Here is a 72,089-nt window from a genome sequence, read left to right as displayed (position 1 = left end):
CCTTATTTATCATATCTTATTTTTCCATCACTGTGGCATATTGTGCCATCACTGTGCCCTTTTAAATGAAGGGAACATACTGGGATTGGATGCAACTACACATTACTATAGCTATAACAGTGATGATATCAAAGAACCTGTCCTACGAGTGAGTGTTATGCCACAAATGAGGAAGAAGATGGGAGGATGTCGGTCTAACAACCAGTAATGATGCTCATTGGTCAAATATCTCAACTTCCTAGAAGTAAAATCAATGCAGTTTCGCCGCTTGACTGTCTGGGGTTCAGTGGTTTGCTGGTGTTTGCTCTGAATGCTATAGTATGCCATCTGTTGGTCTGTTAATGCTTCTCTATAGTTATGAACTTACATGTGAAGAGTATTGCAGTGTCTCACCACAGTGTCCTATGGTATTATCAAGTTTGCTGTTGTGCCATACCTTTGGTCAATTGTACAATAACAGTACCTTATTAAATCTTAACTAAGTGCTATTGTGTCATGAAATGGGCCTATTGTGCCATCACTGTGCCTTATTAAATTTTCATGGTTCCATGCTGAAGGATCATGTTGAACTACTATGCTGTCACTGTGTCCTAATGTGACATCACAGTGTTCTACTGTGCTATCACTATGCCCTATTGTGCCTGCATTGTGCCATATTGAATCATAATACTTCCATATTTTGCCATCACTGTGGCCTAATGTGCATTAAATGTTCCCTATTGAGTCATGACAGCATTCTCTTTATTATTATAGTATCTTATTGTGCCATCACTATGCCCTCCTTTTGCATCATAGAGTCATATTCTGAAACCCCAGGTTTTTATATACCTTCACTCTGCCCGTAGTACTAGGACTATGTACTATGTGCCATCAGTCAGTATTATTATGCCATCCCTGTGCCCTATGGAGACATTGCAATGACCAGTTTGTCATTATGATGTTCTATTATTTCTTCCTAATGGGCTATTACCATCACTATATTTCAATGGGTCATCACAGTCCACCAGTATGCCATCACTGTGCCCCAGCAAGTCATCACAGTGGCTGATTGTGCCATCCAATTTGCCAATTGTTCTATACTTGGCTCTATTGTGCCATCCCTGTGGTCTTTATTGCTCACACTATGTTCTGTTATGACATCACTCTGTTATACTCAGTCATCACAATTTCCTTTCCTTTCATCATAGTGCTATTTTGTCATAGCTGTGCCCTAATATGCCTTCACTATATCCTAATGTTCCATAACTGTGACCTATTGTCCCATCATTTTGTCCTGTTATTTCCTTATTACACCATATTGTCCCTTCGCTATAGGATTGTTCTATCATTTTGTCCTTTTTTGCCATAATAATGTTCTATTTTGCTATTATGGTATTCTGTTGGGCCATCACTGTGTCCTATTATGCCATCATTGTGCTCTATTAAGTCTATCATCATATTGGCCTGTTGTGACATCACAATGTCCTGTTGTGACACTACTGTGACCTTTTGTACCATCATAGTGCTATCATATGTCATATTAGTGGCCCCTTATGTCATCTCTATGTCATTTGTACCACCACTGTGTCCAAATGTACCATGAATGTGTTTTATATGTGCCTTTACTATAACCTGTTTCACTATTACTGTGTCATATTATGTCATCACTGTGCCCCATTGTTCCACCATTGTGGACTACTGTTCCATCACTATGCCCTAATGAGTCACCACAGTAGCCTATGCTGTCTTTACAATGTCATCTAGTGACATTCCTGTGACTTATTATGCCATTTCTTCACTTACTGTGTCATTCCTGTGTGCAAGTGCCCTAGTGTGGTATCACAGTTTCCTATTATGCAATCACTCTGACTATTGAGCCATCCTTGTACCCAAGAAAGCCATTCCAGTGCCATATTGTTTCATTATTGTGTTCTGTGGTGACATCTCATGGGTCTACTGTGCCATCAATGTGTCCTATTATATAATTACAGCATCCTATTGAGCCATCTATTGAGTTATCACAGTGCTGTATTGTTTGATCACTATGCCCATTTGTGCCATCACAGTACCTTACTGTGTGACTTCATTGTCCTGTTGTACAAACACCGTCTTCTATTTTGCCACTACATTGCCATATTTTGATGTGACAATACCCTATTGTGCTATCACAGTGTTATATTTTCCAATATAGTGTCCAATTATGCCATTGAAGTATCCCTTTTTTAACCATCTCAATATTGTATTGTGCCGTTATAATCACTTTTTGAGCATCACAGTCCCATTGTGTCATCCTAGTGTCCTATTGTACCTTCACTGTATCCTAGTCTGCCATCAAAGTGCCCTGTTGTAGCATTGCAGTGCCCTATTGCATCATCATAGTGTCCTATTATTCCATCCAAGTGCTGATCTATTCCCTTGCAGGTGCTCTCTTTAGTCATCACACAGTCCTATTCTTCCACAAAAGCACACTACTCTGCCATTAGTGTCTTATTGTGCTAACATAGTGACTTGCTGCAACATCTTTGTTTCCTGGTCTGCCAATGCAGTACAAATCAGATTTTCACAATGCCCCATTGTGTCATTTTCTTGCCCCATTGTGCTATTTATATGCCATATTGTACGATTTCCATGCCAAAATGACCTGCCATGATGTTTGATTGTGTCAGTTCATTGATATACTAGGCCATCACAGTGCCCTATTGTGCCATTACAGTGTGCTCCTGTGCTATCCAAGTCTCCAGCTCTGCCATCACTGTGTTATATTGTTCCAACTCAGTTTTCCTTTGTGTTGTCTTTGTGTTTTGTTTTGCCATTACAGTGTCCTATTGTGATATAACAGCATCCTTTTGGGTCCTTCAAGTATCTTTCTGTGTTATCACTCTGCCCTACTATGCCATCAGTACTAATTCTGCTATCACTCTGCCATATAGTGCCTTCACTGTGTTCTATTGTGTCATCACAGTGCCCTACTGTATCATCATAATGTCTCCCCATGTCACCACTATGACCTCCTGAGTCGTTACATTCCTTGTTGTGACATCTCAGTGCCAAATTGTGCCAATACAGCACTTTATTATTCCATCACCATGCCCAATTGAGCCACCCGAGTACCTTGGTATATGATCATATAGTCCTATTGTGCTTTCACTATCCTACTGTGCCAATACTGTGGTCTGTTGTGTGACGACAGTGCCCAATTGCATTACTACTGTGCACTTGTGTGTCATCCTTGTGTAACAGTACTGTGCCCTAGCATGTCACCACAGTGCCCTATTGTGCCATTTCTATGCCCTCATAAATCACCACACTGTGCAATTAGACAAACACTGTGCCCTATTGGTTCATCACAGTGACCTTATTGTGCCATCATAATGACCACTTGTCCATCAATATATCCTATTGTGCCTTTACTTTGTTTTATGATTTAATTGCAGATCCCCATTGAATTATCACATTAGACTACTGTGCAGTCACTTTAGTCCTTTGAATTATCACTGTACTTTGTTATTACAGTGTCCTATGGTGGCATCGTTGTATCCTGTTGTGCTGTCATTGTACTCTATTGAGTCATCACAGTTCTCTATTTTGCTATCATAGTTTCTTCATATGCTGTCACAATTCACGTTTTTGGCCAGAGTGTTTCCTGTTGTGCCATCTGTGTGTCCTATTAAGCCATTATAGTGGCCTATCATGTTATCACTGTGTCCTTCTATATCATCACTCCTGGCTTATGTTTCCATCATGATGTTCTACCATGCCATCATGATGTCCTACTTGCCATCACAACATCTTTTATGCCATTACAATGTCATTATTGTGTCAAAATAGTATCAATCTGTCCTATTGTGGCATTACTGTTTTCTGCTGATTCATCCCAGTAACCTATTATAGCAGGGCCCCAGACCTTAATAGGCCCCTAGACCTTAGCATAACCGATGCCACAATGGAAGTACCATTTAGGCCTTGGAATCTAGCACATAGGCAGCAACACCTGCCAAAATAAGAACAAAGACATAATTTATCAAATTCCATACTTCTGGGAAGTCCCTAAATGTACTAACTTTGTTTTATTGGTTTCTGTAGTTCTGCTTCTGGCTAACTGTTCATGATGGGGTGTTGATCCAGGGTGTGTTTTGTGTACTTATATTGAGAAAGTCTCATGACTGAACTCAGGTACAGAACAGTCAGTGTAGTCGCTGGTTGTCTTATAAAGACTTTCTATTGGCTTGATCCCATGTTCAGATGGTCTTCTCCGGTGGATAACTCACAAAATTACTGTTGTTATAGTGCCTTATTGTATTACTAACTATTATGACATAAATTTGGAACTGTTAGTGATTACTCTTCCTTATTGAGTCATTGTATTGGCCTCTACTGCTGTCACAAGGTCCTACTGTGCCATTATATATCCCTATTGTGACATTGCATTAGACTATTGTGCCATCAGTATGCCCTATGTAGTAATCATTGTGATTGTATCACCATGCTATCCAAATGCACCAATCCTGTTATATATTGTGTCATCACTCTGATCTATTACGTTATCAGTGAGCCTTACTTAGTCATACCAATTAATAGTTGTGCCATCATGGTGTCCAATTGAGTCATCATATAAGACAATTGTGTCATTACAGTGTCCTAGGGTGTCTTCCCAGAGCCCTATTGTGTCATCCCAATTTCCTCTTGTTCCATCAGTATCTGATTGTACTGTCACTATGCCTTGTTGAAACACCCACCATTCCTCATTTTTCCATCTTTGTGGCCTATTGTGATATAATTCTGTGCTATTAAGTTACTATAGTTCACTATTGTGACATCTTAGTGTATGATTTATTGTTCATTCCCCATGTTTTTTTGTGCAATCTCTGTGTTGTATTTGGCCATCACTATGTTCTATTGTACCATCATGTGCCCCAATGACTCACCACTATTCCCTATTATGCCAACACAGCATGCTATTTTGCCATGACTAAGGAAATATAATGTATATTTGTATATATATATATATATATATATATATATATATATATATATATATATATACATGCTATCAGTTCTGTTCCTCTAGAGAACCTTCACTAATATAGATTGGGGGCCAGAAGAGATTTTAGAGCAAGAAAAGTATTCGGATAAGTTTTTTAAGTATCTGGAATAGACTTTTAATTTGCCAACATCTACAGATACTGAAGTCTCTTCAGTTGCCAAAGCCTTTCCTAGAAGTTAGGAGAGTAAGGAAAGCCTGTGGTGTGAACTATTTTACAAACTTGAGGGAAATGCATTTGATTATTTTGATTAATTGATTGTGAGGAGCAATTGATTTGGTGACTTGTATATAAAACGTATGACTATTTGTGGAAAAAATAAGGGAAATGATGATGCTGGTTGGTTACTCCTAGAATCTCTGGAGGGATAGGGAAGGATAGGAGTGAGCTCCATGGGAAAATTAACCAACTTCTAGGATCATAATTTTGTGAAGAAGAACAGTAGACTCAGTGATAAAATTGACTGGCTCCAGATTCACATATAACAGCCTGAATGTTTCTAAATATGCACTGGAAGAGAATATTTTCTCCAGCAGCCATGGAGCTCAGGGTGTGAACAATTAAACTGAAGCCCTCATTATAATGCTGGCTGAATTATAGCGACAAGTCAAATTCCATCTTTGGAGGATACTGGCAGTTAAAGTGCAGGCATTAGTGGATTAAAAAAATGGGATCCTGGATCTATAGGTAGAGATCCGTAGGATGACTCTATTCTGAGACCCAACCTGAGAACTTTGAACCCTCAGATTCTCAAGTATTTATCTCACCTGAAGAGGGAGTCTCTCCACCCTCAGCAGATGTACTTCATGCCCACCCCTGAAATATTGCCTTTTCTATCTTTGACTGAAGAAATTAATCCTTCATTTTCTGCTAAACCAGCAGTGATTTTATTTGAAGATGATGCCAGACAAGACAATAATATCTCTCAGTACTCACCAATAGTTATCTCTAGACCTATAAGGAGACTTAGGGCTAAGCAAACTCTCTATGGGGAAGGGCAAAGCATATGCATAGCTTGGGAAATGAGTAATGAGGAGGACCTGAAATTGCCAAGAACTAGAAGCTCAGTGTATGTGGGATAAAAAGACAGAGACTAATGTGTAAAATTATTCTAGAGACAAAGCAGGGACATATGCACATTGTAGTCTATCACTGGGGGACACTGGGACAGGAACTCAATCAAAGCAGAAACCTGGAAGCAGAAACTGATACAGAGACTGTGAAGTGATGCTGTTTTTGGATTGGCTTGTTCATCATGACTTGCTTATCCTGTGATCTTATATGACCCAAGACCACCAGCCCAGGGATGACATCACCCACATGGGCTTGGCCCATAATAAAATGCCTTAGAGGTCTGCCCACCACTTGACCTTATGGTAGTATTTTCTCAATTGAGATTCCCTCATCTTCAATGACTCCAATTTGTCATACATTGACAGAAAATGAACCAACACAGAGAGTGTCAAGAGCTAAGGTAAAGGCATTAATTAGGAAAGAAAGCAATCCTGTAACTTGGATGGAAATACATGGGAGGACCCTATTGAAGTTGAGAATTTTGAACCTTCATACTCTTAAGGGTTTATCTCACCTGGGGAAGTAGTCTCAACATGCTCAGTAGAAAATGTACTCCACCCCCTTACGCCTGAAACGTTGCCTTTCTGCCTTGACTGAGGAAATTAATCCCTCATTGTCTGCTAAACCAACAGTGATTTTATCTGAAGGAGATGCTAGGCAAGACAATACTGATGTCCCCCAGGGCCCACCAATAGTCATCTCTAGACCTATAACCAGACTCCTAGAGGGGAAAAAGAAAGTGTAGTCCATGAGAAGGCTACACTATTAAAGAGCTTAATGAGTTTGCTGATTCACTCAGGCAGAAGTGTGGGGAATATGTATGGGAATGGATTTTGTGGGTGTGGAATAACAGTGGAAGGAACATAAAACTGGATCTGGCTAAATTTATTAATTTGGGCCCTCTGCCTGGAGATAAGGCTTAAAATGAAAGCTTCCACAGTCAAGAAAATATTATCAAAACTTTTTTGTATGATTGTCTGAAGCATTTGTCAAAAGATTGCCTAATGAAAAGGAATTGAATCATCATAACACTCTGCTATGTTATTAAGTGACTTTTTGTGCTGTCACTATGACCTAGTTTAGCACTACAGTCTTCTTTTGCCATCAGTTTCCATTTTTCCATTACTGTGGCCCAAATTGCTGTGAATGTGTACTATTGTGCCATCACAAAGTAATATGATGCCATCATTTTGCTCTATTAAGTAATCACCATGCCTGTTGTGCCATGATTATGTCCTATCATGTTATCATTGTGCTGTTTGTGACAAACCTATCTCCTATTGTGCCTTCACTGTGTCCTAATGTGCCATCACTATGACGTACTATGTCATCATTGTGACACACTGAGTCAAAACACTTTCCTATTTTACCATAAATGTGACCTATTGTGCCATTACTATGCCCCACTGAGTCATCACAGACCCCTAATATGTCATGACAGGATCTTTTTCTGACTTCCCTGTGGCCTTTTGTGCCATCACTGTGCCCTCTTTGGGCATCATAGAATCCTCTTCTGCCACCACAGTTTCCTTCTATGCCTGCACTGTGGCCCATAATTCTATGACTATATACTACTATGCTACCATTCAGTAATATTATGACATCACTTTGCCCTATTGAAAATATCATGATGACCTATTGTGTCATTATAGTGTTATATTATTCATTGTAAGTGGCCTATTGCCATCACTGTGTCCTACTGTGCCATCACTACTGCTCTAGTAGGTCATCACTGTCTACTATTTTGTCATGACTGTTCAAATCAATCATTGTCAATGTCTTATTTTGCCATTCCGGTTGCCTATGATGCTGTCACTTTGCTCTGCTGTGCCACTCTTGTGGCAGTTGTTGCTCACATGTGCCCTATTGTGTTATCACTGTGCCCTATTGTGCCATCATGGGTCTTCTTAAGTCATCATGGTATTCCTTTGTGCATCCTTGTACTGGAATGTGCTTTCACTGCGTCCAATTTTTCCATCCCTCTGTCCTATTGTGCCATTATTCTGTCATATTGAGTCATCACTATTTTGTCATCACATTAGTCTATTAAGGCATATGTCTCACAGCTAGCTGCATTCTTCATCGATACTTTGAATGCACTTGTGGCCCTGGGTTCCTTCCAGGGCTGTGCCTGTCTGAGCATGGCTTCGTACGACTCTTAGCGGTCGATCACTTGGATCATGTGTCATCTATGACAATCATACTTATAGCCATGTTAGTTAAGTTTTCTAGGTATACATATATATAATTCAATTAAGTAGATAATCTTCAAATACTTCAAAGACCTACAGAATATGGCATTTAAAATGTTTTAAAAATTTAGACTTTCTGGACAGTGAGACATGTCTGCTCCTGGCAGCACCAATTTACTTCAGAGAGAAAGATGGGCATCAAAGACACTCTATATGGAGTTTATCTTCTTCTTGACAAAAATAGCCATTTGGTCAAGAAACTGTTTTTTCTTGGACTGCTTGATTGACTAGACATGCAGGACCCATAGGAAGAATGACCACTGAACTTTGCTTGACAAAATGGTCCCTCAGGTTCCTGCTTTTCAGAGGAAACTCCCAGACATTCTACAGGACACAGAGAGAAGTGACTGAGAAACTCTAGACCCATGGGCTGAAGACAGATGCCCCAACTTTACAAATGAACATTAGATGACTGTCCAGGCTGCCAATTGTCTCTCTCTACTCTTGCAAGACTCCTGAACGTTGCTTGTATCCTTCTTCCACTTCTCAGATAATATTATGTCCTCCTGGGGTCTTTGATGTAGTTGAAGCCTAGAGTTATAATTTCCTCAGTTATGATAAAAGATAAGTTAGATATAAAACTTTAGACTCACAAATATAAGATAGATATCTTCTTTAATATTGTAACTGTAATTTTTGCTTGATAATCATTTTGTTATCTGTAATTTTACTATGTGAACATTAAAACCTTCCTTTTTGAAAAAAAGAAAAGGGGAAGTGCTGTGGGATGTTCTGTATGTTAAATGTGTTGCTCTGATTGGTTAATAAATAAAACACTGATTGGCCAGTAGCCAGATAAGAAGTATAGGCAGGACAAGCAGAGAGGAGACTTCTGGAAAGTGGAAGGCTGAGGCAGAGAGAACTGCCAGCCACTGCCATGAGAAGATGTTAAGATACTGGTAAGCCACAAGCCATGTGGCAACTTATAGATTAATATAAATGGGTTGATTTAAGAAAAAGAACAGTTATCAAGAAGCTTGCCACAGCCATACAGTTTATAAGTAATATAAGTATCTGTGTGTTTACTTGGTTGGGTCTGAGCAGCTTCAGGCCTGGAAGGTGAGAGAGATTTGTCCTGACTGTGGGCCAGGCAGGACCAGGAAAACTCTAGCTACACATATGTGCCCTATTGAGTTACCACTATGTCCCATCACATCATCACAGTTCACTGTTGTGCTCTAGGTGGTCTATTTTGCCATTAATGTGCCCTATTGAGTCATCACTATGTCATATTGAATCATCACTGTACTGTATTGAATCATAACATTGCCCTTCTATTCCATCACAATGTTCTATAGTGCCATCTCAGTGATGTGCTGTGTTATAATTTTGCCTTTTACCAACACTGAGCTCTTTTGTCACCAAACTCCCTATTGTGTCATTGCTAATGTATTGAGCTAACACTATGCCCTATTACTCTACCACTTTACCCTTTGTGCCATCACTGTGGCCAGTGTGTATCACTACTATGCTCTAATGTGCCATCATAATGACCTGTTATACTATCTTTGTGTCTTTGTGAGTCAACACTGTTCACTAGTTTTCTATCACTAAAGCCTATTGTGCCATCACTATTCTCTATCAAGTCTTGATAGTTACTTTTTGTGTTATAGTTTATATTGTGCTATCTCTGTGGCCTATTATGTTGCATATAGTCCCAATTGTTCTAACTCTATGCCCTAATATGCCATAATATTTTCCTATTGTGATATGGCTATGCCCTATCATACTATCACCATGGCTTCTGTGATATTACTATGACACATTGTGCTATAATTGAGACATATTGTTCCATATCTGTTGCCCTATATGATGTCCATGAGCTCCACTGAGTAATAACAGTAATCTACTGTGCAATTGCAGTCCTCCTTGTATCATTAGTGTGTCCTGTTGTGTTCTCATGTACAGTGTCATCACCATGTCTAATTGTGCCTTGTTTTACCATCATGTGTGTAATGTGGTATCACTGTACTCTATTGTGCCATTACTTTGGTCCATGGTGTCATCATTATTGCATCAGCACAGTGTCCCACTTTAATGTCACTGTGAGCCACCACAGTGTGCACCCAGTGCCACATTGAGTCATAGGTCTGGCCTATTTTGCCATCAGCTTACTGTATTGTGCCATCACTGTGTCTCATTGTGCCTTCACAGTATACTATTGTACCATCACAAAATGTTTTATACCACCATCATGCTCTATTGAGTCATAACAGTTATGTACTATAACATTAAAATGGTATATTTTACCATAACATTATCCTATTTTGTTATTGTTATCTCTTTGTCCAATTGTGTTATCACTATGCCTTGTTGTGCCATCACTGTAGCATATTGTGCCATCACAGTCCCAAATTATGTCATAACATTGTGTCATTTTGCAATTACTAGACACTATTATAACATTACAATGTCCTACTGTGTCATAACTGTGGTCTATTTGCCATGCATTTTCCTTATAAAGTTATCATCATGACCTACTAAACAATCACTGTGCCCTTTTATGCCTTTATTGTACCTGACATGACTGTCCTACTGTGGCATCAATATGCCCTACTCACATCACACTTAAATCCATGTCATCACAGTGTAATCTTGAGCCAAGGTTATGTTTTATTGTGGTGCCATCTCTGTGTCATCACAGAGCCCTATTATGCCATCATATTAGGCTAATGTGACATCATTGTGCCTTTTGAATAATTATAGTAGTATATCTTGTCATTATTATGTTTTTTGATGCCATCACCATTTGCTATTTTACCACTGTGTCCTAATGTGCCACCACAGTGTCCTATTATGGTATTACTGTGTCCCAATGTGCTATCACATGACCTATTGTAAAATCACTGTGTCCTATTGTGTCATCAGTGTGTTCTATTTGCTCTCACAGATTCTTATTCTTCCATCAGGTTTATATTCTTTCATCATTCTGATCTATTATTCTATAACTGTTTTCTGTTCTTTTGTCATTCCATAATTTTATGCTATCAACTGTATCCTATTGAGACATCACAGTGACCCACTCTGTCATTAAAGTGTTCTATGGTTTGTTCCCATTGGCCTGTTGCTATCATTGTGCCATATTATCCCATTACTGAATCCCATAATGCAATCCCAGTGCCATATTGAGTCATCACAGTTGCCTATTGTGCCACAAAGTGTCATTTTTGCCATCACATTGTTCTGCTGTGCTATCACTGTGTCTTAGTGTGTCATCATTTTTGTCCTATAAAGTAAACACTATACCCTATTGTGCAATCACTGTGCCCTGTTGAGTTACCACAGTACACTAATGAGTCATCATTGTCCCATATTGTGCCATATTCTGTCCTTCCTAGTGTGCCTTTGTTGTGTCCTACTAAGACCTCTCAGCTCGCTATTGTGCAACCACTGTCATATTGTGATATTACAGTGCTTTATAGTAAATTACTATCTTATTGTGCTATCATTGTGCCCCATCTAGTCCTCATAGTATCCTATGGTATCATCAAATTCACTGCTATGCCATAACTATGGATGGTTGCACCATCACTGTGTCCAATTAAGTCATCACTTTGCCCTATTGAGTCATGACATTGGCCCATTGTGCAATAACTTTGGCTTATTGTACCATCATTGTGCCTTAGCCATCTTTATAGTCTCTATTGTGCTATCACAGTGTCCTATTGTGACAACCCAGTGGCCTGTTTTGCCATCACTATGCCCTACTAACTCATCACTCTTATTTAAGTCATCATAGTGTTCTATAGTGTCATCAAGTTCATTCTTGTGCCATAACTTTATCTTGCCCTACTAAGCCATCGCTGAGCCCTATTGTCTCATGAAGTTGGCCTATTGTGCCATCACTGTGAACTATTAAGTCATTGTTCCTACTGTGCTATAACTATATCCTATTGTGCCACTGTTATGATTTTTGTGCCAAATTTGTATCCTACTGTGCCATCATTGTGTCTTATTGACTCATAACATATCTCTGTTTTGCTATCAACATGGTCTATTGTACTTCATCTGTGCCCTATTGATTGAGTTATCACAGTGCCCTACTGTGTCATTATAGTAGCATATTGTGCCATTTCTGTTCTTAATTGTACCATCTCTGTGTCCAGTTGTGACAATACAGTGTCCTCATTTGGCATCGCAGTTTCCTATTGTGTAATCAGTCTGGCCTATTATGCTGTCGTAGTTCCTAATAAAATGATTCCAGTGTCAATTTTTATTAAAATTTTATGCTGATATCCCTGTAGGTCTACTCTGCCATCACTGTGACCTATTACACCTTCACTGTACCCTACTGAGTCTTCACTGTGTCTACTGTTCCATCACTGTGGCCTAATGTTATGTTACTGTGTCCTAATGAGTCACCACAGTGGTATACTATGTCATTATTGACATCTTGCGCCATCCTTTTGGGTATATAGTGCCATCTGTGTTCCCTAATGTGCCATCTCTCTGCCCAATTGTGCCAACATAGTTTCCTAGTTGGGCAAGACAGTTTCATATTGTGCTATCATTGTGGCCTATTGTGCTACTTATGTGACCTATTTGGGCCCTTACTGTGTTCTATCACTGTGCCTGGATGAATCATTCAGATACCATATTTTTTCATTGTATTGTTCTATTGTGGTATCTGTGGGCCTACTGGTCCATCTCTGTGTCTTCATTCTGTCCTATTGTGCCACCACTATGGTCTATTAAGTAATCATTGTTCCACTATAACTCTAACAGTGGCCTGTTTTATAATCACACATCTTATTGCACTATTACAGTGTCCTCTTATACCATCACTGCACTATTGTGCTATTACTGTGTCCTAATGTAGTATTTCTGTCTATTGAGTTATTACAGAATCCAATTTGCCATCACAATGGCAATTTGTACTGGCAGTGTGTTCTATGGTAGCAATAAAGTGACTTATTGACTAATCACAGAGCCCTGTTGTCTTAGTTAGGTTCATCTTTGCTATGATGAAACATCATGACCAAAAGCAAGTTGAGAAGGGAGAGGTTTATCCGGTTTACACTTTCACATCAGAGTCCATCTTTGATGGAAGCCAGAAGAAGAACTTAAATAGGGTAGGAATCTGGAGACAAGAGTTGACACAGAGGCCATAGAGAGGTGCTGCTTACTTTGTTGCTCATTCTGGCTTGCTCAGTCTGCTTTCTTATAGAACCCAGGACCACCAGCTTATGGATGGCACCATCCACAGTGGGTTGGAGCCTCTCCCATAAATCACTCATTAAGAAAACACCCTAGAAGATTGCCTAAAGTTGGATCTTATGGACACATTTTCTTAATTGAGGTTCCCTCTTCTCAGATGACATTAGCTTATGTCAAACTGACATAAAACTATCTAGCACACTTACCATGGCATCACATTATCGTATTTTGTCATCACTGAGGAATATTATGCCACCACTGTGCCATATTTTGCCAACATTATGTCCTATCTTGTTTATCACAGGATAGGATGTCCTATTTTGCCATCACTGTGCTCTGTTGGTTCAGAACAGTTCCCCCTGTGCTATCACTGTGGCCAATTTTGCCATCACAAACTCATCTTGCACCTTTAATATCCTATTGTGCCACTACTATGTCATATTGTCTTGTGATTTTTCTCAAACTGAATCATCGAAGTGACATCCTACTCCATCACAAAAGCATCTTAAGCTTTCAGCATGTCCTATTGTGTCACCATCGTGTCCTATTTTGTCATCACAGTGCCCTATTGAGCCTTATCCAGTCATCACTGTGCTCTGTTGTCTCATCACAGTGTCATATTTTGCCTTTACTTTGCAATATTTTGCCATCACTGTGCCCTATTGTGCCATTGCTTTTCTCTATTGAGTCATCACAGTTTCCTATTGTGCCCTTACTGTGCCACACTGTGCTGCAATTTTCTCATATTGTGCCATCACAGTGACCTATTATGTCATCACAAAACATTTTTATTCCTTCAGTGTGTCATATTGTGCCATCATTTTGTCTTACTGTATCACCCAGTGCCTTATTATTGTGCATTTACCTTAAACTATTGGGCCAATACTGTGTTCTATGAAATATCACAATGCCCTCTTATCACAAAGTCCTATGGACATTGTACTATCACTCTGCTCACTCTGCTATATTATCATTGTGCACTTATTTTCACTGTGACCTCTTGGGCCATCAAAGTGGCCTACTGTGCCACCACAATACCATATTCTACTAATGATATTCTAGCACTGTGGCCAGTTGTGATATCATGGTATCCTAGTTTGTGATCACCTGACCATATATCCTGCTTCCTGTTGTGCCATCTCTATTTCCTTTTCTGATGTCATATGACCTATTAATTCATCACAGTGCTTGGCCCACCACTGTCTGCCATTGAGTCATCCCAGTACCCTATTGTGTCATCACAGTGACTTATTATACCATTACTGTGAACTATTGTGACATCACACTGTCCTGTTGTACCATCAGTGAGTCCTATTGTGCCATCATATATCCTTTGTGACACTACTTTGCCTTATTGTGTCAGCCCAGTTCTCCATTGTCATTTCACAGTGTCTTATTGTGCCATCACTTGGCCTATTTTGCTATCACTTTGCTATACTGAGTCATCTCAATGCTGAGTGACCTATTATGCAACCACAAATCCACAAAGTAACACCACTGTGGCCCACTGTCCTATTTATGTGCCCTAATAGGTCCTTACTGTGTCCTATTGTGTCATTATTGTGTCATAGTGACTCATTCCAGCACCCTATTGTTTCATTATATAGTGTTCTATCGTGCCATTCCTTGGGCCTATTTGGCTACCACTGTGAACAATTGTACCATCAATGTGTTCTATTGTGTCATCACTTTGGCCTATTGAGTGATCCCTGATTTCACTATTTCTATAACAGTGGTTTCTTGTACAATTACAGTATCCTCTTGTGTTATCACTATGCACTATTATGGGATCACAGTGTCCTGTTGTGCTATCACATAGTATATTGAGCTATCACTATGTGTTATTGTACCATCACTGTGGCCTATTGTTCAATCACTATGTCCTATTGATTCACTACATCTCCCTATTGTGTAATTACAGTGACCTACTGTGCTATTAAAGTTCCTTCTTGGGCTGTCAGTATGTCCTATTGTGCCATCCTTGTCCCCTATTAAGCCAGCACACTGCCTCCTTGTGCCTCCTTGTGCCCTATTGTGCCATTACAATGTTCTCTTGTGACATTATATTGTCATATTTTGCCATTTCTGTGTCCTATTCATCTTCACAGTGCCCTGCTTTGCCACCACAACCATCTATTATGTCATTCATGTGCTGTGTTGAGCCATCACAATGTTCTATGATGTCATGACAGTGTTGTGTGGTGCCATTACTCTCCCTTATTGTACCATCAGTCTGCTCTATTGTGCAGTCACAGTGTCCTATTATACAATTACCGTATACTCTTGAATCATCACACTGCCCTATTGAGTCATTACAGTACCTCACTTTGTCATAAACTTGGCATTTTCAACTACTGTGCCTTATTGAGTCATTGTTGTATGCTGTTGAGTCATAATATTGCCCTATTGCACCATCACTATGGCCTACCATGTCATTGCTGTGCTCTCTTTCGACATCTCAGTTTCCTATTATGTCACCACTGTGTTCTATTGTGCTCTCACAGTTCCCTATGGTGCAATCACTATGACCTATGGTGCAGTCACTGTGTTCTTTTTTCAGTATCTTAATGCCCTATTTTACCATTACCGTGTTCTATTGTGCCCTCACAGTTCCACAACATGCCATCCCTTTGTTCTGTTCTGCCACCCATCAGTGTGCCCTCTTGTACCATTTCAGGGACCTATCTGTCACAGATATAAAAATGGTCATAATCTCAAGTGTGATGCAGTAAAATAGCTGTATGTGAGAAACAGAATAAGTTGAAAGTGGGTGGGAGGGAGAGAAGAAAAGAGGGACGTAGAGGAAAAGAGAAAAACAAGAGAGGTAGAGTTAGGCAATCTCAGGAGCACCTATCAATTTTCTGGAAAAAAAAGAGTCTTGAAAGCTCAGCATGCAGAAGGCCACTGACAGTAGGGCGACAATAGGTCTGTAAGGGGGTAAGCTCGGAAGAGAGCTTCAGTATTACTTTAGTTTCCAAAGATAGATTTATTACCTATTGGGCCATCCAGGAAACCATTCAGAATACAGTATTGAATATCCTAGGGGAGGTCACAATTCATGAGATAGTTTGTTTCAATGAAATATTATTAAAATGTAAACATTACTTTAGAAGTTCCGAATATGTCTGCTCCCTAACCACTGCAAGTTATTTTAGGGAAGCAGTGTTCCAGGGCATTCCTTGCAGTCTTTTATTGCAAGAATGGAACTAAACTCAGGTCAAATATCAGACCCCTAAAGGGAACTAACCTGGGCCATTTACCTGATACCATCTGCACCTGACAGCTCACTGCTCTTCGGGGAAACCCAGTGCAGCTACTTCCTTAACATTTGCAGTTCAGCTCTTCTGATGGAGCCACACTCTCTGCAGCTGCTCCTCTCTCACCTTCCCCAGTGGTTCTGTGAGATGAGTACTTTACTGGAAGCTGTGAATGACTTCTGGACTTCTAAGACTCAGAAGAGCAGGAGCTTTGCATTATATTTCTCCATGTTTTTGCCAAGATCTTGGCACTGAATTGGAAGCATAACAGATCATAGAATGCATCAATGTGAAAGTCAGTCCATAGTTCAAAACCTTGCTTTGTCACTTGCAATTATTCAATGTAGCACATTTCATAATCCTCTGGATTTGTTGTCAAAGATACAGTGAAAATAATATATATCTCAGAAGGATGTTGCGACTCCACAATGGTGCTTCTTGTTTGGAGACAGAACACAGATACTTGATAAAGTTTAATAACAATAACCACATACAGAGCACTTTCTAAGTGTTAGACACTGACCTTTAGACAAGACATAAGAGATTGTAGACTTTGAAATCCACTTACTCTTCCCAAAAATTCAATGATAAATTATTATTTTCATTTCATAAATGAGGAAACTGAATTCAGGCAGCTAAAATGGCTTTCTCATGTCTACAAAGAACTGAGAAAGAAATAAAACCCAACAATCTGGCCTCTAGATCACTGCCATTAGGCACTATAATATGCTGCTCTTATCCATGTGTCTTACAATAGTAATCAGTAATAGTTGATGTGGTGCTTAAAAGAGTTCAAATTACCCAAAATGTCAGACAAGCTAAAAGTATCTATTATCTACACTTTTGCACAGACTTTTAAGTTGCTCTAGTCAACACAATAAGATTAATAAATATGTGACAAAATTATTTTTCTCAGGTGTTTTCTGTCTAATATAAAACCTAAAGATATTAAATCTAAATAGAAATCTCACTTTTCAGTAAAGTGAAAATTCAGTTCAAATTTTCTGTGTAGAAGTTGTGCCAGGTAGGATTCCTGGGTGTTTGTAAGGGTTTGCATAGACATTTAGAATAGGCTGCTGCCTGTTGTCTAATAGCCAAGCAGAGCCTACCTACCTGAGCACCTGCCCATATTGACTCCAACAGAGCAGTTTAATGACTGAGACATCACTCAGGTTTCCATACCACATTCTCTTAACCCTTCAGCAAGAACCTCCTTAAATGTCATCATGATTCTACCAATTTCCCAAAGTGTCCTCCCAACTTCTGCCCAGTACCTCCTAAGTAAAAAGCATATACAACGTATTTGGATTCTAATTACAATAGCAGTCCTCTTCTGGTATCATTCTCTTCTACTCCCAGATAACTAATGGCTACACATGTTATTGTGTATAATAGATATTTTTCTCTTCCTTGTGAAGTTGTATGTCTGGGGTGTGAGGAGTCCCTAGCAGAAAAGTCCTTACTTGTTGCAGTCAGACCTCATCAGGAAGGTGGTTACTGAAAGCCTTAATTGGCTGCGTATTTAAGAAGTGGTATATACATGGCCAGGTGCCAGTTAGAAACCTAGCTATCATGTCATCTGAACTGCCCAGTGTGACTTCTTTACCAGCTATCTCAATGTAACTGTCCTTACAAAGTGGCTACCTTTACCTGTGGTGGCTGTCCAAGTTAATCAGGAGGAGGCTGTATGACCATTTGCCAACTTCCCTATGGAAGACACAATATTGTTCCTCCCCTGTTCTTTGCTTTAAAGAAGTCAGAAGCCACTAAGATTTTATGAAGCAAAGCAGCTTCAGTGTCTTGGGCTTGTCAAGGAATTGAAGGACATGTTTTTCTTTAGTATTTAAATTTACTTGCTTATATTTGTTTATTTGTATGTGAGTGTGCTTGTATGAATATATGTGCATCACATATGTGCAGGAACCTAGATGATAACCTTAGACACCCTGGAATTGGGGTTACAGGTGGTAACTGTCTGATGTGGAGCAGGATACCACATCCCTGTCCACTGCAAGAGCAATAAGTGCTCCTAAGCTCTGAGTTGTCTCTCCAACCCAAGGATCATGCTTTAAATTGCCATTAGTCTTTGTTTGTTGTTTGTTGCTGTGCAAAACACTCGCCATATACAAGTTGGAGAGGAAATGCTGCATTTGGTTTACATGTCTGGATCACAGAAACAAAAACAAAAATCAATGTAACCAGATCCAGCAATGAAAACTGTCAACCTTGGACTACTTCATGAATGTTTTTGTCATCATCAGTACCAATGTACGTTCGAAGTGTGTTGCTAACAAATAAATATTTAAATTAGAGAATATTATTTTATAAAAGAAAATCATAATTTGTTAGCCGCATGTCCCTCTGGAGAATTTGGAAAGAAAAAAGTAAATGGATTCAGTGAAAGTAAAGGTAAAGATATAATAAAGATAACCATATATATTTATTGAGTATCAATAAAGGAATATAGAGCAAATCAACAAATCTGAAGAGTTCTTAAAAAAATATCAGCAAACTGATTGGCCACTAACAGTTTTGATAAAATAAAGTGACAGTTAGTCTACAGTTGTTACTAGAACTAGTGGTTTATAAACTGGTCCCAGACAGATCCTCACAAGCCAGGTACTGCCACCATCTCAACAGGCCAATTAAAGAAACAAGGAATAGTGAATAGAGAAAGGAGATTCAATGCAGCCACATTGGAAATAGAGACAAATGGGTCCAGTGATTCCCAAATTCATCTTTGTGTCCAAAAATTTGGTTTTAAGTTTAAATGAGATCAAGAGATGTGGATAGTTTAGCAGTCCTGATGAAGACATGGTCCTGCCCATCACTGACTGCACATTGTCTTGTTTCCAGCTCTCCTACAAGGTGATCTGACAGGTTGTCAACACTATGTGAAATCTCTTCCTGGGAGACAAACTCCTTCTAGCTGGCACCGAGACCACAGCCTTTCCCTTCTCCAAGCATGAGACTCCAGGGGAAATTTCATTTTGGCATGGATTGGTTGTTTCAATAGTCTTACAGCCAAAGGAAGGGGCAGGCATGCCTCTTTAGAATATCTTCACTGGTTCCTAGATGGTTATACAGAGTTGAAAATAAAGAATGACGGGATATGACAATAAAGACAATAAATTTAAACCCTCAAATATAACTTCAGATATTTCACTTGCTCTTGCAGTTTCTTATGCACTTTCTTTTTGAACAACGGCTTTCACTGCCAAAGCCACCTTGGCCAAAGTCATGTCCCGTTCTCAAAAGGTACATCTAACAGCAGGTGGATGCAGAGTAAACACATTTGTCTCCTTTGACCAGAATGAGACAATTCTGAAGAAGTCTCTGTCTCAATAATGTACAAAGGGTTGAATTTTCAAGATCTTTGCTATGGCAATTGTATTTTGGTTTCTGTTTCTGCTCAGTTCTATGTACTTTGGTCTTTGAACTTGAAAGCTGTCTTCAGCTCATTTTCCACACAGAAATCACTCTTCTTAAGGCTGGTACCTAGGAAACTCAACCTATGACATAGACCTAGAATCTCAGCATTCTGCTTAAATTTATTTTCATGACTTCTGACAAGGGGTATTTTGAAAGAAGGAGTTACATATGATAAACAAGTCCAATTTTTCTTGATCTCTCATAACTCTTTAGTGTTGGGAATTATTGTACACTAGAGGAGATTTGAAGAATTGGTGTGGGATGCGCAGTTGGTATAACACTGTCATGTCTCAGCATCTTCATTTTGGCTGTTTCACCTAGAAGTTATTGATGGGACATCTTTTTTTTTTTCTCATTACCTGCAAAGCATCATCCTTTCAAACTTAAGATAAAGCAGACTCTCTTTGTGGAGGTAGGAATGTAAGTGGTGGTGTTAAAAGTTGGAGAGTTGTATAAAAAGATGATAGAGATGAATTGGAAGACAGATTCTCTACTGGTATCTATCTCTTTATTATCTGTATACCTATTTATCATCTATTATTTATATCTAATATCTATCTACTTATATATATTTCACTTATATCAATCTACTGTCTATCCAACCATCTATTGTCTTTCTAGCATCAATCTTCTACTGTTTATTATATTTCTATAATCTGCCTATCTCTCTATTTATCCAACCAACTATATATAGTCTCTATCTCAAGCATATATCTCTACCATTATCTTATTATCTTTCTTAGTATCATGTATCTATCAGTCTTGTACCACTCATTGAAAAGATGACTATGTATGCAAATGCTATACATAAATAATAGCAACTGGCCTACAGGTTGAACACTATCAGGAAAAAGGGGGATTCTTTTTCAGTGTTTACATATGTCTGTGCTGTAAAGCACCCAAAGCTTGTGTTATTATAACCTTGTCGAGCTTTGGTATAGTAGGAGATCTCTGTCACTAAGAGCTTTCTGTTTAAGGGGATGGTTCTGTTTAAGTGGAAATGTTGCTATTTTCTGGCCATTTGCTTCTTAAGTATGAGGTGAGAATTTTTGGTAATCTTCATTTCCCTGCCATTGCCATCACTCCTGATCCACACATGCACACATGAAGGACTAAATCAATGAATCTACTAGATTACTTACTGGAAGTCCTAAAGGCAGGAGAAAAACCAAACCATTTCTCTTTATAAATTGAGTACTTCTCATTATTACAGTGATAGGAAACTGACTGACACACATTTGAATCTCTGAGTGTAGTTATTGATCAACTGTGCTTGGATCAGACACTATCCAGCTGGTGACAGTGTAGAAAGGAAACTGTAATATGATTTCACAGGCATGAAGGACTGTGCTCTTAAAGCTAGAAGGAGGGGTCACAGACACAGTTAGTTAGGCTCAGGACCAATGGTTGGTAGGAAGCAAATACAAATGCTCTTCAGGAGTCTACATGGAAGAAAGAGAATAACATGTTTCTCTCCCACTTTGTGCTCTCTCATTGTCTCACTTTGTGCCTTCCAGTTTCCCCTCAGTGTTGGTGATGACTGTGCAGGCCTTACTGATTTCCCTGGTGGAATGTTGGGACCTTTACCCTTGACCCCAATCCTCCATGCCAGGACTGCTGCTGTGACTGTTTTTTTTTTTTTGGTTTTTTGTGGTTTTTTTTTTTTTTTTTTTTTTGGTTTTTTTCGAGACAGGGTTTCTCTGTGTAGCTTTGCGCCTTTCCTGGGACTCACTTGGTAGTCCAGCCTGGCCTTGAACTCACAGAGATCCTCCTGGCTCTGCCTCCCGAGTGCTGGGATTAAAGGCGTGCGCCGCCGCAGCCGCCGCCGCCGCCGCCACCGCCACCGCCGCCAACCCGGCTGATTGTTTTTATGTAATATCAATACAGGGGAAAAATACAGAGAGATACCATTGTGATCTTTTGGAAAGCACATTGTATTAGCTATCTGTCCTGATGCTGAGGCAAAATATCAGTCAAAAGCAACCAACTTAATGAAGGAAGAGTTTATTTCAGCTGATATTTTATGAGGACCCAGTCCATTGTGGCAGGGAAATCAGGGTGTTGGGACTATGAGTCAACTGGTCACATTTCATCTGCAGTCAGGAAAAACACAGAAAAATAAATGTCAGTATTTAGCTAGTTTTCACCTCTTTAATTAAGACCAGGATCTCAGCTTATCGAGGGGTATCATCCATATTTATGATAGATCTCTCACCTCAATGAATCAAATCTAGAAATTTTCTCACAGACATGTCCAGAGTTTGTTCCCATGGTGATTCTAGATTTTTTTTTTTCAAACTGGCAATATTAATCACCATTCACATGGTCATTCTTGTCTTTGTTATTTAAGAACAACCTTCTGATGGCCAAGGTGAGATATTGGCTCCCATCCTTGTCTGTTGGCTTCTAGGCAAGAAGATTGGGAAGTGGGCAAGCAACAGCTGCTACTTGAATTTAATGGGATTCTGTGTGGCAACCTAGTAGATTTACTTTCCCTGGTAGATGAGCATCAGAATCTTCAAATCTGGAGCCCAGATGTGCAGGTACCAGATCTGTAGTTTTGCCAAGGGGATCAGATTCTTCAAATCTGTGGTCTGGAGCCCAAAAAGATGTCATAATAGGAGGCTAGGTTCACAAAGGGAGCTCAGGATGACAGTATTGAGTTCCTTTTCAACTCCTTGGTTCCATCCATATCCATACCATGATTTTTTTTAATGTCTCCACAAATCCCACCTCTGTGAACTTAACATAGACAACTCACTGATTATAGTATTGTGGAACCCTAAGCAGGGACTCAGATAAGCTGAGCCTAAATCTTCCGCTCAAATTATAGAAAAAGAAATGCAATGGCTAGTAGTCTGGACTTTGTGAAGTCCTTGCTTTCAGCACACATTCATTTTACAAGTTGGCTATGCCCATGGTTATGTCCACAGCCATGCAGCCATTTGTATCATATAGGATATGCTATGCAGGTATTTCATGAACATGACCAAGACCTATATTCAGCTAACTTTAGGGGAATAATGCTAAATCATAAGGGAGTCTGACTGAAATCAGATGAAGGTCTTAAGAACAGAGCTGAGTTTTTTTTTTTCCTGAAGGAGAAAGAGAAGAACAAAAATAATTCCAACTGAGGAGAGCAGCTTTGACTGACATAGATCAGGCTCCCTGAGAAGCAGACGGTGAGGTAGATCAGTGTGAGATAGCTTTCAGCATCTGCAGCTGTGGTTGAAGGCACTCAGTGGGTGGACAGAGATGCAGCAACATTAAATGCCTCAGTTAGTTCCATGTGGAATGTGAAACAGGGTTAGCTGTTGACAATTGTTGGAGATGAAACAAATGGGCCAGGCACATTGCTGTGCCTGTAAACCCAAGGGATGAACAAAAGCATAGGATAGGAAGCCTTCTTTTGATGAGGTAAGTTTCTGAGAGAAACCCTGGCTGTTAACACTAGCATCTGTCGTAAGTCTCCTTGGAAGTGCATCATTATATTAACTCCAGACTAGCACCAAAGCTTATTGCCATGGAAATAATTTCTTGGGGTTAGAGCCAGTGTACCATCACAAGGGTAATAAGTGTACCATCACAAGGGTAATAAGTAAAATGTACCATCACAAGGGTAATAAGTAAGGTGTACCATCACAAGGGCAGGCTGCATGCAGCAAAAACATGTTTTTCCATAGTGGTATATGAGTAAATAACAATATTCAGTTATAACGAATAATCTGAAGTAAACTCACTCCTATCCACCACACCTGGGAGGGACATGAAAGCCTAGTCCAAAATAATTCCGTGTTTTTGAAGAAACTCAGATTAACAAGACACCTGTTTTGGTTTCTTAGAGTTTTCTCACAAGAACTTAGAAATCTTGTCACACAGCTGCATTCTTGGACCATCTTCCAACACAGGGACGGGGGTTCTGGATGAAGATCATGGACTAGATAGTCAAGCTGACTTGAAGAGCTCCAGGTTCAGTGAGAGAATCTGTCTCCAAAAATAAGATAGAGAGCAACTGAAGAAGACAACCAACATGGACCTCTGGCCTCCACATGCATGAACACACACACACACACACACACACACACACACACACACAAACACAGAGTTTAGTTCCTTTTTTGTTACTGTAATAAAATATCTGATTAAAGCAACTTAAGGGGAAGAGTTTATTTGTCTTGAAGTTGCAGAGGGAGACAACCCATCATGGCAGACAAGATAGCAGCATGTAGGGGAGGCATGGTGGCTGGAGCAGGAGGCTGCCTGTCAACTTGCATCTTCATGCAGAAAGCAGAGAGTGAAGGCGAAGGAGGGTGAGGAAATCTCTAGTGAGATTTTTTTTTCCTCTTACAGGTTCTAAAACCTTCCCAAACAGTGGCACCAGCTGGAACAAAATGGTCAAACACATGAACTTAGGGGGAACTATATAGCACACATGCTTACGCACACATGTACACAAGAGTGAACACACAGTTCATAAGAATATAATACCCTTGAACTTGAAGCTGACTGGTGTTCTCAAGTAGTGATAGTTACAAAGAAACATAACCTTTCCTCATAGAAATATGTTTTCTAAAGAAATCCAAAGATCAGCATGATTCTGTCTCTAGGAAATGAGCTCCCAATGTGGTAGATATTTGGGTATATCGACTGACCAAGACACTGCTACCCTTTAAAGTAGAGAGATGCTGTCATTCTTGTCAGGACTGTATGCACATGCTATATGTCAAGGACCTCCTACATTCAAGAATTTGGCATTCTTGTATTGTTTTCCATTTACAACCTGCATTTTTAGATGGTAAAATTGATCATTTATTCTATTCACACATCACAAAAAACTGAAGTAGTTTTTCAACAGGCACAGAGATTCAAGTCCATTTGCCCTGAGGATGAAAAGTACTCATGATATAGAATCAGCATGTAGATTCTGCTACTGATTTTGGGCTATGGCCCCCTGGGGAGTGTTGAGCTTAATTGTAATTATTTATCGATACTTGCAACTTGTGATATGAAATACAATGCTCAAGAAGAGGGATGTAACTGGTTATGTGCCTCACTGCATGAAAAAATACCAGGCAAAGGTCACTTAAGGAAGAGTTTATTTTAGCTCAGGTTTAAGGGTGCACTCCATCACAGCCTGGATTCAGAACATCTAGTCAAATTGTATCCACAGTGAATAAGCAGGGAGAGGTGAGAGCTGGTACTTGGTTAGACTTTCTCATTTTTATTCAGTCCAGAACTCCAGCTATTGGGATAATGCTGTGTCTTTGTACCTCAGCAAACCTAATCTAGATAACTGCTAAGAAATATGGACTGAGATTTCTTTCCGTGGTGATTCTAAATCCCATCAAATTGACAAGGCAGATTAAGCATAACAAATTGTGTGTGGATTTTGGGGTCAACAAAAATGATTCAGGCTGTTTCTGTTTTTATGTATTTATTTTTTAGTCTTTCTTCCTATTATATATTCTCTTCCCTCCAAGAAGCTGTTTTTGTACCCCACCATCAGTGAGTTCTCCAAACCCCTTTGTAGCTTTTCAGATATGGGATTCAATTATAATCTAGACAATCATGCTAACTGGCTTCTTGTGTCAAGGTTAATATCATAGTTAGCATTAACTGTCACCTTGCCATAGCCTAGAGCCATCTGAGAAGGGAGTCTAAGTTGAAGGATTGACCAGGTCAGACTGGCCTGAAGGCATATCTGTGAAGGATTGTCTTGATCTGTAATTGATGTGGAAGGGCTCAGCCTGCTGTAGGTAGCACCATCCCTTGGGCAGGTGGTTCTGGGCTCTATGAGAAGCCTAGCTAAGTGTTAATCTGAGAGCAAACTGATAGGCAGTGTTCCTTCATTGTGCCAGCCTCAGTTTCTGCTTGAGTTCCTGCCCTGATTTACCTCAGTGATGGATTGTGACCTGGAAGTCTTTGCCAAATTATCCCTTCCCTCTTCCAACTTGCTTTTGGTCAGTGTTTTGTCACAACAACACAAAGGAGACTGGAACAGTTTATGTTCTAAACAACAAATCAATGCTCTTCCCTGGAATTATTGTTTGAGCTCTGGATGGCAGGCACTATATTTACTGAAGTTGGCAAAGCTGAACTGGGATGACATGAATGTAGGGATATGGATGGTCTTCCTACTTGCGTCATGGATGGTACTACATGCCATGGAGGGGAGACCAGCACAGAGAGCTGAAGTCAGAGCTGGAGCAAAGGCACTGGCTGCTGTTTGGACAGCAGTTACATTCCACGTGAAATCACTCCTAAGTCCAGGTGTTTTTGTCCCGTGAACAGTTAGTTTTAAACTGTTTGTGTATGTTTTTAAATTAATAAAGGAACTGAAAAGATCATCAATAGGTCTTTGTTTGTTCATGTGTGTGCATGTGTGTGTGTGTGTGTGTGTGTGTGTGTGTGTGTGTGTGTGTATGCATGTATACAAAGACCAGAAATTGATGTCAGGTGTCTTTCTCAATTATTCACTGTGGGGCGTTTACCCACCACCCCCACAGCTTCCCAGAGTTTTCTTGAGTGCGAGCAGCAGGAAATATTAGATAGAAGGATTTATAGCGGAGAATCTTGTGGAGATAAACAGATAGAAAATAAAGGATAGCCTCGAGAGGGCCTGGAACCTATTCCAACGGGCCCCGACTGTCTCTGGTCCAGGGTTTTTATAGAGACGCCAAGGGGGTGGAGCAAAAGACCTCCTCCCCCAGCACAGCCAAGTGCAGGCCATCTCAGACACCTGCACTCAGGCCCGTGGTCCTGATCATCCTCTATTTGGACCTGCTGGGTAAAGCCACGAGGAACCCCAGAACGGGCTCCCACAATTCACTACTTATTTTTTGATACAGAGTCTCTCACTGAACCTAGAGCTCACCAATTTGGCTACATCAGCTGGTCAGTAAATTCTAAAAGCCCTCCTGTCTGCCTCTCCAGCACTGGGATTGCAAGTGCATGCTACTGCACCTGGCTTTGTTGTTGTTGTTTGTTTGTTTGTTTAATACAGGTTCTGGGGGTACACTCAGGCCCTTATGCTTGAGCAGAAGGCACTTTACTAACTGAGCCATCACCCAGCCCTAGTAGATATTCTTACTCCTGCCAATAGCATTATATCAATGGTCGTTTTGCCCAGTTCTTCTTGACACACCCCTAGAAAAGGTGATCCCTAGTTCTTGAAGTCCTTTCTGACTTGATGTGTGTTAATGTCCCTCTACTCTCTCCTTTCTGGACATACAAGAATGAGAACAACCATAAGTTAACTATACATTCACAGGCAAGTCCCTTTACTTCATATATAATTTGTGTGTGCATGTGTATGTATGTATATGTGTGTGTGTGTGTGTGTGTGTGTGTGTGTGTGTGTGTCTGAGTTTGTGTGTATCTGAATCTGGGGGGTTAAGCATGTGTACATTTGCATGCACTTGCATACACGTGTGGATTCATGCAAGCCATGGCACATGAAAGGACAGTTTGCAGTAGTCTGTCCCTCCATCCTCCGCACGGTTCCTGGAGGTTGAATTCAGGTTGTCAGACTTGTTGGCAAGCACCTTTATCTGCTGAGTCATCCTGCCAGCCACTGTTTCACTTTATTATATTTTTATTTTCCCATCCACAAAATGAAAATTGGATGCAATGTTACCCCTAAAACACACCCCTCAACTGGAAAATCTTCTGATTTTATAAGAAGAGGGAATGGTGAGGAGAAACTGCAGTCAGAAGTTGCACAGACTTTAGCACATGCTTGATTCAAAGGCAAATGCACTCAGGTGAGATAATTTTTAATTTCCCTCTTTCCTCTTGGGTAAGGTCATGATGCTCCACAGTAAGTGAGGTTTTATTTTGCAGAAAGAAAGGAGACCTTTTTCTTAAGAAGCGGCAAGCATTCAGTAATGCCCTGTTATCGTTGCCTGGATTCTAATTTCCCTGCTTTCCTGAACTTCGCATTCCGACGTGGCATCTTCTCTCAGTGGAACCAATTGCTTTAAAGTCGTCATGAAGCCATAGTTAAAATTGTCTCATAGCCAAAAAGTATAATCATAAAAGTGTTAAGTACACATATTCATTTTCCTCTCTTCAACCAAGCAAGTGTACCTCATCAGCGTTCAATGCTGAAGTGATGATTTGGTCTTTGCTGTGAAAGTTTTAATGGAAAAATTAGACATACAATACACTCCTCAGAAGCAAAACATCTGATCCCATTGCTTGGGCAAACAGTTGATATTCCTCTTTTTTTTTTTTCATCCAACACCGAAACGCTCTATGGCTTTGTTATTTTCTTCCTTTCTCTTTTCCACTAAGGGAGTCTGAGACAGCACATTAGAAAAGGAAGGGGGATTATTGTTCAGATACTCTGACTAAAGCCACCAAATACTTCAATTTGCACAAAAGTTTTATCCTATATCTGTGTGGGATGATCCATCCCCAACAGGCTTGAGGGCTTGAGGGCCAGAAGGCCCAAACAAGTAAAAAAGATACTTTCTGAGAGCCAGCCTGGGTCTGCCTGATGGTCTTAGCAACAGCAGCTGAAACATGATCTGGAGATGACCTGGACCAATGAGAGACAGCTATGTCACACCAGCAGATGCATATTCATCAGACCTCCCCCCATTGTGGGGAGGAGGGTATATAAGGCTTGCCTCTTCCTGAATAAACTGAGCTTGTTGTTTTGACATTCTTCCAGAGTCTTTGTGGTTTGACTCTGCACCTGCTTAGTCCCCACACCAAAAGGAACAACAGCAAGGACCCTGCTACATATCTGAAAATATTTTTCTTTCTTTATTCCAAGTTAAATTAAATCTGACTCCAAGCTATTTGTCGAAGTTAAAGAGAAAGTAATTCCTTCCGTGTTGGAGAAGTCTCACCCTCTTAGGACTCACTTCACAATTCCTAATGGCTACCATGTGTGCATCTTCCAGCTCAGGTCTTCTCATCTTCTGCCCACAGTGGTCATCAGGAGGAGATCTGTCTAAATTAGACGTTTCTTGAGATGAACAACACTGTTATTTCTGTATCAAACTCGCACAATACAATTATCAGTAAAGTTGGGAGACATACAGGCTCATGTAGCCCTGCTGTATGAATTCTTGCCACTTCTCTGAGGTGTAGAATTGGGAGTAGAACAATTGGCCCTCTCACCTGTGGGGTCCCCTGTTCCTTTGAGCAGTTTTTAAAGTCTTGATATAAATGATCCATATTTATGTATTGGTCTATGTGTCTCTATATGTATATTTTATACATGGTTTTATGTATACGTATATCCATGTGTTTATATGTCTATATGTTCATCAGTCTACACAGTTATTTAAATATCTATATCTATATCTCTCTACATATCTTTATCATCTATCTATCATCTATGAATGTATCTAGCTATCTGTCTATCATCTAACTACTCTCTATTTATATCTATGTATCTATCATTTATCTATCTGCCTGTCTATCATCTATCTATATCTACCTATGAATCTATCTATCTATCTATCTATCTATCTATCTATCTATCTATCTATCTATCTATCTATCATCTATTATCTATCATCTATCTATCTATATCATCTATCCATCTATTATCTATTTATAATCTATCTCTCCCTCCATTTATCATTTTTATTTCTGTCTTTCACATCTCTCTCATCTCCATTATCTATGTAACTTTGTCCATAATCCTAAGCTTTTAAGATTTCCTTCTTTAGAATTTGAGAGCAAAGAGCAAGGATGACTGAGTTGGAAAATTTCTGACTTGAACCATAATGTAAAAATCCGTGACATCTTCAAACAAAGGCCTGTCCATTCTGTTGGGAAAAAAACTGTGACCCAATATCATCTCATACTATTTAATGCTGTATAGCAGGCAAGGAACAAAGACCTCCACAGACTTCAGATTCTCACACCTCCTTTGTTTACTTGTTTAACTCTGGGCTAATTGCTTACTCATATTTTTTTATGCATGTGTCCTTATTTGCAAACAAATGCTGTATTAGCAACTAACTTGCCTGTTGCTATGAAGGGCTAAGTGAGTTATCATCTGGAGGGGCTACGAAAGTTGTCAGCTGTCGGTCATGCTCGGTAGTAATGCTTCATATTTATTAGTCATAATCTAAACCTATCTTCGGAACTTAGCTCATTACTTTATGGAGAACTGAGCAACATGGCAATCAGAATCAGAGGTTCCGATCTTGACTCTGTCAACTGCTGGACCATGAAGGAAGTCATATAACCTCTCAGCTTTGGTGTCCTCATCTAAGGAACAGAAGGATGGATTGCAGGTGTTATATGGAAGGATGTCTTTGAATTCCTTAAGAAACTCTTAGAAGATCTTAATCTTGAGTGACACTGTAGGATCTACATACTTCTCTCATTTCATGCAGTCTGATTCTATTATCACAGTCTTGCCAAAGGGAACCTTGTTTCATCAATGTTCTCTGATGGCTCATTTTCCTTATCTCAAGGTATGTGAGTTATTTCTCTAGTTGTCAAGACAAAATATCCAACAAAATAAACTTAAAGAATGAAGGAGCTTTATTTTGGCCCATAGTCTGAGGGTACAGTCCATCATGGTGGAGAAGTCATGGCATCAGGTGAGTGAAATGTCTGATCACATAGTATCCATAGTCAAGAAGCAGAGAGGCCTACCTCAGCCTCCCAAGTGCTGGGATTAAAGGCATGTTCCACCATGCCAGGTTCAATATTTGTGTTGTATGGATTCCTAGGAAAACTTCAAAAGGAAGAGGACTCTCTTTACTGTAGTTTGGTTTTTTTAAAATTACTGTTATTTATTTATTTAATATTAAAACAAGCTCCAAACTGAAGAGGCTGTGAGGTAAATCAGGTGTGTGAAAGGTGGCTGGTGTCACTCTTTCTAAAATACTGTCCTAAACAAACAGTGTAGAACATTTTATTTCAGCTCATGAATGGCTGTTCTAAATCAGTTGTATGTTAGACATACTTTGAACAACCTCTTTACTTAAAATGGGGAAGTTTCCTTAATAAAAGTGTGACAATTAAAAAAAAAAAAGAAACAGAGAGGTAAAAGCTGCAGAGCAGTTCACTTTCTTCTTTTTATTTAGTCTGGGTCCTCAGTCCATGGGATGAAACCACTCTCAGTTAGCGTGGGACATCCCACTTCAGGGAGCACAGTCTAGAAACTGGATGTTTGTTTCCATGGTGATTCTAAATCTCATCAAGTTAATAATCAAGATCAGCCACCACACAATGCTAGACACAAGGTGGACATATGATTATGTACAAAACCTTGTTGAATTTAGTTAACTCAGAAGCTGGTCTAGATTACCTTTCAAATAGCTTCCCCTATCATTAGAAGAAGTACACCATCTGTAGTCCAGATCTGGCTACAGGACTCAGCCCCCAGCTACATCCATTTTTCATGAAATGAAGCCTCCCCAGGACATAGTACTTGCCATGATGCTCTGTTTCTAGCCAAGTGGCCATGCTGTTTGAATAGAAGCAGATGCACTGTTCTTGGCCTAGAGGCATCATTAGAAAGCCTCCAGGTTGCCTGGGAGGATGCATCTGGTGGCGTTGTTGGGCCAAATTTAACACATGGGCCCGTTAGCAATATTAATGACTGTCCTCAAATGGGCTCAGCCAAATGTCATTTCTATTCAGAGGTCTTCCCACTCACTCTGTGTGGCCAGGCTGAGTGGGACAAGTGAGTGACGTGCTCTTGATAGACAAATGTAGATGCTGTGATGACACATAAGGGGCTCAGCTCTCATCCAAGGTGGTTGAAATCTATCTATCTATCTATCTATCTATCTATCTATCTATCTATCTATCTATCTATCATCTATCTATCTATCTATCTATCTATCTATATTTATCATATATTTATTTATCATTTATCCTTCTGTCATCTATCCATATATATGCTTCTATCAATCTACATGATAGGTTATATATCTATTAACATATTTTTGTATTATCTATCTAGCTATCTAGCTATCTGTCTGTCTATCTTTTGTGTATTGTCTATCAATCATATTTTATTAATCTATCTATACATCAACTATATATCATTTATCAATTTCTCATCTGTCATCTACCTGTCTATCATCTATCTATCTGTCTATCAATTTTAAGCTGTCAAATGCTAAACAGACTGTGTGCTGTATGCCTTGCCTTGGTCTAGCCACTTTGTGTACCACCATAGAGGAGAAGAACGGCTTAATTGGGATCACAGGTTTAACAACATCATTTAACACAGAGTTACTAACAAGTGTGTTGAGTAGCTATTTCTTCTAGTTAAAACAGGAGGGAGCCACCTGGGAAAACTCAGGAAGCCAAGGGAACTTAGGAAGTTGAGGGAGGTCAGAGAGCTACAGGAGTCAAAAGATTCCCTGCCACATTTGGGGCTCACTGGGTAGAGCCGCCTACGGATTATTAAGGGAATTCCAGGGATGCAGCTTCAGTCAGTTGCCTCTCATGCTGAGATGGGCTTTCTGCAGATGCTGTGCCTTTCTACCTGTGCTATTGTTAGTAACTCCAATAAACTCATTGGTTCACTAAATAGTCTATGTATATATTAATAGAACAGAATTATTGAATTAAATAGAACTTATATAGACTATGTGTCTTTTAACAGAATAGACAAGCATTTGTTCATATTTCCCCAGGAAAAGTCACACCAGAGTAAATATGTTCTTAACATTGACCTGTCAGCGGAATAGCCTGATCACCAGAAATAGTTGGGTGACATTACCCAGATGAGGGCAGGTTGCAAAAGCTAAGGCCTTTTCTGATTTGACTCCTTTATGTTCACAGTCCACAATCACAAACATCCACAAGCATCTTGTATCCAGCGGCTCTTGGAACCCATTTTTTGGTTCAGTACTTTTCAGAATGTCTAACACTCCAATTTGAGTATAAAAAGTCTGTTTTCTTAATGTGTTACTGTTTGGAGTTGTGGTGTTATTTCTTCTCCATTTGACATGACAGCTGACTATGTGTCTAACATTGACAAATGGCATTTTATTAGAAGTATATTCTGCGACCTCTAGATGGAAGCTTGAAATCCAGTGTTTGATCCCCTATGATTCCTTCTCCTATTCCACAAGCTAAGCTCCATTAGCCTGAAGCACTGCTCCTGGCTGATCTGCGCTGGCATTTGTGTGAGGGAGAATTGTATGTTTCATGGAGGAACTTATTGAATCTTAGGGGATGCTTGTCACAGAAGCATAAACTGACCCACTCTGCCCGAATTTGGAAATGTAATACAAATATCAGGTGTGATAAGGACCAGTGTAACGAGGGAGAAAACGAATGGATACTAACCACTGTTTTTGAGAGAGTCTCAGAATTCACAGTCACAAAGACTCTGTAATTCCCCTTTCTATATATCTTTAAAATCACGCCCTGTCAGATTGCAAATTGATCTCCTTCAGGTGCTCATTAGGTAGCTTCACTGGCTTCACTTGTGATCTGTGTGTCTTTCTAGTCCAGTGACTTCCTGCTAAAGTCATAGACAATGCGACTCAACCTTTCCCTACCCTCAGCTCTCAATGTAAAGATGTGGATGGGAGCAATTGAAATTTTCCTTCATGAATCGTATTTAAATCATTCACCTGTTTTTGACTATTATTGATAAAATGACAAATTCCATATACAATTATTTTATAGTCTTATCATGTGTATGATGTGCCGTGGGATAATGTTTTTGTACATTGATTAAATAAAATGCTGATTGGTCATTAACCAGGCAGGAAGTATGGGTGGGATAAGCAGACAAGGAGAATTCTGGGGAGAGGAAGGCTGAGTCAGGAGATGCCAGCCAGGCAGCCAGGGAGCAGCATGTAATGGCACACAGGTAAAGCTACGGAACATGTGGGAACATATAGATTAACAGAAATAGGCTGAGTTTAAATGTAAGAGCTAGTCAGTAGTAGGCCTGAGCTAATGGCTAACCCCTAAGGTCTCGCCCCCAACTTTGTGTACATATCCTCTCAATTTTCTATCTATGTCATACCACTATTCTTGTCTGGTTTCTGTTGTTAGGACAAATAGCACAGAAGAGGAAAGAGTTTTTTTGGCTTTCTCTTCCATGTTACTGTCCATCAACACGACAAAGTTAAGGCAGTAACTCAGGCAGCTACTCACATCATATCTACATTGAAGAGCAGAGAGAAGGGAATGCATTCATGCCACCACTTGCTTGCTTGCAGAGAATTTTCTTCACTCTTCCTTATCCCAGGTCATGCAATAGTACTGCCCACCATGGGCTGGGTCTTCCTGCATCAATTACCAATCAAGACAATCTCCCTATAGATATACCTACATTTTGCCCTGGTGATTCTAGGTTGTGTAAATTTGACAATTAAAACTAAACAGTATACCTACTAAGTGTGGAGGTGATAGTACCCTTTATCCCCTTCAGACTTGAATATATATATATATATATATATATATATATATATATATATATATATATATATATATATATATTAGGATTATACATCATTCAAATCATGCATCACCCCCTCCTTACTTAGGAATGGAAGAATTTATGACTAAATATTTGCCTAAACTGACAAAATTATTCTAAACAGCAAATTTATTTTCTCTTTTCATATTTATCTGTGGTTGCTAATTAACTAGTCCAGTAGCAACTGCTCAGGGATTCTGATTGTGTTGATGATGCATTCAAATAAATTACAAGGAAACAAATGTGTGTGTTTGGGCCAAGTTTGCCAAGTTTCAAATCTAGTCTGCATTGTATAAGTTCCCTCGGGGAGGTTGAAACAGCTCTGTGAAAAGTGTCACATGACTAGTGGAAACTCTACAGTACTGGGTGCTGAGGCATTTGCTTAAGTGTCAGTTTCCAGATTCATCTATGTTGAAGACATTTTGCCTCACATGACAATCCCATTGTCACAAAATATAAAAATTAGTCGGGGAAATCTGGATTTTATTGTTGTTAAAGCATTGGCTGTAACACAATTGTTTGCAAACGAAGATTCTGCTTTTCTGGACTTTGTCCATTCTCAAATTAATTAGCCCTGTATGATAACTGTAGCTGGCACATCTTGTATTCTAACAGATGGTAAGGACACATTTTTGCTAACACCCACGTTGGGATGGTATCTGCAGATCACATCCTTTTCCAAGAGGCTGGGCACCAGTTTGGGCACTCTGCCATACAAACACATGAAGGAGGAAAATAAATCTCCCTCCCAACTCAGCTCACAACAAAAATTGGAAGCTGAGAATTCACCTTGGAGGGAGGATTTCCTTCATAATGCCCCACAATAGCTCTATGAATTAGACAGATTTCTATGAGTTCCAGGCCAGCCAGGCTATATAGGTAAGACTTTATACACATACCCACAAAAAGAAGGAGGAGGAGGAGCAGGAGGAAGAAGAAGTGGAAGTGGACAAATTGTTAGGTTTGGGGCTGGGGCAGTTGAGGCCATATTCACCTGCAGTAACCTCTACTGTCATTGTTGCTATAAAGGAGATGCCAGGCCTCCCACCAAAAGCCTGACTGTGACTCTTTTGCTATTACTGAAACTCTCTAACAGATTAATTTAAGTGTCTGAATTCCAGGAGAATGATAAGCACTCTAATTCCAGTTCCCCAAGCAAGTTTACAAATCCAACCTTCTGGTGGCACAGTCTCTATGCATATAATGCCAAATGTGCCCCTTCTATCTACTTTCTCCCATCTTCTAACTAACATAAAACAAAATTATTTACTCTCTTCTTCAAAACGCAAGTACTCCAATCCTCTAACCAGCACCTGAGACTGGGGGATCGCCTGATCACCAACAGGCACTAAAAATTTCAAGCTGATAGTGTGAAACCCCACCTTTCCCTGAGACCTATAAGAAAGTACCCAATATTCTGCCTCACGAACTCTTTCTTAGAGATATTACCATGCTGTCTGTCTCTAGTGCTGAGGCCTGAATTCTTCTCAGAGTCCCCCTCCTAATGTTTTTTTTTCTATAGTATTAGTAAACTCACTTACCAAAAAAAAAAAAAATTCTCCCCTGAAATCCCTCTCAAGCTCCAACCAGAGATGTTTAACTAACGGCCTTTGCTTTATTTTCTATGATACAAAGGATGGTTCCTTTCAAATTAAGAGCTGTATGCCAAGAAAAAGATGGAAGTCTCTGTACAAACTGATGACATGAGCACCCCATGGTTGGTTAGGGGGAAGTTTTTTTGTTTTTTTGGTTTTTTTTTTATTGTAGGTATGAAGGAGAGAACAGCCAGAGGCATCTGGAAGAATCCAGAGCAGAGAGAGAAAAGTCAACTAAACATGGCCAGCAGACTGAACTGGGTCATGAGAGGAGAGATGGAGGAGAAGAGTGAAAGATGAAGACAAAGAAAAAAGAGAGGGCAGACAAGAAAGAGAAGACCGAAAAAGAGCAGAGCTGAAATAGCAGGATTATAAGGAGAATGTGAAGATGGGGGGGGAGGGAAGCTCCTGAGCTGGAGGAAGTTTAGACTGCGGGGGAGGGGAGAAGAGCTGAGGAGAGCCAGCATGGACTCTGAAATGTGTAACAGGCACCTGTGATGCTGAGGGAGCCTGGAGGCCAGCATGTGCTTTGCTATGCTAACAGGCACCACAGATAATCATTTGCCCTTTCTGCCAGTGATAAGGGAAATGGCTCCTTCGATAGAGGGGAACTAGCTTCACAAATTCCAGAGGATTTCTGGCTTTTTTCTAACTGCCATAACTTGGAGAAAAGGAGTTTCATTTGGACCTGGCAACTTCCACAAGAAAGACCGGTATATTGACTTCTACACAACTCCTTGTAAACAGATGAACAAAGATGAACTGCACCTTTAACCTCTTTCCTGAAGTCACCAATCAACTTGTCATCTTCTTCTCCTCAGGACTGGTTGTCATCTGGCCTCTGACCAGGCCTTCTCCCTTCTCTCAGTTATTTGTGCACTCCAAATTTGCCATCTGTTGTTACACTGTGGAATTTTTTTCCTTCTCCCTTCCTTCCTTCCTTCCTCCCTCCCTCCCTCCCTCCCTCCCTCCCTCCCTCCCTCCCTCCCTCCATCCCTCCCTTCCTTCCTTCTTTTGCACATGTATATGGTATAGACTAGAGTTCAGGAAGATGTGCGCACACGTGTGTGCATATGGAGACCACAGGTTAATATCAAAACCTTCCTCCATCATTCTTCACCATTTGTTTTGAGATAGGTATCTCACTGAACCTAGCTCTCATAGACTGAGCTAGGCCAGCCAGCCAATCAGCTACAGGATCTGCCTGTTCCAACCCTTCATCCTTACTAGAGTGCTTCCACATCTGGCTTTTTAACATCATTTCTGTTGACTTGAACTCAGGTTCTCATGCTGTGCAGCTGTGCTTTGCCCACTGAACCACCTCCCCAGGCTCATCTCTCTCTATGGTACCCTCCCACAAGAAAACACTTCTCTCTCTCTCTCTCTCTCTCTCTCTCTCTCTCTCTCTCTCTCTCTCTCTCTCTCTCTCTCCCTCTCTCCCAATTTCACCATTGTACAATTACTGGGTTTATTCACATTTACAATCCAGCTACTTCTGCATACAGTACAAGATTAATATGCCCCTTTTATGTGTATTAGAGCAGTTGTCCTCTGATACAATAAAAGTAAAGAAAGAGGAAATTAATTAGCCTTACAAGTGAGTTTTTTATGAAGAAGAAAACAGAAAGATTTTGGTGTTTTGTAAGTGAAGTTGGCTTCTGCCTGGCTCAGGTGCACCAGGCAGGCCGGGAGGTTGTTTAATATGGACCTATTCAAGTTTCCCAATACATCACCATACATTTCATTCCCAACCTTCCCTCCCATCCCAAGTTAATTTGCAAAATGAAAAGATGCATGTTTCATCTGCGGGTGAGTGGATCTGTTTAATTGGCAAGTTGTCATGATGGTTTTTTAACTATGCGAAAAAAAGACAAATGGTAAATTATAGGAACATCATTTGTCATTGTGTAATGATGGCCTCTGAATTCTAAGTGCTGTGCGCAATAATGCATCTGTTATTCTCTGTGACAAATAGGACAATCAAACCCGCTAATAGATTATATTTTTTTTCTCCCTGACAGGTTTATTTATCCCTTCTTCTGTGTTTAGGAAACCCACTCCTACTCATGAGCCTCAACTGGTACCCAAGGCAGAGGTAGGACAAGTCAAACCTTGCTCTGAAAGCAGGACAACTGCAGTTATGATAAGAGCATGGGGTGTCTGCCCAAAATTGAAACTGCTAGTGAGGTAGCAGCAACTCCTCACTGAGTATGTTTCATTTCTCCTTGTCATCCCAGAGAGAAGATGGCTTTTGCAGGAGGGTACCATGAGAGTGGGATTCAAACAAGGCTGTTGAACAGTCTACAGACACACTCTCTTTCATCTGGGTTAATGTGATTATTTGAACCAACTGAGGGTTTTTGAGTGTGTGTGTGTGTGTGTGTGTGTGTGTGTGTGTGTGTGTGTGTGAATGAAATGCATTGACAGGCCTTATTTATTTATGAAAATATCAAACTGAGTAAAAGACTAGATGGTCTCAGATAGTCAACTCACTTGTTTCTGATTACAATGAAGGACACTGGAATTTACTATGTCCTGCGTGTACTTTTAAAAAAGGGAGCTGGGAGGATGGGTAAAGTGTTTGATACTTGAGCATAAGGATTTGATTTCAGATCCCCAAGTACCCATGTAGACACCAGGAGCCACAACACAAGTCTTTAACTCAGGGCTGGGTGGGACAGAGCCAGGTGGATTCCTGGAACTTGCTGCTGGCCACTCTAGCCAAAGGAGTGATCTCAAGCTTCAGTGAGGGAGAGGAGAGACTGATAGAGAGGAAGATGCTCAACTCTGACCCCTGGCTTTGATGTTAAGTGTCTGCACATATCAACACACACACACACACACACACACACACACACACCTGCATATGCTATCACACACACACACACACACACACACATCTGAACACCCTCCACACACACACAACTTCCATAAACCACACATACACCTGCATACACTACATACAAGCACCTGCATACACTACCCATACACACACACACACACACACACACACACATACACACAAATAAATAAATGTAATAAAAACAACTTTTAAAAAGAATGTTCTGCTGGAACAGATGAGAAATATCCAGAACCAGCCCCAGGAAAAGCCCTGTCTGACCCTTTCTCTACACTCTTCATAGTTACTACTTCTTTTTAGGAAATCTGGTACAATAGGAAGCATCTCCTTTAGTGACTTGGCACTCACTAAAATATTCTGACTTTATACATGAAAACCTCCTGGGATTTAACACAAGGACAGCTCCATTCAAAAAGAGAACGCCTTTGTTCCTGCAAGCAGCCCATCTAAGGACTGGCCCTGGAAGAGGGATCGCATGTCTGAGACTCAAACTTAGTTGTGAGAAGTTCAAGGAGGGAAAGTAGACTGACAAATTTACTTTTAGGTTCAAAATAATATTAGACTTCTGCCATGGAGAGTTTCCATCTGATGAACTGGCTTGGTGTGTGGATAGCTATTCTTCAATGTCAGCTTGATTTAACATGGAATCACCTAAGCAATGTGGGGCTGTGGGGGCATTTCCAGGGAGGACTATCTCTTTCCCATACCTTGGAATGATTTACTTTCACAGACATAATTATATTTAAGGTATTCAATTTGCATTTTCAAAGAGATAAAGGCTTAGAGAATTAAGTGACTAGATAAACTAATAGATTATTAACGAACTTGAAGCTTAGTAGAAAGGTAATGAAGAATTTATTCTGTGAAAGACCCTATTCAGGATAGGCGCCCAGTGTGGGGCATGTACTCAGCCCATGATCACGAGCAGAACCTTCTCTGAAGTCTCCTTCCTTCTCGATACCAGAAAATACAGAGTGGTGCCACTGTCAGAGTACCTAGTCTCAGGGGAAGGTTGTTTTTAAGTCTGTCTTGCTGTATTTATACCCAAGTATCAAAGGAAAACTGATATAACCTGTGGATTATTTCAGTCATATGCTTCAGTTAAAACATAGCCTCCAGGAAGAAGTCTGGCTGCTAAGATCTATCAAAGTGTCAGCACACTGGCCACACCTTTCCATTTGTCTGCAACATGACAAATGCACCTCTGAGATCAGAAGACTTGCTTGGAATAGATGGGTCAGGCATGAAATACTCACAGGATTGTTCTTTCTTTGAACTGTGCAACTAGGACTGCACAAGGGAAAGCTATTTTAATATGTGAGAGTAGTAGCTTGTCCAGCAAGACCAAGATAAATTTATGGGGTATGAAAAGATCTTTGTCCAGGTAGAAGTTGCTGTGATAGGATGTGAAAAGGAGCTGCTGTGTACATTCAGGGAAGCCAAGATGGATGAAAGACATGAGCAATGAGGGAAAGACAGTGGGAGATGATAGGACTGTCAGGTGATGATCAAAAGTAGTAACAGATGTGGAGTGGAGCTGGCCTGAGACTATGAGACAAGGTATGTGCTGTGAATGGGGGAGCCAGAGAAATGGAGTTGCCCAAACCCTTTTTAGCCCAGTGGATCGTGAGTGAGTCCTGGACATTGTGCTACAGGGTTTGATTCATTGTTGAAATTTTGTTTCACTTTGATCCAACTATAACTGTACTGTGTCTGTTTGTATTATACTTTTAACATGAGATCTTGGGGATAAACTAGAAAGGACAGTTAGGATTTAATCATAATGTGTCCATGTGTCAAATTGACAGGGGGTCAGTGGTGTTGGTTAGGTTTTGTCAACTTGACACAAATTAGAATCATGTATAAAGAGAGAATCTCAGTTGAAGAACTGCCTCCATCATATTGACATGTGGGCTTGTTTATGGGACACTTTCTTGATTAACAATTTAGGTGGGGAGACTCAGCCTATTGTGGGCAGTGCTCACCCTGGGCAGATGGTCCCGGACTGTATAAGTAAGCAGGCTCAGGTTCTCGGGAACCCCCTGGCTCTTATATATTACCCACAATTCCTTTTCTTTCCCTCTCCTACAGCATGGCAAGATGTCTGAAGGAAAGAAGGCCAAGGGAAAGAAGGAGACCCTTAACTCCCCCATCATGAAGAAACAGAAGGCCAAAAATGTGGTGAATTATCTGTTTGTAAAAAGACCTCACAACTTTAGCATTGGATAGGACATCAGCCCAAAAGGAACCTCACTTGTCAAATGATCCCACCCTATAAGGCTGCAATGGAAAAGGGTCATCCTCTATAAGTGGCTCCAAGTACCTGCTGCCATTAACCAATTCCCCCAGGCCCTGGAATAACAAACAGCTACCCAGATGCCTAAGCTTGGCCACAAGTATGGGCCAGAGATGAGGATAAGAAGCAAAGGCTGCTGGCCCATGCTGAGAAGAGGGCTGGTGGCAAAGGGGGTGTCCTCAGTAAGAGACCACCTAACCTTGGAGCGGGAGTCTAGATGGTCACTACTCTGGTGGAGAACAAGAAGGCTCAGCCAGCGGAAATCACCCATGCAGAAGACCCCATTGAGCAAGTGGTCTTGCTGCCTGCTGTGTGTCTCAAGCTGGGATTGCCCCCCTGCATCATCAAGGGAAGGCCAGGCTGGTCCAGAGGAAGACATGCACCACTCTTGTCTTCGGAAGACAAAGGTGCTCTGGCTGAGCCGGGGGAAGCTATCAGGACCAACTACAATGACAGATATGATGAGGTCTGCTGCCACTGGAGAGGCAATGTCCTGGGTCAAAAATCTTAGGCTCGCATTGACAAACTCGAAAAGCAAAGGACAAAGAACTGGGTCAAAGTACACTGCTAAGTCTTCTGTACAGCAATGTAATTTTAAAGATATAATTTAAAATTTAAAATTACAGGAAGGAAGAAGGAAGGAAGGAAGGAAGGAAGGAAGGAAGGAAGGAAGGAAGGAAGGAAGGAAGGAAGGGAGGGAGAAAAAGAAGAAAGGAAGAGAAGAAGGAAGGAGGGAAGGAAGGAAGGAAGGAAGGAAGGAAGGAAGGAAGGAAGGAAGGAAGGAAGGAAGGAAGGAAGGAAAGCTGAGGAGTGAGCCAGTAAACAGCTTTTCTCCACGGTCCTCCCTCTGATCTTTCTTGAATTCTTGCCCTATCTTCTTTCATTGCTGGGTTCTTATTGGAACGTACAAACCAAATAAAGTTCTCCTCCCCTGGTTGTTTTGGTTGGTGTTTTATCACAGCAAAAGACAGCAAAGTGTGATGATTCTCTCTGGCGGTGAGCCGCAATGCTCAGGTCATTCATGTCCCTCTTCCTTCCTGTCTTCTTCCTCCCTGCAGTTTTCAGGTATCCTATCATTCCCTCGGTGCTCTTCCAAGCTCTCCCTCTCTTCGGAATCAACTTGATTATCCTTGGTAACTTGAATGAGAAGTGTTTCCCCTAGGCTCGGGTGTTTGATCACTTGGTCCCTGGTTGGTAGCACTGTTTGGGAGGTTGTGGAATCTTTAGGAGGTGGACCCCTCCTCCTGGAGGAAGTTAGTCATTAATGAGAGCTTTTAGACTCTCCTTGCTTGCACTTTGCTCTCTGCTTTGTGTTTGAGGGTGAAAATGTGATCTTTCAGCTGCCTGTTCCAGCCACTGTGCTGGCTGTTTGCAGCCATATCTCTGCAATGATGGACTCTTAGTCCTCTGGAACAGTAAGCCCAAATCAAGTTTCTGTAAATTACTTTTGGACATGGTGTTTTATCACAAAATAATAATTAAGAGTAACAAATAGATCCTTTAACAGCTAACACAGAGGCGAGGTCTAGCTTGTCTTCTTACCCAGAAGTGCTCTTGTGTTTTTAATAATACTTTTTCTATCTACCCTCTATCGCTTTCTTCACTTCTGATTGGAAGCTAGTGCTTCTTTTTAAAGATCTATTTTATTTTTTAGTTACACATATGCATGTGTAAAAGGGTAAGTGCCTAAGAGTGCGGTTCCTGAATGGTCAAGAAGAGGGCATCCACTCTGCTGGAACAGGAGTTGCAGGAGGTTGTGACCCCCCTAAAGTGTGGGGGAATGAACCCGGGTCCTCTGCAAGAGCAGGACTTGTTCTAAACTGTGGGGCTGTCTCTCCAGCTCTGGATTCCTTTCTGCATGTCAATTTTAGTAGCTAATATTTCTTGATCTTATATGTTGACCAATGTTTAAAGCTTCGTGGTGTGCAGTCTGTTTCTTTCTAAAATACTTTACAAATATTTTTATTCATTGAAATATGATCTGTAGGGTTTTTTACTATGATTTTCTCTCTGTGTGTCTCCATGTCTTAACATGTCTGTCTCTTTAATGTAGATGTAACCAACCATCTTATTAAATAAGAAACACAGAACCAATGCAAAGAAGAAAGCCAAGAGGTCAGAGCTAAGAGCTAAAACCTTACTCTTCCTCCTGTGGTGGTCCTACCTCTCTGAACCAGAGCTACTTCCTGTGTCTGTCTTTTTATAGTGTTTTTGTTCTGCCTTCTCATTGGTTGTAAACCCAACCACATGACCGCCTCGTCACGGTCTGTCTTTATAGACCTCCAGGTTTTCTATTGATTGGTATTGAGATTAAAGGCATGTGTATCTAATACTGGCTGTATCGCTGAACACACAGAGACTTACCTAGCTCTGCCTACCAAGTACTGGGATTACAAGCGTACACCACCACTACCCTGTTTTCCTATGGCTTGCTAATAGCTCTGACCCCCAGGCAACTTTATTTATTAACATACAAATAACATTTGAATACAAATAAAATATCACCATACTTTGCCTTTCTCTTTTACTGTCTTCTGAGTTGGTAATATCTCTCTCCCTCTCTCTTCCTCCCTTCCTTTCCCCCCCTTTCTGTCTCCTCCCCCTCTCTCCTGGTCCATCTCTCTTTTTCTGCTTTTAGTGTTGCTGGTGTCTTTTGAGCTGTGGATTTAGGCCTGTCTCTCAGAGGTATTGTAGTCATATATTGTTTTATTCTCTAACTTGAGAATTTGTGATATCTTTCTTAATTTATTTTCTAATTTCTTTAAGTTTTTGCTTGAGGTTTATCAAGTTCCTTGAGACAAACACCTCTTTACCTAGTCATCCCCATGCTTTCTGACGAACATATTTAGCACTGCTGTTCCCCCTCAGTATACATTCTAACACTGTAAATCCAACTGCTATTATTATATCCAACTTCGTACATTTTCTTGATTCCACCTTTAACTCTGGGCTTAAGTGGCAGCATGCTTTCACATTTTATAAACTTGAGAATATGTTAAGCCACCTTGAATTATTTTTAAATTAGGGATACTATAAATTATTTTCAAATTGTATCAACTTGGGAATATTTGTAGTTCTACTATATGTTAATTTTAAATTTTATTAGCTTGTGACCAGAGATAAGATTTATTCTGCTAAAAATATATTAAAACAACTTCTGGGGTGTAGTCCACTGTTTCATATACTTTGGACAAATATATGTTTTTTTTAAATTGAAAACAGATTATTTTTCACATAATATTCTGATTACAGTTTCCCCTCATCCACTTCTCCCAGATTTTCCCCACCTTCCCCCCCACCCATATCTACACTCTTTCTTGCTCTCTCTCTTTAGAAAACAAACAGGGATTAATAATAATAATTACAAAAAAAATGAATAGGAGAAAACAAATGAACAGAAAAGAAAAAAAAGCACAAGAAACACATATAGACTTAGAGACACACACATTCATGTACACAGAAATCCCATAAACACTCAGAAAACATAATCTAAAAAAAATTAGAAAACATAATATACAAGCAAAAGACCCATAGGGGAAAACAAACAAACAAACAAACAAACAAAAAACCAAAACATTATGAGGTCTCCTCCACCTCCCACTGCTGCCAAATAAAAACCTCCAAAGAGTACTGCTGAGTTGGTGTTGTGTTGGCCATCTACTGCTGAGTATGGGGCCTGCAATTAAACTTAGTTTGTATACCTAGTGAGATTCCACTGGAGAAAACTAATTTTTCCTTTGTGGACAGTTATCAATTGGTAATACCTTGTAGTTGGAGACGACTTCTAGGTTAGGAATGGGGGCTTGTGTCTACTTCCCTTCTCAGTGCTGGGACCCCATCTGGCTTAGGCTTGTGTAGAGCCTGCATGCTGTTGCCATCCCTGTGAGTTCATATGTACATCAGCTCTGGTATGTCTAGAAGGCCTTGTTTCCTTGGTATCTCCCATCCTTAGTAGCTCTCCCAATCTCTCTGTCTCCTATTCTGCAAAGTCTCCTGAGCCCTAAGGGGAGGGGTTTGACGGAAACATTCCATTTAGGACTGAGTGCTGCAAGGTCCCTAATTCTCTGTCCTTGTCTAGTTGTGGGTCTCTGCATTTATTTCAATGTACTTTAGGCTCCTAGTGACTTTCTGCTATACTGGTAGATCAGAGTCTTCCTCAGCCATCATCAGAAAAGTAGAGTTTTGTTTTGTTTTTTGTTTTGTTTGGTTTGGTTTTTCGAGACAAGGTTTCTCCATGTAGTTTTGGTGCCTGTCCTGAATCTTGTTTTGTAGACCAGGCTGGCCTCTAATTCACAGAGATCTGCCTGGTTCTGCTGCCTCCTGAGTGTTGGAATTAACAGTGTGTGCCACCACTGCCCAGCAGAAAAATAGAGTTTTAATAAATAGTACAAAAGCTATAAAGATATTCACTAGATAGTACTTGCTGAGCTCCATAAATCATGTATTCTGGCATAACATTGAGGACAAGATATTTTGTGGTGTGTATATATATGAATGTGTGGAAATTCCCATTGTTTCTGTGAATTACATATCGTCTCAATCACATTGTCCTTTGATTCATTACAGAATTTACGTCTACATAATCACATAGCATATAGTCATGTTATTATATCTGCTTGCTGTTGATTTTTCCTCAGTCAATATTATTTCTCTGTTATACTTCCTTTTCATTTTCCAGTGTTGAGGACAGAATGCAGGGTCTCACACATCAGGAACCTGATTTACCACTGACATTTGTCTCAACCCCATGGAGTTTCATTTAAAAACTATTTTTTCATAAGTATTAGATGGCATTGTTTTAATATTTGTGTTCACATTTTCTCCATTTCTCTGTTTTGGAATCATAACATTAATTCAGATTTGTTAAAGTGTAAGACTATATCTACCTTTTAACCAGTTAATTCATTCAATATTATGTCAAATAAAAATATACTTGCTTCTGACATTTCTTACATACTTGATAATCACATTTTTTTACTTCATTTCCTTTCTAGTCATTATTTTATAATTGTTATTAGATTTTTATTTTTCTTATAGAAAAGTATTAATTTGTTCTTTGAAAATTTCATATATGCAAGGTATTTTGATCATATCTTTCTTAGATTATTCCCTCTACCTCCTCTTCCTCATCCTATACATTTTCCTCTCAAATTCATCTTGTTTTATTATGTTTTTTCATCCGTAGTTGTAGTTGTCACAGTCCACTGAGTCCCATTAGTACTGCCCAGATGTGCAAGGTATGGGGCCCAAAGCAGAGTGGCATTCCCTCCTCCAGCAGTCATCAAGAGTCAAAAGGTCCTCAACTAGGATGAGGCCCTGGTAGCCTCCCCCTTTGTATGTTCTATTTTTCAACTGGCTTGACCTTGAGCAGTTCTTGTGCAGGTAACCACAGCTGCTGGGAGTTTGTGTGCAACAGCCATGTAATATCCAGAAGACAGCATCTCACAAAACATCACAGCATTCCTCCCTAGGCTTTAGTTTTTATGTTCTTTCTGTCTCTCTTTTATGATATTCCTAAAGTCTTGAGTTAGGGGGAAAATTGACATATGCCACCTGTTTGGAAGTTATGCAATAGACTGTTTTTTAATAGTAATACATAGTTCTTAAGCCCATATCTATGTATTTTTTCAATCATTAAAAATTATTAATAACAAATATTTTTATCTCAGGAGTAAAGCCATTGTTTTTATCATTGTTCATCACTCGCACTCATAGTACCAATTTCTGTTCTCTTTGCTTTCCATTGTTGTGATAAACACATGACCAAAAGCAACTTAGAAAAAAAAGGGTTCGTTTAAGTGGACAGATAATAGTTCATCACCACGGTAAACGAGAGCAATAGCTCAGGGCAGGAATCTGGAGTCAGAAACTGAACCCATGGCCATGAGGGAAAGCTGCTCACTTGATTGCCCTGGCTTGCTAGGCTATCTATAGCATATGGCCACTTGCCTAGGTATTGCAATGTCCACAATGGATCAAGGTTTCCTACATCAGTCTGCAATTAAGAAAAGGCCCACTTGGCAGCCTGTAGGCTCATCTTATGAAGGCAGCTCCTTGAGGTTCCTTCTTCCCAGAAGAGTTAAGTGGACAAAAAAGGTTAGCTACTGTCCTCCATCTTTTACATATCTTATCCATTAGGATGAATTGGGCCCCTACTGTTATAGGAATTCATGATAAGTTGCTTTGTACTATCAAAACCATGTTTTAAAATATATTTCATTGGTTATAAGACATTTTTCTAAAACATTTCTATTCATGAAATTACTGTTCACCTGAATAATAATGTGGCAGGGCTCATAATTTTATAAACATTTTAGATTGATTTATTCATTGCTATGGTTGTAGGTATATTGTGTGTGTGCATGTTGCTATGCCGTTTGAGTGTCTGGTGCCTGCAGAAGTCATAGACATCAGATACCCACAAATGGAGTTACAAATGGTTCAGAGCTGCACCATGTGGGTGCTAGAACCAACCCTTCTGCAAGAACAAATTGCAAAGAAAACTCTCAGACATGTCCAGCTGCCTGGCAGAAGCAAAGACCAGCCATACTGCCTAGAAATCTCTTAGCCAACCCTCACTGCCTACAAGAGGCTTAGACAGCAGAGCCCCCAGAAGAAGGTACTCTCTGACCTCTTGTGCTGTCAGAAGGCTGTGCAGTCCTTTTTTGTGTGTGAGCTGCCACCCATGCTGGGGTAGCCTTTGGTGGCTTTCACCCTTTCCTGCTCCTGAAAGTAAATGCTCACCTATATTCCTGTCAATAACCCCAACAAAGCCGGGCGGTGGTGGCGCACGCCTTTAATCCCAGCACTCGGGAGGCAGAGGCAGGCAGATCTCTGTGAGTTTGAGGCCAGCCTGGACTACCAAGTGAGTTCCAGGAAAGGCGCAAAGCTACACAGAGAAACCCTGTCTCGAAAAACAAAAAAAAAACAAAAAAACAAAAAAAAAAAACAAAAAAAAATAACCCCAACAAAACTCTGGTTCGCTGAGTTGCACTTTGTTATGTTGCAAGTTTCTTATCTGGGGTGAGTAGACATTTGTTTACATGTTCCCAGGAATAGTGTCACACAACAACATCTCAACTTATTATTACCAGTATTAATATTGTATTTTGAAAATATGAGAAAACTCAGTTTCATCTTAAAGATGAAAAGGAGGTTAACAGTATCTGTAAGCACGCTTTAGTTATAGCACGCACATGGCCTGATTTCATTCTTCATTGACAAACTTATGCTCAGACATTGTAGTAGAATAGTGGTTTTAAGCTTCACATTTCATCATCTGGAATGATTTGGAAATATTTGTGTTCCACAAATACTCAAAGAAATCTTAGCATTGTAGGTTCCATGCTTACACAATATTTCCAGCTTTATTCTGAGCATTGTAGGTTATATGCCTACATAGATCAATCAGTGTGGCCGGGGATAGACACATATTCATTGGTTCTCAAGGGCTATGTGTGAATTATGCAAGTTTCAATAGAAATCCCCACAACTGGGGATTTGTAAATGGTATGTTAGGATGTGGCCAGCCAGTACTCAAATGTTCTTTTGAAAATGTTATTTTTCATGTCTAAAATTTCCCCACTGCTTTTTAATCAGAACAATTGTTTCTCCATGTTTACAGGTGATTTATTTGTATTTCTTACCATTATTTATTTACTAATTAGTGTGTGGGGTTATGTGCACATGCAAGTGCACAATACATTTGCGATGACATGAATGGGGACATCAGAGGAAGTTGCAGCGTGGGTTCTGGGGTTTGAGTTTAGGAAATAGGCTTTTGTGCAAGCTCCTTTACACACTGAGAAGTCTCACAGCCCCTTATGTGCACTTCTGTTATGTTTCTTTCTTGAATTAAAATGGGGATAACCCAGGACTTTACACAGACCAGACAAATGTAGTTCCTGAGCTATAGCCAATACTGAAGCTTCTGAAGTATAATAATAGTTCAGAATGTATAGTTCTGCCTGCCTAGAACTTATAATGTAGACCAGGCTGGCCTCAAATTCAGAAATCTGTCTTCCTCTGCCTCCTGAGTGCAGTGGTTTAAGACATGCACCAAACAGCCCCAGTCAATAATACTTGCTTTAAATTCTCCCTCAGACTGCTGTACTGTACTCAGGAGATGGAGATAGCAGGGTCAGAAGTTCAAAATCATCTTGGGCTAAATAGTGAACTTGAGACCAGCCTGGGCTATGAATCTTGTCTCAAAATAGGTGAAACAAAAAGATGAAACCAACAAAATCATTGGAGTGGTATGTGTAGCTTTGAAATTGGGACCTATTGGCAGGGGTTTGAGTAATTCCGTTAAACAAGCTTACGATAGCCAGATGCATTCTAGCTTGGATGAATAACTGTGTTAGAAACTATGTTAAGGTTTAAGCTAAGCATCTTGTGAGAGATTTATAAACTATCAGTCACTTTATTGAAAATATGAAATACCTAAAAAAAGTTAGAGCATCAATAAATCCTAAGAAAACAGTGGTGGAAAATATACATAACTTAAGCAATTTCAATGCTCAGGAAGGTTCCACATACTTTTCACATGTATTTATAAATTCAAGTTCATTAAAAAGAAAACAAACACACTGGAAAAAAATGTTTCAAAGAATAGAAAGTAAAAAAAAATTCATAGTTCGACTATTCACATGAAAACACTCTTGTGTTTATATTAATAAATATAGAAAAAAGCCTAGCAGTGGTGGTGCACGCCTTTAATCCCAGCACTTGGGAGGAAGAGGCAGGCAGATCTCTGTGAGTTTGAGGCCAGCCTGGTCTACAAAGCCAGTTCCAAGAAAGGCACAAAGCTACACAGAGAAACCCTGTCTTGAAAAAACCAAATAAATAAATAAATAAATAAATAAATAAATAAATAAATAAATAAATAAAAGAAACATAAATGAGGCATTTACAAACTGGAGAACAGGTTGCTCTAAGAAATAGTTTAAAATTTTAGACATGAAAAATAACATTTTCAAAAGAACAACTAAGTAGCAGTTGGCTACATCCCAGCATGCTATATCCAAATTTCTGGGGGCCTATGACTTCCACTGGGGCATATATAATCTTGGAGGACTAATGAATATTTGTCATTTATCATCCATATATCCACTATTATCTGTCTATTCATCCATCTACCCATTCTTACATGTATCTACTCATTATCTATCACATCTGTCTATCTATCTATCTATCTATCTATCTATCTATCTATCTATCTATCTATCTATCTATCTATCTATCTATCTATCTATCTATCATCTATTTATGTATCTATCATTTATCTATCTGTCACCTATCTATCATCTATCTATCTATCTATCTATCTATCTATCTATCATCTATCTATCTATCTATCTATCTATCTATCTATTATCTATTTATGTATCTATCTATCTGTCCATCTATCATCTATCATACCCAATATCTTAGTTATTTTTTGGTACTGTGATAAAACCACATGACCAAAAGCAACTTACAGGAAAGTCCATTTTAATTTATGTTTCCAGAGGGTGTGTCCATAATGGTGGATTAGGCACAGCAGCAAGTGGCTGGAGCAGGATGCTAAGAGATCACGAATCCTCACAAACCACAAGAAGTAAACTGGACGTGAAGCGAGGCTATAAACTTTCCAAGCCTGCCCCAATTCTATACTTCCTCTAACAAGGCTCCACCTCTTAAAGATTTCATAATCTTGCAAACATCACCACCAATTGGAGACCAAGTGTTAAAATATGTTAGCCTGCAGGGGACATTTGTCATTCAAACCAACACACCTAATCTGTTCCAAACCATTCCACATGTTGAGAAAGGTAGAAGTGAAGAACTAGGATTTACTTTACAATTCAAATGAACAGATGCAGATATAAATGCAAGAGGGAGTTTGCAGAAGGTGAAATCTTTTATATTCCTAGACAGGATTAACCAGTCCCTCCCACTGTACTTGCTAATTCTTTTTTTTTCTCCCTTCTATCCAAAAATATCCAAAATCTTTTAACTGATTTGTTAGTGAGACCTGAGCCTGTGTGAACTGATTTGGAAGCAAATATGATCTGAACAGATGTGAAGCTATTTATTGACTCTAACACAGTATTGTGAATATTCATATACTCCCTCAAGAAACATCATTGTATTTGAGTTTTTGATGCAGTCTTACACTAAGGACTTGATGCTTCATACACTCATTACCTTTTCTTACAACTGTAAAGTCCTGGGCTGAGAAGATGGATGAGTCGGTAAAGTGCTGGCTGAACAAACACAAGGAGCTAAGATGAGGCACACTGTAAAGCGGGGTGTGGCGTGCACCTGCAATGCCAGCACTGGGAGGGAGAGGTAGGCACATCTTTGGGACCCCCTGGACAGCCAATCTAGACAAATTGGTGAGCTCTCAAGACAGTGAGAAACCTTATTTCAAAAATAAGGTGAGGTGAGGAGATGGCCCAGTGGGTAAGTGTTCCTGCTGAGTGGACATGAGGACCTGAGGTAAAATTCCTAGTACCCACTTAAAAATAGAAGTGACTGCATACCTAACTGTACCACAGAGCTAAGGGGAGTAGAGCCAGGAAGATCACTGAGGCTTGCTGGCTGCCAGGCTAGTTCCAGGTTCAGTAAGAAAACCTGCCTGAAGGACAGGAAACCAAAAATAGTTGGACAGGACAACCAATGTTCCCCTCTACCCTCAGCACATGGGCTTGGTCATAGACGTCACACAAACACTCTCACACACACACAAACACACACTCACACACACACATGTGAACATGTACCCCATACACACAGATGTACAATGCATACTCACACATTTGCGTTGACATAATATTGAGAACAATTGAAGACATCTAAAACATATGCGTACATTTGCATGTGCACTTGCATGTGGACTCTCTCTGTCTTGCTTACCTCTCCGTCTCTGTCTCTCTGTCTCTGTCTCTGTCTCTGTCTCTGTCTCTCTCTCTCTCTCTCTCTCACACACACACACACACACACACACACACACACACACACATACACACAAAGTTTTGAGTTCTAAAATCAACCAAACTTCAAGGTTCAAATCTAAGGCTATGGCCTACACTAGTCTGCTTTGGCCCCATTTCCGGCCAACAGGCTTTCAGGACAAGAACCTGTGCCTGCTGAGCCATCCTGCAGGTTCCTCATTTTGTGTTGTCTTTCTTCTTAGTTCGTAGTTCTGGTTAGCGATGTTTCCAGTTTTGTCCTCCTGACTAACTTTTCTAAGTCATGCAAATCTACATTTGTTTGAGATCTATCCTTTACTCAACGCTATCTATTTAATAGATGCTTTGTATTATGTTCCTTGGGCTAAATATGCTGACTTATCTTTGTCTCTTCCTCATCATGATATCTGGGTGAAACTAGTCTGAATGAACTGTGCCTTTACCATTAGTGAAGGCCATTATGGCACCTTGAGATTTTATTTCAAACTCTAAGTGCTAGCAAATTGATTTGTTCTGATTTCACTGAACTATTACTGATCCACTGGAGTCATAATGTCGATTACTGCTGCTAACTCATCTGCACTGGGTAGTAAGCAGTGTGGCTGGGAGGCAGAGGGGGAACTCCCTAACTTCTCAACCCAAACTAAGTCAGAAGAGTAGTGCCAGGAGACAGAAGCACCTGATTATCATGTGAAAGAAACATTTTTGACTGAGGCTTGGAGACTCCTCCCAGCCTGAGCTACAAGTAAAGGATGGAATTTGAATGAGAAAAATCCCTTGATCTCCAGACAAGGAGAAGGTGAGTGTGGAAATGACCCGCAGAGGTTATCACCATTCTCCCTATTGAATGGTATTATAGCTTCTAACCTTTCCCAGCTCTCTGGCCACTTCTACACTTCAGAGTTCTGTAGCTAGAGTTTTTCTGCCTTGCCCACAGTCAGGACAAATCTTTGTCACCCACCAGTCCCACAGCCGCTCAGACCCAACCAAGTAAACACAGAGACTTATATTGCTTACAAACTGTATAGCTGTGGCAGGCTTCTTGCTAACTGTTCTTATATCTTAAATTAATCCATTTCCATAAATCTATACCTTGCCACGTGGCTCGTGGCTTACCGGCATCTTCACATTCTGCTTGTCCTGGCGGCAGCTGCCAGTGACTCCTTCTGCCTTCCTGTTCTTTCTTTTCTCCTCTCTGTTAGTCCTGCCTATACTTCCTGCCTAGCCACTGGCCAATCAGTATTTTATTTATTGACCAATCAGAGCAACACATTTGCCACACAGAACATCCCACAGCAGAGTTCCTTCCCTCTTAACAAACTCTCTAATTTTTTATCACTCTCCATGTGGCCTGAGGCCAATTCTTTGTTCTAGGATCAAAGAACCTAGGCTATGTATATAGAAAAGATAATACATAAATTTGACAGAGGGACTTAGAAAGATGTTGGAGGATCTCAGAGAATTGCAGGGAGGAATGGGGAGCAACTTTGACTGCATTTATTTATTTCACTATATACAAATATGAAGTTCTCAATAATATCTACACATATTTATATATTTGTGTATATACCATGCATTCAGTTTTATATATATATATAACATTTAACCTGTTTCACTATTAAAGCTTAAAGGTATTCTAGCCTTTTTTTTTCTAACTTTCTATAAATTCTAAGATGCCCACAGATAGAGTTTGATCCAAGTGTAAATAAATCCATTTTCATTCACCAACTTCTGTTTCCCAATGTCTTTGGAATACAAGGAAATCAAGGCAGTGTGTTTATGGATGTAAGGGCTCTGTAGTTCTTTGGCAGCTGGGGTGTGGGTGGACAGTAAAAAGGAGAGTTGCTTGTTGGGATCCATACCTCTTTACAGGCTGCTTTGGTTCAGTGGTAGCTAAGTTATGTACAGCTTCATGCTCCAGATGCCAATGGCTGAAGGAAACAGCTTCTGCTCAGGTCCATCTTTAAGCTCTAGTTCTAAAACACAAGAATCATTAGCAGAATGTCTAGAAATTTTTCCTGAAAGAAAATATAAGAGTTCTGTTTGGCTCTGGGTGTAATCAGTTAAAATGTATAAAGGCAGGGTTCCATCTTTAGTAGCAAATTAACCAGGTCTTGGGGGCATACCTGTGCTTCTATCACAAGGGAGGTGGAAGCAGAAGGACCAGGAAGTCAAGGTCATCCTATGCTTCCAAGAGTGTTCAAGCTCAGTATTGGTCACATGAGATCATGTCTAAAAATCAAACAAAATAGTAAAAAACTTTAGATAAGTACTTGTTATTGAAGAAATTTTTATTTAGCTATATCCAGGCCTCAGCCAATTTCAAATTTAGCCACTATTGATTTAATACTATTATAGTACTTATTTTTTAAATGTTTTAATTTTTATTTCTTTTTATGGTGCTTTCCTGCATGTATGTCTGTGTCATGAGGGTGTTGGGTCTCTGGAACTGAAGTTACAGAAGTTGTGAGCTGCCATGTGTGTGCTGAGAATTGAACTTGGGTCCTCTGGAAGAGCATCCATTGCTCCTAACCACTGAGTCTTCTCTCCAGTCCCATAAGACTTAAATGTTAATCACTCTGAACAATACAATGCCTATTTTTCCAGTTAAGTAATTTCCTGCTTTGGTTACCCAGGATCAGTACCTGAGCGACCTATTTTAATACATCATCCATGTGACACCAAAGTCAAAGTTTGGGTTTGATTATTTGTGTCTAACTTTGTTTCTCTTGCTTGAAAGTGAGGATCTGGAACTCCTGTGTTTCCTTTGCTTTGAATTGCTGTTGACAAGCATAGTAATGGTATAGAAAGGGCCTCAGTTTAGGCCTGCCTTAAATTATTTTTTGCCTGACTTTGTTTTATTTGGCTAGATATAAATAAATCTTTGATCCTTTTGAATAAAACCAAAATGGGCTTGCTTTTCAAGGTAGGCACTTGTTTTGTGGTTTGAGTGTGAATTTTCCCCTAACAGTTCACATATTTGAATTCTTGGCCCCCAGCTTGTGGTGCTGGTTAGGAAGGCTGTGAAATCTTTTGGAGGTAGTTTTGCTGTAGGAAGTGATATGTGTGTGTGTGTGTGTGTGTGTGTGTGTGTGTGTGTGTGTGATGTGTGTGTCCTGGATGTGGATATAATGTGAGCAGCTGCTACATGCTCACACTGTAATGCTCCCCCCCCCAACAATGGGATGTATTCCCTGATCTGTGGGCCACGATAGATAACTCCTTTTTTCTTTAATTTTTTTCATTGTCAGGTAATTTTCACAGCAATAAGAAAAATAATGAATTCACTTGCCAGCTTCCCTGCAATTAGTTAACTTCTCTGGTTCTCTGTATCTTTATTAGAAAAGAGAGACAAGCACAGTACCAACCACTAGAGAGATGGTGAGAGTGAATGAGAGCGTTATAGAGAGTGCTAAGTGCAGAACCTAAAAATGGATCCACAGCAGCCATTATTGCTTTTATGAGTCATGCTCCAGATTATTTTTAAAAGTCATTTCATTAGTTTTTAATGTTTGTCTGTGTGTGGGTCAGTACACTTGAAAGCAGTGGTGGTTGGGGGTCAGAAAATGGCATTGGAGCTAGAGTTCCAGGTGTTTGGGAGGTGCCAGAGGTAGGTGCTGAAAATAGAACTCAGATCCTTTGAGAGAGCTTCATGTGCTCCTAACCACTGAACCATCTCTCCAGTCAGCCACGCCCATGATTCTTCTGTTTAGTATACTTTTCTGTAATCATTGATACAAATACAGATATGTTGGAGTTTAAGATTTTCTCCTAGACTTCCTTGCTTGTGTCTATTCCTCCTCTTTTCTTTCTCATCTGTACCATCACCCATTACCCCCCCCTTGTTGCCTCACTCTTCCAGGATGCTGCTATACAGATGTGAGAGTCAACAGAAATTCTTCAGTGCTGTGGGATGTTCTGTATGTCCTGTGGGAGCCCATTCTCAGGTTCTTTGTGGCGTTACCCAGCAGGTCCGTATAGAGGATGATTAGGACCATGGGCCTGAGTGCAGGTGTTTGAGATGGTCTGCACTTGGCTGTGCTGGGGGATGGTCTGTATGTCAAGTTGCTCTGATTAGTTAATAAATAAAACCTGATCGGCCATGGCTAGGCAGGAAAGATAGGTGGGACTAACAGAGAGGAGATATAAAAGGACAGAAAGGCAGAAGGAGACGCTGCAGCCGCCGCCATGACCAGAGACACTGCAGCCGTCGCCATGACCAGCAGCATGTGAAGACGCCAGTAAGCCACCAGCCACATGGCAAGGTATAGATGTATGGAAATGGATCAATTTAAGATAAAAGCACAGTTAGCAAGATAAGGACAGTTAGCAGGAAGCCTGCCACGGCCATACAGTTTGTAAGCAATATAAGTCTCTGTGTTCGCTTGGTTGGGTCTGAGCGGCTGTGGGACTGGCGGGTGACAGAGATTTGTCTTGACTGTGGCCAAGGCAGGAAAACTCGAGCTACATTTGGCGCCCGAAGTTGGGGCTAAAGAAAAAAAGGGCTAAAGAAAAAAAGGGCTAAAGAAAAAAAGGGAAGAAAAAAAAAAGGGACTAAAGAAAAAGGACAAATGAACAGGGATAAAGGCCGGTGTTATGAAAAAAAAAAAATACTAAAGACAAAGTCCCTTAACCAAGAGGCGCTCCAATAAAGTGTGATCTGAGAAGAATCCTCGCGTGGTAGTAAAGAGGATTCAGAACTCAACACACGGAGCGGTGACGTCGGTAAGTTCTCCAGGAACGGTGTCGTCAGTAAACGCCCCATAGTTCCTAATTCTCTCTCTCAAATGAGCGGCAGCCGCCGGTTTGAGTTACTGGCGGGTTCCTGGGGCTTGGAAGAGAGAGGAAAAGGAACATAGACAGTTATATAAAGAAATAGAAAGTTTAAAAAAATAAAGTCTTTAAAGAGAAAGTAAAAGTAATATAAAAAATAAGCCATGTAAAGATGGATATCACACAGAGAGTTTGGATTATATTGTCTTTGGGATTTTTAACTGCAGAAAAACATTTGATCGTAAAAGATGTTGAGTTAAACCAATATGTATATATTAAACATATCTTGACTTTAAAATTTGGATATAAGGATGTGTTACTTTGGAAAGGAGACTCTGCTTTTGTCTCTACAGAAAGCCAGAGGCTATGGATTTGTTCCAGATTAAGATACATCAGGTTTGACCAGCCAAGACCACCTGAAAGGTCTCCGATGACACCATGGCCCAGATGATTCAACATCCAGAATCGTTTCAAGGCAACTGGCTCAGACGATACGGTCTCACGGACTACTCCATGATCCTAAAATTTTCTTTGCATCCCCATAAGATACAACGCCCCCCTCCAGCAGGAAGTAGTTAAGAGAAGCTACGCCCAAATTCCCAAATATACCAAGCTGACTTTGGAGATGTGTAAAAGTTAAAACCTTCCTTTTTAAAAAAAAAAAAAAAGAAAAGGGGAGGTGCTGTGGGATGTTCTGTATGTCCTGTGGGAGCCCATTCTCAGGTTCTTTGTGGTGTTACCCAGCAGGTCCGTATAGAGGATGATTAGGACCATGGGCCTGAGTGCAGGTGTTTGAGATGGTCTGCACTTGGCTGTGCTGGGGGATGGTCTGTATGTCAAGTTGCTCTGATTAGTTAATAAATAAAACCTGATCGGCCGTGGCTAGGCAGGAAAGATAGGTGGGACTAACAGAGAGGAGATATAAAAGGACAGAAAGGCAGAAGGAGACGCTGCAGCCGCCGCAATGACCAGAGAGGCTGCAGCCGCCGCCATGACCAGAGACACTGCAGCCGTCGCCATGACCAGCAGCATGTGAAGACGCCAGTAAGCCACCAGCCACATGGCAAGGTATAGATGTATGGAAATGGATCAATTTAAGATAAAAGCACAGTTAGCAAGATAAGGACAGTTAGCAGGAAGCCTGCCACGGCCATACAGTTTGTAAGCAATATAAGTCTCTGTGTTCGCTTGGTTGGGTCTGAGCGGCTGTGGGACTGGCGGGTGACAGAGATTTGTCCTGACTGTGGGCAAAGGCGAAAAAATCGAGCTACACTTCAGGATATTTTTCTTACAATATGCAAAGGGGATCTTTGTTTTACACTGTTTAGAAACACATTTTATAGAGGAATAAGGACAGTGTTTTTCAATATATGAAAGTGAATGGAGTCTATTTTTTCACATATTGGCTTCTGGACAACTAACCTGTTGGGAACACTTGCTATTAGATGGTTTGTGTTCTGCAACGTGACCAGAGGTAATGACTCAAATTCAATAGAGGTCACAAGTTATGAGAAGCTATGGTTCCTTGGCAGCTGCTCACTCAATATTAAGCTGCTATTGTAAACCTCTCCTTTACTCTTGTGGCCAGATGCCACAAAGCATGGGGAAAAAATAAAACATAATGAAACAAAAACATCCCCCTTCTTCACACCTGCCACCTTACTATACACCCTAATTGGAAGTCACAAAGAAAGAGATTTAAATGAGCTAAGGGGTCTCCTTGAGCTCTCCCGGGTTGGAGGTAAGGTGCTTTGGCTTACCTACTGAGCTTGCTTTGCTGAGTGCCAGGACCATAAATTACCCCAGAGGAAACCCATTCACTCTTTAAGACTTAAATGCTCTTGTTACAAAATGGTGAGCTGTGTCACGGTACTGTTGCATTACTGATTCAATTATTCTTTTCTTATGCAAAATCCCTGATCTGTGGCAAGAGATGGGACAAGTTCTTTGAAGCTGGCAGTCTGGAAGGTGGTCCAGGAACCCTTTACTCTTGATGTCATCTCTTGGGAATTTTATGGAATATCCTTTAGGGAAGATGTCTGCCAAGGACAGGAATTGATAAGCACATTGTAAACCTTAAGCAGCTTTTCACCAGTTGTAATGTATCTTTAACCTACCTTAATTAGCTGATAGCATTACATGCATTTTGAAGTGTGTTTGTCACTATAAGAGAGAACAAAGCCTGATTCTCAGAATCTACCACAGTAATGCCCATTTTCCACTGGTTTTATATTATCATAGGACACAGATACCAACTATACATGTACCAATAGCAATGTTTTTTTTCTTAGCTATGAAAACATAGTGGCAGGTTCACAGAGAAAAAGCTGATTAAAAAAATGCCCTTCAGAGGAGTATTATTTAGAACAGTTATAGGTTCATGGCCACATGCAACCATGATTAATCCCCAACAAGGGAAAATATTAGGGTTCTTCAGGCTCAGGGTCATAGGCAACCATGATAAAGCTTTGAAGAGTTAGCACATCAAACTGTAGACAGTAAAGTGGGGTCTTGAAGGGAGAGGGAACATTTTTTTCCACAGGACAAAGGGAGTTTCTGATTTATGTAGATTTTCAGGGGCAAGGCAAACTCCATCCTGTGTTAGAAGTTCTAAGGCCTGGATAAGATTAAAGTTATAATTCAAGGTTGTTTTCAGTTGTTCACAGCTATGTGTGTGAAGTCTCAGGGCTCTGGACTGTTTTATCAATCCTCTGTCCAGGGAGGGATGGCAGGTATGTGTTGGTGGGGGTATGGCTGAAAGACAGAGAAGAGCAGCTAGAGGCTCATGATAATACATTTTTCAGGATTTTTTTCTTTGGATATAAAGAAAATACTTTGAGGTTGATGGTCAGCTTGAGAGCAAAAACAAAAGCATGGCTGACCAGAGTACCCTCAGTCATTTCAACCTCATGGTGGCAAGAACCCACCGATGATGACATCGTAGATTATTTCAGTTTAGGGACTTTATTCAATGGTGGGTTGCTGCATTATTCAGACAATGGACTATCTTAAGTCTCCAGCTTCACAATGCTTCTACATATCTGTGAATCAGAAAACTAGAGTTCATCTGAAAATATCTCTTCCACACCCCTACTTTCCTTTTCCTTTCTGTCCTCCCTGATGCTTTTTGCTAAAGGGATACCCTTCCTTACCTTCTATAACAGGCATTTATTTCATCCTTGCTCACATCTGGAAGCACAAAGATATGTCACTGTCCTGTATCTGCAGTGACTATAACTCCATGTGTGTGCACACTTTTGAACATGGAGACCATAGGCTGACTTTAGATATCTTCCACCTAACACGGCCCACCTTACTATTGAGACATGTCTCATGTGGAACATTGTGGATCTCACCAGGTTGACTATACTGGCTTATAAAATTCCCTGGTTATCCTCCTGTCTCTGTCTCCTCCAACTCAGATTAGAGCATTATGCCCAGCTTCATACATGAGTCTAGGGATCCAAACTCAGGTCTCCATGCTTACTTTACAAATTGAGCCATCTTCTCAGCCTTCGTGAGTACTTATTTTGTATTTATCAGTTATCTCATGAATTACAATGTCAGTAACAAATTCTCTGGGCCACCTTGTAGAACCATAATGAAGACAAGTTTCAATCTGATCACTCTTCATCAGAACTGTTTAATTAACATACCTCATGCCACTGGTTCTGATCACTCCTCAACTTAAAGTTAAAGCTTGTATTAGTTCCTTAGAGATGAACTAAGGTCACTGAGCCCATTTATCTGCTCCTCTTCTTAATGTACATTGATTAAATCCTTTCCCTGCTTTTGGCCAGGGCTTGTCTTGTTAACCAGCATATTGGGACAGTAACCCAGAATATTGGTGACATGATCCACGTTAATTGTAGCTAGGAATCATCCTCTGGGCAATGGATCCTGGACAGTACAAAACATAGAATTCTAGTTGCACACTAGCCTGCTAACTGTGAAGTGATCAGCTGCCTCAAGCTTCTAGTGCTGTGATTCTGTCATGATGGACTGCATCCTTGAACTGTGAACTGAAATATTTTTTTTCCTGTTAAGTTGCTTTTACAGGTTATTTTATCATACCAACAGGAAGAGAGACCAAGTCAGCATGATTCCTGTACTTTTCATCTCCTGGAGTGTCCTTCTCTCAAATAATCTTTTTTAATGAAGTTAAGGCCTTTGCCAGCAGCAGGTTAAAGAAGAGTAAGTAGACTTAGTTCTACAGAGGACCAACCTCTTTTCATCTTGATGTTGGATTATGTTTGTGTAAGGTGATTCCCCAAACCATCCCATAAGTAATTATTTCTATTTTATGGTTGAAGAAATAGTCAGTGATGTCACTGACTTGTTAAAGATCTGTGTGTTTCCAAAAGGCCTTCATAAAAACCCAAGCAATTTCTAACTCTACAAAGTGTTGTTCTTTCAAATAAGTGTCTATAATTAATAAAGGGATGAATCTGGGTTTTATGAGACTTGATTTATGAGATTTTTCAAATATTTGACCTTTTGAAAAACATATACAAAGATTAGAGACTGAAATTAAGTTTACTATTAGGTTTTCCTGGAGTTGTAAGAGAGAGGCTGAACTTTGGGTTCCAGTAGACCACAGCAGTCAGCTATTTTCCAAACGATAAACAATAATGGCTGTGGTAAATTGTGAAAGGAGTTTAGTCAGTATGCCTCTATTGGGAAAGAAGCAAGGAACCACCATCCTCAGCCTTGTCTTCCAAGTGCTCCCAGGTAGAGCAGCCCTGAACAGCTCAAGTCATCTTTATGTGGTGATATTTTGTTTATGCTCTAACAAACAAAGCTTGCCTGAAGATCAGAGGGAGGAGCTAGCCACTAGATAACAACTAGAGGCCAGGCAGTGGTGGCCCACACCTTTAATCCCAGCACTTGGGAAGAGGAAACAGGAGGTGCCATGGCTGAACAGGGAGAAGTGATAAGGCAGGGTGGAGAGTTTAGCCCTTTCAGGCTGAGGATTCCTAGAGGTAAGAAGTCCTTCTAGTGGCTGGCTGCTCTGCTTCTCTGATCTTTCAGCTTTTACCCTGATATCTGATTCTGGGTTTTTATTCTTAAGACCAGTTAGAATTCATGCTACATCTTTACTTGTACTTTTATTTTGTTTTGTTTTTGTTTTTTGAGACAGGGTTTCTCTGTGTAGTTTTGGTGCCTGTCCTGGATCTTGCTCTGTAGACCAGGCTGGCCTTGAACTCAACAAAGATCCACCTGGCTCAGCCTCCTGAGTACTGGGAATAAGGCATGTGCCACCACCACTGGGCTCTCTTACTTGTACTTTGTAGCAAAGTGTTTTCTACCAGGGTTACATGAACAGCTTTATTATTGGTTCCTATTTTTAACTTTTAAGAAGTACATCATATTTTAAGAAATGCATCATAGTCATTATAAAAAAAACCATTGTTTCCCTTTATGCTTCCCCAAATATACTTTCCCACCCCCTACATAACCTTACTCTAGACATAGAGTTCAATATTTCTGCAAGCTTAACAAAATATAGAGTTAGGTACATCCTGATCTTGGAGCACTTATGTTAGCTGGCAGCTACTTGTGGTTACAAAGTTAAACAGTAATAGACATGGGTAGATTGCTTTAAGGATAAGAATATTCAAACCCAAACAATTCTTTCATGTCTGCAAGATACACTTTTATACATTTCCCTTTTCAACAAAAGAGTCTCATGTTTCAATCTCTCTATAAAAGGAAGATTTTGATAAGGTACTCTTCTTCCATCCCACCATACCATACTTCTTCCCACCAATATAAGCTTCTGGGTATGGTAAAGGTAGATCTACCCATCCCATATTTTGCATTGCATTTTTTTTCCCATTGAATCATACCAGATCTTACCATTGACTCTACATTTGTGGTGTCCAGGGAACTTAATCTCAACAGTTAGCACTATGTATTTTCCTGAGGCTTTTTGCCTTTTCTGACTATGCATTTCTTACTTTGCTTTCCAGAACATGGTTAATGCTCCAAGTGTTGTTTTGTCATATGTACCTATTACTTTGTGCCACTACCATTCTACAAGTCTCTTTCTCTACAAGGTAGTTCTATCTACCTTTTCCTTAGGACATTTATGAAAGCAAGACTCATTAATTTTAACAGCCTCTAGTGAGTCAGAAAAGTTCCAAGGATTAGTAGTTTTAGTTAGTAATTCCAGATAAGAAATTTGAGAAGTGTTAGGCCCCTGCTGATTCTAAGGGGAAAATATTCAAGAAAGAACAGAATTTCCAGGTAAAATTATAGCTGTTGCATGAGTGATTGACAAAGTGAAACTAAAAACCACCAAAGGAATCAACAATAAAATGAGAGAGAAAGAGCCTGTAAACTGCAAGAATTCAGCAAAGTCCTGCACTGCTCAGTGGTCCACTAGTCCTTGCCAAGTGAGAGACCATCTCCACGTTCTTTGGGTCACAGAGACCTGTTGCACAGGCATTTATATGCTGATCCAAGACTAGGCTGCATGGCCTTGACACTCCTAGTAGTTCCAGGTTATACCAGGAAGAAAGGAAAGCTAGGGCTCAGACTTGAATAACAGACCCTGCTGCACATGTGGTCTGGCTGATCATTACCTCATAATGATTTTTGCAAATCATATAACACACTTTATAAAACCTTCTTGAGGGTCTGGAGATATGGCTTAGCAACTAGAAGGATGTGTTGTACAATCTTGAGTACTGGAAGTCAGATTCCAGGCTCATATAAAAAGCCAGGTGTCCAGCATATACTTTTAACCCTTGTTTCTAGGAAAAACAGAGAGAAGAAGATTTCTAGAGCTCACTGGTTTCCAGCTCAGCTGAAGAAACTCCAGTTCCAGGTTCATGGAAACATTTTGCCTCAGAAGGAATAAATAGTTGGAGAGGAAGACACCTGTCACACTCTGTGGTCTCTGCAATCATGATTAGGCACAGGCACCACCACAATGTATGCACACATTCACAAATATGCTCGCTCATACTGACAAATTCAATAAACAATTTTTAAAAAAAAATCTATGGGAAAAATTGCCACTTTCTAGGATTAATTTCTATTCTTGTCCCAGAATATTTACTGGTCATGCCTGCTGCTCAGGAAATCCAAGGTGACGACCACATGATAAAATGACTCAGGGAAAGAAGGTGTTATAAAGAAGTAATAAGGGAAACATCTGGATCTTCTGTCAGGTTGAAGGAAATGACTAGAGACATCTATGGGGTCTGGAACATGATGTTGTAAAAGTTAGCAGTTGATAATTTGTTGACTATGATCTCTGTGTAAATTTTGAAAAATCTTTATTACACTTATTTTAATATCTTTTGACTTAAAGGGAGTGGTTTGTCAGTTTTTTTTTTTTTTTTTTTTTGGTTTTTTCGAGACAGGGTTTCTCTGTGTAGTTTTGCGCCTTTCCTGGAGCTCACTTGGTAGCCCAGGCTGGCCTCGAACTCACAGCGATCCGCCTGCCTCTGCCTCCCGAGTGCTGGGATTAAAGGCGTGCGCCACCACCGCCCGGCTGGTTTGTCAGTTTTATAAAGACACCTTTCCAGTGGTTTGAATGAGACATGTCCCCCACAGTTCCTGTCAATCAAATACTTGGTCCCCAGTGGTGCTTTTGGTAGGAGGTTTAGGCAGTATAACCTTGCTGGAGGAAGTACATCACTGAGAGTGGGTATGATATTAAAAATTCTCACCTACTTCCAGTTTGATTTCTATGTTTCATGCTTGCATTTGAAGATGTGAGCTCTCAGCTTCCTGATACTGCCACCTCAGCTTCCTGATACTGCCACCATGTCTGCTTCTTACTGCCATGATGGCCCCCCTATCCATCTGGAACTGTGAGTCCAAATCAACTATATCTTCTGAGTTGCTTTGGTTATGGTATTTTACCACAACAACAAAAAGGTGACTAATACAACTCTTTAAATAGTTAACGTGTCTATACAGGTAGTTGAACAGGACTCTCATTCAAAGTATGAGATGACAAAGGAGACAGATTTAAAATGAAGACAAAAATTCCAAACTTTTGTTCTGTTTTAACTATCCAACAAACACCCGCAGTTCCAAGTGAAGAGTGAACACATTTAGTAAAAGCAGTCACTCTTTGTTGCTGCTATGGAAGGATCCTATTTAAATGATGTTTACAGAAGATTAAGTTCACTATCCATCCTTCAGTTACAGGCAAGGAATAAAAATTTGTCTTATATATGAACTCACATAATGTCTTCAGTCAACATAAGAATAAATCTGGCAATGTAGCTCAGTTGAGTGCTTGTTTCACATGCATAAACACATGTATTTCACCCCAGACCACATAAATTGGGAGTAGTGGTCTATACCTATAACCCCAACACTTGGGTTCAGGCAGGAAGATTGGAAATTCATGGTCATCCTCAGCTACACTGTGAATCCAAGGCCATCCTTGGATGCATAATATTCTGTTTGAAAAACAAAAACCACAAAACCAATAACTATAACTTTCTTCCCCCTTCAACAGTTCTTATGCCCCCTTCCTCTCAAATTCATGACTTCTTTTTCAATTATTGTTGTTACACATACACACACACACACACACACACACACACACACACGCACATACACACACCTTTCTGAGTACCTTCAATGTTGCTTGTGTGCATATGTGTTTACGGTTGATCACTTGGGATTAGAAAATGCATCTTCCCTGGAGAAAACTTATTTTCCCTCTCTTGGTGTTCATTAATTGCCTATAGCTATTTATCTAAGGGTAGGGTGTGGGGGGATATTAAATCACACTGTGAACCCTGAGTTTGCATTTGTGTTAATTAAATAAATTTAACCTTGGGTCAGGAGGATGAGCTAGCAACTAGTTGTCATAAAGTAATCATAGAGCATCAGAGGGCATTGGGAAGAGATAGAGAGATGCACCAAAAGTAGTGGGGAGGGGTCTGGAGTGGCGTGGCTTTGGCTTGTTTCTTTTCTTTTCTCTTTTTTTGTTTTCTTCTTTTGCTTGCCAGAGCAGAAGGGCTCACTTTCTTTGGAAGATGCCAGGAAGGAGAGGTTAGCTAGTTGCCAACCAACCTCTCTAAGCTAGCAGGTTTCCACTCCAGCCTTTGAATCTCAAGTCTTATTTACTATTATTTATAATTAGAATGATAGATTGAGTTAAAGTTACCTTTAGCTGCAGCAGCAGACCCTCTGCTTTAGGGAACAGAATTCCTGTCAGGCTGTGGCCTGAGCAGCTGTGCCGCTGCCAGAGAAGCAGGCTGGTAATTGTGGAGTCACAGTTGCTGGCTGAAATAGCAGTAGATTAAGGTGCAGCCACTGTACGGAAGACACAACAGTAGGGTCTTGTGAGGTTTTCCCTGTCCATATTGGGATCAGCAGGCATGGCATTGTCATTGCATAGGTCCTATTTAGGTGGTCATATTGTTAAGGTTTCACAGTGCAGCTCCCCGTCACATGCAGCAGAGACTATCTCACCACGGATGTGCTGGTCCTTTGGATCTTAGAATCCACCTTCTCCCCTTGATATTCCTGAGCCTTAGGAATAGAATTTGTGTTGCAGATGTATCCATTGTGAGTGGGCACTCCAATGTCAGTTGTTCTCTTCATTTTGATCTGTTGTGGATTTCTGTAATGTTCTCCATCTGCTGCAAAAATAAACTTATTTGCTGAGAGTTTAGAGCTACACTTATCTGTGGGAATAAAGATTTATATTTAGAATAGAGTTGGAAATTATACTGGTTTAGGAATGTGGCAGTAGTGGGCTCTCCTATAGTGTCCATGACCTTACTAGCCACAATTCTTTGGCTAGATTTATAGTATCAGGCAGGAATTTTGGGGTGGACCTTAAGAACAATTAGATGGTTGTTATTATCCCCAGGATGTAAATGTCACTATTGGGCCCTTGAAGATATCTTGCTATTCTGGCCATTGGTTCAATTCATAGATGTTATAGCTGAGTATGAATATTGGTTGATTTTTCTCCCTTGGAAGCTTCCATAGTATCTAGAAGCAGTATGGCTTTTGGAAATGAGTTAATGATATATCCTAAAGAGCTGTGTTCAACAGTTATTTGTGCTATGAGAAAGTGATAGCCCTGGATGAGCATATGTTTCAGCAGTCAGAGTGCAAACGTGAGGACCTGACTTTTGATCCCCACATCTATGAAAACTGAGACATAGCTGTGAATGACTGTAACCTCAGCACTGGGGGTGGAGTAGAGCAGAGACAGGCATATTCCTGTATCTTGCAAGTCATCCAGGCTAGCTGAATCCAGGAACTCCACAACCCCTTTCTAAACACACTTGATACATACGTGCATGAACTGCACACTCAAAGGCACACATACAAACATTTATACACACATATACCACATATGTACATATACTACGTACACATGCACAGAGAAGAAAGTGATAGTCATACCCATATATATTCAAGTATTAATTAGGATTATAACTCATGGGTACTTCAGATATAACTAATGCATGGATAAGAGGAAGATTGTCTTAGGAGTTGTTTAGGCATGATAGAGTTGAACTGAAAGATTAATTTAAAAAAATTGAAATGTATCTCTTCTGATGCAAGAGCCATTTAAATGAGCAGATTAACTGGATTTTGAGAAACACCCTTCCCCCAATCAAAAAAATATTCACTTAATTTTAAGCACCTGGAACATTTGTCCTACTAATGGATTGTTTGGTCCAGGAGATTAAAGAAGAATGAAGAGAGGATGGGGAGCGGCGCCAAAGTGGGAAGGGAAATAGAGAAGAGACGTGAAGAGTGAAAAGTCCCCGGATACTTGAATTAGAGCAACAAAAAAAGACAGAAAAGGATGTTGAAAGACAACAAATGACGGGTAAATTATTGCATTTTAACCTTCTACTTTATACAGGTCAAAAGGCAATAATGAAAGCATATAATAAAATGTGAAATGTTTCAATTTATATATTAGGTAATAATTTATGAGATGTTTGTCAGCTTCTGAGTGCTCTGCTAGATACTGACAATTCTAAGACTCAGTCTCTGGTCTGGGATCCCATACAGTTTATCATCTCATTAGGAGATGGCTAAGAAAATAAGCTACTGTGGTGCAATGTGCTAAGTCCTCAAGAAGATGCATGTAAAATGGAAATGCAACAGAAACATTGTGGCTATCAATCTCACCAAATTTATACTGACTCCTTATGATAACCTTACAGATTCATTTCATGATGAACTCCTGTACCTCCATGGGTCAGCCTTCCTGAAAGAAATGCACATTGAGATAATAGAACATCATGGGATGTGAAATTTTTCTCCAGAGAAATGTAGACTCTTGCTCTCTGGAAGAATCCCAGGGAAGTGAAAATAAATTGGGTGCTGGGATCTGAACTCAGGTCCTCACGCTTGCATAGCAAGTTCTGGGACCTACTGAGCCATCTTCACAACATTTAAAATTAATTTTTAATGTCAGATAATAAAAATCCTTCCATATGAAATACCCAGGGTTAGTTAACTCAATTAACTAATATCTCTCCTGCAGTTACTCTGTGCTGTCACTAATGGAGCTACTTGCTCTCAGACTTTTCCTATTAGAGCTCCAAGATTGCTACAAAGCATCACAGTTTCACATACAAATTCAGCAATGCCCAGTAGGGCATAAAAAGGCATCTCTCCCTAAGCCTTGGTTAAAGAATGCAGAAACACTTGCCTGGAAGCCTCCCAGTGGCCTTTGCTGGCTTGCCTGTGCCTTCAGTGTCTGTCATGCCTGTGCCTGAATCCAATGAACTGGAAACAGCTTATCCTGAAGTGCAGATGTGGTCAGGTCCCTGAACAAATTCTTGTCTTCGTTGGTGAGGAAAGTGATGTAAACCAGATACTGGAAAAGAACAATGGTGTGCACAGTGCTTGATGAAGGTATCTCAGAATGGCACCTTTCTGGAGTCTCACTCTCAAACATGGAGAGCTGGACTTCTTGTGAATGTGTGCTTCTCCCACAAGAACAGTTGTGTGATGGTGACACTCCTGTGATGCTGGAGGCTTTGTCCCACACCAAGTAGATGAAGCATTTGAGAAAGAATACAACACCCAACAACCTAGCACTTGAGACTAGTTTGTAGTTTCGCCCCTGCTCTAGTGTGGGTGTGGAAGCTTCACGAGAGATGCTGATCCTCTCACTCCACTGAAGTCGTAACTGACACTCTTAATGTTTTATTCTTTGCATAGCACATACTGTAGTCCCATTCCCCTGCTACCGAGGGTAGATAGACTCCAAAACCCCAGAGTGGACTTCTGTAAATAGGAATGTTGTCAAATTCTATATTGGGGTTCGTGTCTTCAGTGGATGAGACTAGGATGACTTGGGATTTTATCACACTACTTACAGGAGTATGCTCTAGTTAGCTTTAACTATCAACTTGACTTTGACCCAACAGAGTAGAGTCACCTGAGATAGGAGTCTCAGTTGAGGGGTTGACCAGATCAGACTGGTCTGTGGGAAACAGTCTCAATTGTTAAGTGATATAGGAAGACAGCCCACCGTCGATGGTACTATTCCCTGGACAGGCAGGACTGAAATGTATACAAAAGTTAGCTAGGTATGAGCATGAGAGAGCCAGGAAGCAGCATTCCTCCATGTTTTCTGCTTGAGTTCCTGCTTGAGTTCTTACCCTGACTTCCTTCAGTGACGGGCTATGACCCAGAAGTGTCAGCCAGATAAATCCTTTCCTTCCTCCAAGTTGCTTTTGGTCAGAGTGTTTTTCACAGCAACAAAGGGTAAACAAAAACAGTGTTTAACTGAAAAAAAAAACCCACAAAATTGTTTATTTTTGGAAATTTTCCCCCCATGTTTTTGGACCATGTTTGGCCTGAGGTATAGGCAATTGGAAAGCCAAGCTGTAGCAAAGTGGGGGCTACCATTGCTTTGTCAGGAATGCATGGCAGCAGCCAAAAGCCAGGACAGCTGCATCGCACCAGGAATGGGTTACCCAAGGCACCATGCTTGGCAGTGCTTCTTGGCTTAGGACTTGGCAAGTTCACCAGATACTGCATACAGCTGTGTCTTGCTTGATTCCGAATCACCAGAAACAGTCAACCATGCATCAAATTTGATTGCCCATGGGACTCAGCAGAGTTTCATAGTATCACTAACTGGTTGTTGGAGGCTGAGTAGTTAGTGTATTTGGCCTCTACTCACTAGATACCAGTTGCAATCACTGTTGTAACCACCAGGACTTTGTCTCAAAAAAAAAGAGAGAGAATCATAGAGATGAGAACCACAACATAGTTCACCTGTAAGCTTTTTCCTTAGAACATGGTTTTAGTCCTGACCCCTTGAGTAAGGCATGGAACAAGGGAGTTGGTTTCTTTTCCAGAGAAATATGAACAAAGTTGTTTGGTGACTTTCTTGAGAAAGACTTAAAGCCAGTGTATTAGTCACTTGTCTTGCTGTGAATAAACACTTGACAAATGGGGTCCTGCCCCTCTGGGAACTTAGGTCACCTGTGAAGAGATGACCTGGAACTGAAGAAAGGTAAGTGTGCCACTGGTCTGTTTCCCAGCCTTCCTCTTACCTGGAGACAATCAAGACAATCAGACACAGCAGGGAGTCAAGTCAAGCAAGAACTCCTTTATTGTTAGCCAGTAAGCCTCTTTTATAGCAAAAACCTCAGAACCCTAGGAGGGGGTGAAGAAACCAACCAATCATTTTAAAGGTCACCCTATATTCATTTTTTTTTTTTTGTTTACGAGTTGTTTATGCACTGGCATCATCTCCAGATCTTAGTATCTTATCTCAGCATAAACACCTTGAGCTAACATCCTTAGGCACCATTTGTCTCTAATCTCCACACAAACAACCCAAGCTAACTTCCTCTCAGCACCATCCTTGTAGCTTATGTATAACCCAAAAACTTAAAGAAGGGTCTGCTTCGGTTCAGAGTTCCAGGGGATTCGGTCCTTCTGGTAGGAATGGCATGGCTGCAGGGATGTGAGGCAGCATCTGGTCAGGTTGCTGACATTTGCAGTGAGGAAGCTGATAGAGATGAGTTCTGGTGCTTAGATCACTTTCCCCTTTGTATTCAGTCCAGGGCAGGATCCCATGGCATGGTGCTGCCCAAAGCTAGGGTGGCTCTTTTTTACCTCAATTAGCCTAGTGTAAATAATCCCTCACAGATCTGCTTGTCTTGTTGATAATTCTCAAGCCCATGAACTAAGATTAATGGAGAGAGGCCACAGAAAATTCTTCAGGCTCTCTGTGCTGCCTAGAATTCATATGCACATGTTGATACAGAGTGGACATGAACTCCAAGCGATGGAGATCCTGTGACAGGAGGACAGCTACCTGGGTGCTTAGTATACACTGATACATGACAGATTTGCATATTTTTTGTGATTGGTGTATGTTGTTTAAATTTAGGAATTCTTTATTAGTTTATCAAAACTCAGTCTTACTAGAAAGGGACAGCCACCTACCTCCGAAGTTAATGAAGTCACTGGTTTACTGCTGTAGCAGTCTCCAATTGGTCTTCCAGGATGCATATTCTCCCTCAGTGCATAGATATGCAGGGAGAGGGAGATGGCTCTGTGTGTAAATTGATTTCTATGCAAGCATGGGGACTTGAGCTTAAATCTCCAAAGCTCCAGTAAGGACAGGCATGGGCATATACATCTGTAATGCTAACGCTTCCAGAGATGAGAGGTAGAGGCAGGAAAATTCCCAGAGGCTTTGAGGGCTGCGGTTAACAGCAATAAAAATATCCTGTCTCAAACAAGGGGGAAGGCAAGGACCAATACCCAAGGTTGTCTGATGACATCCATACAAGCTCTGTGACACACACATCAGGATTCAGCATTCACATGTACACATATATGCATATGTACATGTACACACACACACACACACACACACACACACACCACAATGCAAATCAGATCACTCCATTCCTTAGTTAATAGCAGCTCACTTACCTCAGTAACTTACAGCTGAGTTCAGGATTCAGACTAAATTGCTAGCATAACCGAAGACCCT

Source organism: Peromyscus maniculatus, chromosome 11, assembly GCF_049852395.1.
Source record: "Peromyscus maniculatus bairdii isolate BWxNUB_F1_BW_parent chromosome 11, HU_Pman_BW_mat_3.1, whole genome shotgun sequence".
NCBI lineage: Eukaryota > Metazoa > Chordata > Mammalia > Rodentia > Cricetidae > Peromyscus > Peromyscus maniculatus.
The sequence above is the reverse complement of the archived record's forward strand: the minus strand, read 5'-3'. Positions refer to the sequence as shown.